General features: G+C 34.9%; 3 protein-coding genes and 1 pseudogene across 3 annotated transcripts in view; 1 reads left to right on the top strand and 3 right to left on the bottom strand.

Moving 5' to 3' along the window:
- The first annotated feature begins 18785 nt into the window (after positions 1–18785).
- On the top strand, positions 18786–31951 carry LOC120115531 (annotated as a pseudogene).
- A 1488-nt stretch (positions 31952–33439) lies between these two features.
- LOC120115461 (general transcription factor IIF subunit 2-like) lies at positions 33440–36688 on the bottom strand. The gene is made up of 6 exons (XM_039136182.1): positions 36468–36688; positions 35024–35132; positions 34445–34575; positions 34249–34317; positions 33948–34094; positions 33440–33556 (listed from the first exon to the last, which is right to left on the bottom strand). The coding sequence occupies exons 1-6, from the start codon at positions 36669–36671 to the stop codon at positions 33440–33442; spliced, it is 777 nt and encodes a 258-aa protein (XP_038992113.1). The 5' UTR covers positions 36672–36688.
- Positions 36689–61771: 25083 nt separating this feature from the next.
- Positions 61772–68032, bottom strand: LOC120115530 (beta-taxilin-like). The gene is made up of 9 exons (XM_039136215.1): positions 67999–68032; positions 67443–67570; positions 67068–67182; positions 65948–65965; positions 63185–63244; positions 62686–62756; positions 62291–62355; positions 61986–62052; positions 61772–61882 (listed from the first exon to the last, which is right to left on the bottom strand). The coding sequence occupies exons 1-9, from the start codon at positions 68030–68032 to the stop codon at positions 61772–61774; spliced, it is 669 nt and encodes a 222-aa protein (XP_038992146.1).
- Positions 68033–69085: 1053 nt separating this feature from the next.
- The window catches only part of LOC120115377 (probable RNA-binding protein ARP1), a 2183-nt gene continuing 804 nt past the window's right edge, over positions 69086–70464 (bottom strand). The window contains exons 4-6 of the mRNA XM_039136104.1: positions 70455–70464; positions 69829–70072; positions 69086–69135 (exon numbers count right to left, since the gene is read on the bottom strand). The exon at positions 70455–70464 is cut by the window's right edge and continues 33 nt beyond it. Coding sequence (XP_038992035.1) covers positions 69095–69135; positions 69829–70072; positions 70455–70464 — 295 coding nt within the window. The 3' untranslated portion in view covers positions 69086–69094. The remainder of the gene's footprint in view (positions 69136–69828; positions 70073–70454) is intronic.

Here is a 70464-nt window from a genome sequence, read left to right as displayed (position 1 = left end):
TTTTCGCAATGCGATAGTTGAAAATCGCGTTGCGATGGTCTACAGTATCGTTGCGATTTTCCCAATTCGCAATGCGAATAAGAAAATCGCAACGCGAATTGGGAAAATCGCAATGCGAATAAGTAAATCGCAACGCGAATTGGGAAAATCGCAACGCGAATTGGGAAATCGCAATGCGATACTTACTATCGCAATGCGATAATACAAAATCGCAACGAGATACTTACTTTCGCAACGCGATACTGACTTTCGCAACGCGATTTACACAATCGCAATGCGATTTTCAAAGCGCCATTAGTATCCTGGCCAAGTATTTTATTTTTAAATTCCAAACATGAATATTAATATATTGGAACACTGAACTGTCCACAGTATATCCCGTAATCGTAACTCATAACCTAAACCTAAAATCACAACTCAGTCCCATCTCCATCTCTCACTCTCTCACCCATCTCCGACGAAATCCGTCCCCATCTCCGGCGAAATCCGTCTATCTAAATCTCAGAGCCACCCTCACAATCAGAAATGGAAAATCACCAAATCAACCAACGAGGGTTAGTTTTTTTAATTATTTTCTTTTTGAAATTTTGCATTATTATTAGGTTTTTCATATTGAATTGATGATAAGTTTACTGGTAATTTCAATAATAGATTACCATTTCACTTAGATTGCTTATTAAATCAACCAAGAACGCAACGCGAAATGCAAATCGCAACGCGATTTTAGTTTTGCGTTGCGATTCTCGTTTGCGATAGTCATTTTCGTGTTGCGATTTTCATTTTCAGAAACTATTCTTCTTCTGCAAATTGAAACTTGAATGAATTGCATTACTTCAACCAAAAAACAAAGGCAAATACGAAATTCACAGTGTTGCATATTTAAGTTTGAAGAATAACTACTACTATTTATGTTTATTATTGTTTTTGGTATATCTTCACAGTGTAGTTTTAGGTATATCTAATTTAGTATGTTTATTGTTTTTGTAGAACTTTTATTCGGCTCAATTGACCTTGAGAAATAAGTCAGCCTGGCCAAAACAATTGCGTCGAAGCTTTCACCTGCACAAAGAAAAATGTTTGAGGATACATGCTTCGGGCCATGGCTGAAAGTACAACATCCCGGTGGAGATGCGATGTTGACACACCTGTTTCTTCAAACCATGACTAGAGATCTACCAGAGACTATACAACGTCGTGATGAAGAGATATGGTTTGATTTTCCACCGGCGTACGTTTTTGGGCGGGGGAGTTTTGCTTAATCACCGGTCTACGCTTCGACACAATGATGTAGGTCGGTACACTAGACACATTACCCGCCCATCATGGCTATCCCGGGTTTTTCCTGAGCTGGAGAGGCCGAGTCTACACGTAGAAGACCTGACAAGATTTTTGAATAATAAAGATGGTTTTACTCGATGGATGACGTCGACGTTGTCCGAGTATGCCTTCTAATTCTTTTTGCCGGCTTTTTAGGCCAGAGAGGCAGACAACCTATTCCAAATGATCTAATCAAATTGGTAGAAGACCTAAATACGTGGAACCTGTTTCCGTGGGGCTCGTATTTATGGAAAGCTACATGGAATAAGTTATCGTCTGCCTTGGATGATCGAAAAGTTTGCATGGCGATGGTTCCAAATACACTTTGACAGGCTTTATTTGGGCCTTTAAGGTAAGAATTTTTATATAATGTTTCCAAAATTATAAGTAATTATTTAACAATTACTAATGTTTGTTATTATATTGTTTGTAGATTTGGATATTTGAGGCCTTTCCCGCCATGAAGACATATGCAATAAAAACTTCAAATAATATTCCCAGGGCTATTTCCTGGAAGAGGAAACGAACCTTGCAATGGGAAGATTTACTACGGTATACGACAATAAATAATGTAAGTTAACATAAATACTACCATATGTTTATAAACAAGTTATTACTAGTACACATTTAACTTTGTTTGAGCTTTTTATTGTTAGGAGGCCAACACTCCTCTACAGAGGCTGACACCACGGAAGCTGAGCTTGCCACTGATTGGTGGCAAGCTAGTAAGCGTTTTTTTGATGGAACGGTTGATGAGCAGCCTCCACTTCGGAGCCATCACCTCTCCCCAGAGCTATCACCCCACCCAGAGCCATTATCTGATCGACCCGGCTATACACCTCCACAACGACAGCCATCACCTATTCTGTCACATCATCGAGCCTCTTCTCCACATCACCGCAAGATAGGCGACCGACAAAGATGCCACGACGTTTATCTCCCTGTTCTCCACCTCCACCTCAACGGGATGAGTTAGGGGAGTTACGTGATGAGGTCAATGCCTTGCGTGAGGAGGTCGGTACTTTACGCAAAGACGATGGTGCATGGCGTGTTGAGGTGTCTACATTACGCGGTGAGGTAGCCGCTCTACGTGAGATGGTAGCATCGTTGTAGAATGAGGTTCATACTCTCGCAACGAGGTAAGTTAAGATTTTTCATACTCGTAATTCATTCGGTTGCTGCCAATATGTTTTTGTTAGTATTTGTTTTTGGTTTTGTTTTTGTCTTTTGGTTGAAGTAATGCAATCCATTCAAGTTTCAATTTGCAGAAGAAGAATAGTTTACTTTCGCAACACGAAATGACTATCGCAACGCGGAAATGGCTATCGCAATGCGAAATGAAAATCGCAACGACAAAATCGCAACGCGAAATGAAATCGCAAAGACAAAATCGCAACGCGAAATGAAAATCGCAATGCGATTTGTGTTTCGCGTTGCGATTTTGTCGTTGCGATTTCATTTCGCGTTGCGATTTTGTCGTTGCGATTTTCATTTCGCATTGCGATAGCCATTTCCGCGTTGCGATAGTCATTTCGCGTTGCGATTTTAAGTTTCGTGTTGCGAAAGTAAACTATTCTTCTTCTGGAATGTTTATATATGTTGTCCTTTTAAATGTTTATATAAGTGCTTACTTCTGGAAGTTATCTGAGCATTTTGTGAACTATGATAGAATAATGATTTGGGTGAATACAATGCTAGTTTGAAACATATGTCTTTGTTTAATATCATGTCTATTTATTTACTGATTTATGTATTAATTTTTTTTAGCGGCCCGATAAGGTGGATGCTTTACGTCGGGTTTTCCTTGCACGACGGAGTTCACGCATCAGACGGCGTGGGCGTGCTATTACGTCTCCGTTCACCCAATGGTGCGAAGACTCCGCAAGAAGAAGCCCGACTCACCGGTCATCCCTCAAGAGTCCCCTCCAATCGTTCAAGAGGCCCCTATTCTCACTCAAGATTCCCCCCCACCGTTCAAGAGGCCACTGTCATCGTTGAAGAGGTCCCTCCCACCATTCCAGAGCCCGATTCACATGGGGTAATATATCGAAGTATTGAGAAACCCCACCGGTTCCGGACATGATGGATGAGAGTTGGCTCTCGTATGAGTTACCGGCTAGTACCCTTCCGGTATCTGAAGTGGAGAGGAGACAACTACCGGAAACAATTATGGATAATACCCTTTGGGCTAAGACCACAGTTGATTTTTATCTACATGAGCGGAGCCAAGGGTGTTACACTGACATCAGCAAACTCAACGATGAAATGTTTTTGTTGCTTGATCGGTCTTGGTGGGGTGTGCTATTAGGGGTTGAAGACAGTGGCTATTTGGATGGGGAGGTAAGACTATATTTGTCTTATATATGATTTTGATTAATTTGTTTAAAAATTAATGTAATTCACTAATATATGTATTTTTTGTAAAACAGCATATCGATGCGTGGGTGTCACGTCTACTAATAATAAGGAAGCTTAGGAAAAATAAAAAAAATTCGCTATATACAATAATGCCGACGGCTTTTCACGCAGTTCACTTGAAGAATCAACGAGATGAATCATTTTTGTTGGGCAATGGACAAGCTAAACTTTATCCTGCATGGTGGGAGGTCGATAAGGTTAGTGTTATTTTTTTAAATTTTTTAAAGGTGTTAATAAATAAGTGCGCAAATAAATGAATTATTACTTATGATCGCAGGTGTTTATCCCTGTTTTGGAACGTCGTCATTGGCTTCTCGTCCAACTTCAGCTCCCATCCCTGAAGATAATAGTGTATGACAGCATGATCAATTACATATCACTGTCTGATTTGAGAGATATTTTCAAGGGATGGAGCTCTCATTTGGCTAAATTCTTGGATGTGATTAAGTATTGGAGTCATTCTGGACACAAGAAGCCAAAGAAGTTCAATGTCACAGTTGTCAGAGACAAGACCGCGCCACAACAATCGCCGGGAGCCAGAGGGGATTGTGGTCCTCTCGTATGCCTTTGCTTGGCGCGTTTGACGACGGGAAGCACAGAGTTTTAACCTCCCACCGATAGAGATAAAGCTGCAGTAGGCTTGTGGTTTCGGCATTATATGGCTAGAGCAATATATTCGAGACGCTGCCTACCTACATCCGCGTTATGAAAGTGTCCATTGTTAATTGGTAAGTCAAATGCAAGTTTTGTTAACATATATACTCCTTTTGGTTTGAAAATGTTTGGTTAAGTACCTAAAATTCAATAATTTGCTGTTTGTAGGTTTTAGATGTGTAGGAAGTATTGTTTGAGCAAATGTTTGGTTTTTGCAGGTTAATCCTTAAGTGAGCTGCGTGAAATGGATGTACGGGGTCACAAAGTTGTTGATTCATTGATTCAATAATTGATGAAGAAATAAGAATAATTATTATTTTTTGATTGTTTAATTGATTTGTAAAAGATGATTTGTAAATCTTGATTTGTTTAATTGATGTGTACATAATTTGTGTTGAAATGTAATAGTTGATTTGTTGATTTTCAATCTGCTTTAGTTGAAGGAAAAACAGACTATCGCAACGCGAAATGGAAATCGCAATGCGAAATGAAAATCGCAATGCGAAATGAAAATCGCAACGAGAAACCGCAATGCGAAATGAAAATCGCAACGAGAAAATCGCAATGCGATTTTCATTTCGCATTGCGATTTTCTCGTTGCGATAACCATTTTCGCGTTGCGATGGCCATTTTCGCGTTGCGATAGTCAAATGGATGTCTAATAAGTGATGACAACTGAACAGATCATAGCAATGTTCAAACTCAAGTTACTAATACATGCCTAACTGAAAATGTTAAAAGTGCACACATAAAATACACATAATGCAAGTTTTGTTAACATATATACTCCTTTTGGTTTGAAAATGTTTGGTTAAGTACCTAGAATTCAATAATAATTGTTAAAAGTTTATGCATGTTAATCCTCGTTGCCTTTTTCATTTCGCATTGCGATTCTATCATTTCGATTTGCATTTCGCATTGCGATGGTCAAATGATTGCCTTTCGCAACGCGATTCTGACTTTCGCAACGAGATAATACAGAATCGCAATGCGAGTTTCAAAGTTTGCAACAGGTTTTAGTTTCGCAAGTTTTGAGTGTATATATATACGCAGCAGCAACAACTCATAACCTAAATCCCTAAATCGCAACTCATTCCATCTCCATCTATCACTCTCTCCGGCGACATTCGTTCAAATATCCAACGACATCCTTCCCCATCCGGCAACAGGTCTTAGTTTCGCATCTCGTTTGTTTAGTTACAACCATGAAATCATCTAATGTTGATCATGTTTGGATAGATTTGTGTTTTGGAGGGTCATGGGAGAATGTTCATGGTGTTTTACAATATATGCCTTTACCCATGAATCTTCAACTAAAACTGTCATTAAGAAGTTAACTTATGAAACCCTAATGTTATGTGTTTCAAAGAAATTGAATTTAGAGCCCCTAAGTGGATTTAGGCTATCTTATCAGAGAAATGGTAAAGTTTATTTGTTAACCGACAATGAAGATGTTGAACGATTCATTGCTTATATTAATGTTTCAAGTGATGATGTTACATGTATGTTGTTGAACCTAGAAGTAGTATTGTTGGGTCAGTAGCGGGTAGTAATCAACTAAGTGGGTCAAAAAACCCACAGCCTTTCTCTAATCCAAATCCAAATCAACTTTCAGCACCAAATTCCAGTTTTCGTATTGACCAATTAGACGATGATGAGCCAAGAGAAAAAATTGTGAGTACTAGTCAGTATTCGAAATTTGATCTTGGTCAATACCGGACTTTGATATTGGTCAATACACGGATTTTGATGATGTTTCAGAAGAAGAAACAGACCCTGCGTGTAATGATTTTGATATTGGTCAATACCCGAATTTTGATGATGAAACACCCGTTGCCGAGGAAGATGTTGTTGATGATAATGAGGAGGAAGTTACGACTGTGAATGAACATGTTGAACATCCATTCTGTAATTCATATAATCCTGAAGAAGAAAAAGAAGAAGAAAAAGTCCCCGAAGAAAAGAAAATGCCACGGGAGTATAACTGGAATATGCCAGAATTACTTCAGTTACCGGAAGAAGAGTTGGCAAAGAAAGCAGTTGATTGTTACACAAAAGTTATTCGTATCAAGAAAGATGATTGTTTTGATACAAATGAAGACTTGAAGATAGCTTTGTATACGAAATGTGTGGAAGATGGCTATCAACTAAAAGTTAACAAATCAAGCAAAGATCGTTTCGAAACAAGGTGTACGATTGACAAAAACTGTACGTGGCGTATGATTGCAAAGAGGATAAAAGATTGCGCAATGTTTCAAGTTAGGACTTTTATTGATAAACATACATGTTCAAGAACCCAAGTTTTTCCTCACCATAGACAGGCAAACAAAAAGGTGTTGGGTGGTTTTCTGGCTGAGTTAATGTTTTGAATGGCAGGGTATATCGGGGACATGAAATTATGACTGACATGAATGCTCGGTTCAAGATTAGTATATCATATTCTCAAGCTTGGAGAGCCAAATGTTATGCCTTGGAATTGTTGAGGGGTCGCCAGAAGCATCGTTTGCCCAACTGCCGGCTTATTGTCACAATTTAAAGCTGAAAAATCCTGGGTCGGTAACTCATATCAAAACAGATAGAGATGGACGCTTTGAGTTGCTGTTTATCGCCATTGGTGCTGCGGTTAGTAAATCAATATAATTCTGTTGACTCATTTCTGTTAGTTACATGCATTTCACATTTAAATGATTATATTTCTTGTGTATATTATTTTGTAGATTCGTTCGTTTATTACTTGCATGCGCCCAGTTATTATAGTTGACGGAGCACATTTGAAAGGTCGATACCTTGGAGTAAACTTATTAGCAGTAGCCATGGATGCTAACAATGGGATATTGCCAATAGCTTACGGGGTTGGCAAATCTGAAACCTCTGATTCATGGACATGGTTTATGGGCATCTTAGGGATTGCATAGGTCCTATTAGCAATCTGACATCATATCCGATAGGGCAAACTCAATTGACAACGCTGTTAGAAGGTGTTTCCCAGATGCTTTTCATGGACTTTGTGGTGTTCATTTGTATAGAAATCTAAAATCAAGGTCTGTTGGTATAAAAAAGCACAAATGGACATACTGGAAGGCTGTAAAGGCTTATCGGGAAGTGGATTTCAATAAGCATATAAACTGTTTAAGACGTTTTGCCTCAGTGTGCTCAAACACTAGAAGATGTCGGGTTTGAAAGATGGTCAAGAGTACATCAACTTGGAGCAAGATATGGTTTCATGACGTCTAATAGTGCAGAATCAATTAACGCTCTAAGTCGTCATTCCGGGAAATTACCCATTACTATGTTAATGGAGTTTTTTCGAGCCTCTATTCAACAGTGGTACTACAAGAAAAGAAACCATGCATGTATTATTTCTTTGAATTCGTAACTTATCATATATTTACTAAGTATTATTTATTTAAATTTACAGGAACATTGGAACATCGTGTTACACCATGGACTGAAAAAAAGATAACGAAACGTGTTGTGAAGTCAACGTCATGGAGAGTTGAACCATGTTCAAACACTTTGTTTGAAGTACTGGATAATAACTTAAATGGGCTTGTCGATCTAAATGCAAGGACGTGTAGTTGTATGAAATGGCAAACATCTGGTTATCCATGTGGCCATGTTATAAAAGTTTCTCTTCATCTAAACCAAGATGATTCAAGCACATACGCTATGGATTGCTACACTATAGAAGTATATCGACAGACTTATGCCGAGATTGTCTACCCTATTTCACATCCTTCTGAGTGGGACATACCAGATGACTTACAAACAGTTTTGCCACCAGCCATGGACAGAAGGCTACCTGGCCGACCAAAAAGTCACGATCGTATACCGTCTAAGGGTGAAGAGAAGAAGAGATCGACATGTAGTCGGTGCAAGGAAAGTGGTCATACAAGGTTGACATGTAGATCACCAGTGCCATCACAATCATCTTTTCCTCTACCAAAATATGGATCATCATCAAAATCCAAAGCTCATATGGTGTTAAGAAAAAGGCAATCAAAATCATAATCATCTTTAAAATCCCAATCACAACTGGCTTCACCTTTTGGGACTGTTAACTTAGGTGATTTTTAAATGCAAACGTTGTATTATGTAGATTTTATGTGTGAACTTTTAACATTTTCAGTTAGGCATGTATTAGTAACTTGAGTTTGAAAATTGCTATGATTTGTTCCTTGTTATCACTTAATAGGCAATCATCTTAATGTCCATCGCAACGCGGAAATTACTATCGCAATGCGAAATGAAAATCGCAACGAGAGAATCGCAATGCGAAATGAAAATCGTAACGCTAATTTCGCAATGCGAAATGAAAATCGCAACGAGGGAATCGCAATGCGAAATGAAAATCGCAACGCGAATTTAATTTCGCGTTGCGATTTTCATTTTCGCGTTGCGATTCTCTCGTTGCGATTTTCATTTCGCATTGCGATAGTACTTTTTGCCTTCAAACATAATGCAGATTGAAATCAACAAATCAACCATTACATTTCAATCAATTAAACAAGCACAAATAAGAATTATGTTAACATCAATTAAACAAATCAACTTTTACAAATCACCTTTTACAAATCAATTAAACAATAAAAAAATAAGCAATAATTATTAGAGAAAATAACACTTATACTATTGAATCAACTTTTGCAGCCATACATCATTTTCACGCAGCTCACTTCTGAGATTAACCTGCATAAACTAAACATTTGCTCAAACAACACTTTCTACACATCTAAAACCTACAAACAGCAAATTATTGAATTCTAGGTACTTAACCAAACATTTTCAAACCACAAGCCTATAAACATACCAATTGTTTATGGATATTTTTATAACGCGGATGCAGGTAGGCAGCGTCTCGTATATATCGATCTAGCCATATAATGTCGAAACCACAAGCCTACTGCAGCTCTATCTATATCGGTGGGAGGTAGATACTTTATACTTCCTGTGATCAAACGGTCCAACGCCAAGCATACGAGAGGACCACAATCCCCTCTGGGTCCTTTCGTTTGTTGTGGTGCGGTCTCGTCTCTGCTAACTGTAATATTGAGCTTCTTTGGCTTCTTGTTTCCAGAACGAGTCCAATAATTTATCGCATCCAAGTATTTAGCCAAATAAGAGCTCCATCCCTTAATAATATCTCTTAAATCAGCCAATGATATGTAATTTATCATGCTGTCATATACTATTGCCTTAAGGGATGGGATCTGAAGCTCGACGAGAAGCCAATGGTTACGTTCCAAAACAGGGATAAACACATGCAATCATAAGTAATAATTCACTCATTTGCGCACTTATTTATGAATACCTTTAAACTCAATCTAAAATAAACACTAACCTTATCGACCTCCCACCATGCAGGATAAAGTTTAGCTTGTCCATTGCCCAACGCAAATGATTCATCTCGTTGATTCTTCAAGTGAACTGCGTTAAAAGCCGTCGGCATTATTGTATACCGTGTATTTCTTTTATTTTCCTTAAGTTTCCTAATTATTAGTAGACGTGACACCCACGCATCGATATGCTGTTTTACAAAAAAATACATATATTAGTGAATTACATTAATTTTTAAACAAATTAATCAAATGAAAATATAAGAAAAATATAAGACTTACCCCTCCATCGAAATAGTCATTGTCTTCGACCCCTAATAATACGCCCCACCAAGACCGATCAAGCAACAAATAGATATCATCATTGAGCTTGCATATGTCAGTGAAACCCCTGGCTTCGCTAATGTAGATAAAAATCAACTGCGGTCTTAGCCCAAAGGGTGTTATCCAGAATTGTGTCCGGTAGTTGTTTCCTCTCCTCTTCAGATACCGGTATGGTACTGGCCGGTAACTCATACGAGAGCCAACTTGAATCTATCATGTCCGGCACGTTAGAGGGTTTCTCAAGAATCCTATATATGACGCCATGTGAATCGGGCTCTTGAATGGTGGGAGGGACCTCTTCAACGATGACAGTGGCCTCTTGAACGGTGGGAGGGGACTCTCGAGGAATGATAGGGGCCTCTTCAACGATAGGAGTGGACTCTTGAGGGATGATAGGCGAGTCGGGCTTCTTCTTGCGGTGTCTTCGCACTATTGGGGTATACGGAGACTTAATAGCCCGTGCACGCCGTCTGATGCGTGAACTCTGTCGTGCAAGAAAAACCCGACGTAAAGCATCCACCTTATCGGTCCGCTAAATAAAAATACAAATATCAGTAAATAAACAGACATGATATTTAAACAGTGAAAACAAAGATAAATATATTTCAAACTTTCAACCAAAAGACAAAACAAAGACAAATACTAACTTCACAGTGTTAAAGTAAAAAGTTTAGCAGTTTTGGCAGCAACCGAATAAATTTACTAAGCAATCTAAGTGAAATGGTTAATTTAAGTGAAATTACGAGTAAATTTATCATCAAGTTAAATATGGAAAATCTTAAACTTACCTCGTTGCGTAGAGTATGAACCTCATTCTGCAACGATACTACCATCTCACGTAGAGCGGCAACCTCACCACGTAAAGTAGACACCTCCACACGCCATGCACCATCATTATCGCGTAGAGTACCGATCTCATCACGCAAGGCATTGACCTCATCACGTAACTCCCTTGACTCATCCCGTGGAGGTGGAGAACAGGGAGATAGAAGTCGTGGCATCTTTGTCGGTCGCCTATCATGAGGTGATGGTGGAGAAGAGACTCGATGATGTGACGGGATAGGTGATGGCTCTCGTTGTAGAGGTGTATAGTCGGGTCGATCAGGTGATGGCTCTGGGTGAGGTGATGGCTCTCGAAGTGGAGGAAGTGGAGGCTGTTCATCATTCGTGCCATCAAAAAAACGCTGACTAGCTTGCCACCAATCAGTGGCAAGCTCAGCCTCCGTGGGTGTCAGTCTCATTAATGGAGTGTTGGCCTCCTAAAAATATAAAAACTAAACAAAGTTAAACGTCTACTATTAATAACTTGTTTATATATGATAGTATTTGTGTTAACTTACATTATTTATTGTCGCATATGGTATTAAGTCTTCCCAATCCAACATACGTTTCCTCTTCCAGGAAATAGCCCTAGGAATATCATCTGAGGATTTTAATGCATATGTCCGCATGCTGGGGAAAGCCTCGAATATCCAAATCTACAAACAATATAATAACAAACATTAGTAATTGTTAAATAATTAATTATAATTTTGAAAACATTATATAGAAATTCTTACCTTAAAGGCCCGAACAAAGCCTGACAAAGTGTATTTCGACCCATAGCCCCGCAAACTTTTGCGGTCATCAAAGGCAGACGACAACTTAGTCCAGGTAGCTTTCCATATATACGAACCCCACGGAAACAGATTCCATGCATTTAGGTCATCTACCAATAATATTAGCTCCTGAGGAATAGGTTGTCTGGCCTCTCTGCCTAGAAAGCCGGCATACAAAAGTAGTAGAAGGCATACTCGGACAACATCGACGTCATTCATCCGAGTAAAACCAGCTTTCTTATTAAACAATTTCTTCATGTCGTCGACGTGTAAGTTCGGCTTCTCTATTGACTCATCAGGAAAAACCCTGGATAACCATGATGGGCGGGTGATATGACGAGTGTACCGGCCTACATCATCGTGTCCGAATCGTAGACCAGTGATTAAGCAGAACTCCTTCCGCCCAAAACAAGTATACGCCGGTGGAAAATGAAACCATATCTCTTCCTCACCACGTTGTATACTGTCGGGTAGATCGCTAGTCATGGTCTGAAGCCACAAATGGGTCAAACTAGCATCTCCACCCGGATGCTGTACTCTCATCCATGGCCCGAAGCAGGTTTCCTCAAACAATTTTCTTTGTGCAGGTGAAAGCTTCGAAGCAATTGTAGTGGCTAGGCTAACTTTATTCCTTAATGTCAATGAAGCCGAAAAAAATTTCTACAAAAAAACAATAAACATACCAAGTTAGATATACCAAAAATTACACTGTCAAGATATACCAAAAACAAAACAATAAACATAAATAGTAGTTTATTCTTGAAACTAAAATTTGCAACACTGTTTTTGTCTTTTGGTTGAAATGAAAATCGCAACGAGATAATGAGAATCGCAACGCGGAAATGACTATCGCAACGAGAGAATCGCAACGCGAAATGACTATCGCGACCAGACAATCGCAATGCGAAATGAAAATCGCAACCGCGAAATAAAAATCGCAACGCGAAATGAAAATCGCAACGCGAAATGAAAATCGCAATGCGATTTTGGTTTCGCGTTGCGATTTTTATTTCGCGTTGCGATTATCTCGTTGCGATAGTTATTTCCGCGTTGCGATTTTCATTCTCGAAACTATTCTTCTTCTGCATTACTTCAACCAAAAGACAAAGCAAAGACAAATACTAACTTCACAGGCTAAACAGTTTAGCAGTATTGGCAGCAATCGAATGAATTTAATAAGAAATCTAAGTGAAATGGTTAATCTATTATTGAAATTACCAGTAAACTTATCATCAATCTCAATATGAAAAACCTAAAATAATGCAAAAATTTCAAAATAAAAATAAAAAAACTAACCCTCGGAGGTTGATTTTCCATTTCTGAATGATTGTGAGGGATTTTTGACTGTGAATGGTTGTGAGGGATTTCGCCGGCGATGGGGACGGAAATCTTCGGAGATGGGTACGGATTTCGCCGTAGAGAGTGAGAGATGGAGATGGGACTGAGTGTTGTGTTTTTGGGTTTGAGGTTAGGAGTTGCGATTACTGTGGACGGTTCATTTTCCGATTTATTAAGAAAAAATACGTGTTTGGAATTTGAAAAAAAAAATACGCGTTAATACGAATGGCGCTATGTAAATCGCGTTGCGAAAGTCAGTATCGCGTTGCGAAAGTAAGTATCTCGTTGCGATAGTAAGTATCTCGTTGCGATTTTTTATTATCGCATTGCGATAGTAAGTATCGCATTGCGATTTTCCCAATTCGCGTTGCGATTTACTTATTCGCATTGCGAATTGGTAAAATCGCAACGATACTGTAGACCATCGCAACGCGATTTTCAACTATCGCATTGCGAAAATGCAACGCGAATTTGCGATAATGGAGATCGCGTTGCGAATTAGCAATCGCATTGCGATTTTGTTGGTCATTTTGGCAAATCCAGAAAAAGTTGGTTAAAATCGTATATTATATGAGATTTTTGGTCACTGAGGTTATTTTCTCTATTATATTTTATTTTGGGTAAAATATGTCAACAGTCATTAAACTATGGAAAATGATCATCCTGGTTAACGAAGTTTCAAATGTTAGAAAATGGTTACAAAATTAATAATTATTGTGTAATCATTTGAAAATTGTAATGACTATTTTGTAATATTAAAGTTTGTTAACCAAAAAGATGTTTCAACATAATGCAATGATAATTGTTTCATTTTTAACACATCCTAAAGTTTAGAAGTGTGGAAGTCAATGTATGAAATAATCTCCATAGCCTATAGTTCTCAAAAAAGAATCATAACAATGTTGAAAAACTAGTTGCTCCCCACCATGTCTTCATATTAGGGTTTGGTTTTATGGTTGAGTCTTCTAACATGGACGACTTCTACTTACAAAATTTAAAAATATAACCAACCCTTTTTTTTAACAAAAAGGCATGGTTTTCAGAATCGGACCGGTTAGCGAACCGATCATGCTACCAGTTCATTGGTTCAACCGGTTGAACCGGTTCGACCAGTCGGAAGAACTAGACGACGTCATAATTATTTAAAAAATTAAATAAAAATAGCAAAAATATTTAATAAAAAATAATTTTTTATATCACAAGTCATATTCAAAGCAAGTCATAACATATATAAGTTAAAAACCATAAAATCAAGTGAAACAAAATGATTCAAATTAACTACAACATAATATTTAAGGTAAAACATATTAAATAATAAATATAATTATATAACTATAATTAAAAAATAAATTTGAGGCTAAAAAATCATAACAAAATGATATTGTTTGGTATAATTAAAAAAAAAACAATCCCACATGGCTAAGAAACATAGAAGAGCATCCCAACTAACTTCTATAAATAATAGAGGTAATTTGACATTCAAAATCATGGAGCCTTTTGGTGAGCATTGAGTGAACTATTCTTTCACTTCAATCAAGCTCGAATTTTAGGCTTCAATTGAGCTTCTAAATTTTTTGAGTTCAAGCATTTTCGAGTTCAAGTTTCAATATTATATTTCGAGTTCGAGTTGAACTTGATAATTTTTAGCTCGTGAGATTGAGTCGAGTTGAGCTTACTTTTAAAGTTTTCAAGTTCGAGTTGAGCTCAGCAATACTCGAGTTCGAATTAGCTCATTTAACAAACAACGTTGTTTGGTTTAATTTTTTTTTAAAAACAAAATTGGTGGTTTTTCCCGGTTTTCAGCCGGTCTGGTTCGAACGGTTCAGCGATTCCGGACGGTTCACTAGTAGCGATTTACTCGGTGTAGATTAAACCGGACTAGACAGCGGTTCTCGGTTGAACCGGTCAATCCGGTCCGGTTTTCAAAACACTACAAAAATGTCAATAAGCCTCGCATTTAAACTTAATTATATTTTTGAAACTTATCAAGTAGATTTAGTGATAATAGGAGTATTATTTTTCTTTGAGATCTTGAGTTCGAATAACTAAGTTTGTAAGGTGAGTTTGTGTTGTCAATAGTTAAAAAAATTCTAAATATATGCCACCCTTATAAGAAAAGAATGACCTATGATTGTCTGGTTTTACATTGATAACATAGGTATCAGATACATTTTTTGGAAAGAAAATAATAATCTGGTCACAAACTAGAAGTATTTCTTTTATTTTCCTTCTCACAATTTGACCAATTAAAGTTTGTAAATATTCATTTATTTTTAATATTTTAAATTATCCCCAGCAGCAAAAGAGGACCAAATACAGATAAGACCCTTCGAATCTTTGATTTACTCGTTTTCACAAAACCACACAGATATGCTGACTTTTTTAGTTAATTTAGTTCGGTTGTCCTTATCTTAACATTATTATTTTATTACTTGTGAAAGATTAGTCAAACTTTTAGTCTCAAAATAATATATATACTGAGAATACAATCAGGGTTTGACAAATGAACATAATTATATGAATAAAGGATTAAATATACTTTAAAGTTATAAATATAGTTAATAATCAATTACAACTTTACAAGTACAATAAGTTAAACCGATATATACACAAATGAAATTATAAATATAACCATGATGTTATAAATAAAATTATTAATAATAATAAACTAACAGAAGATAAAGTCATGACCTTATAAAAAACGAACTAAAAGTTTTAAAAGTCAGGTCATCAAAATAAAAGTGTCCTAAAAGTTTGGTGAGCATTTATGTAGTTTTCCTTTTTAAATCATGTCTCTATTTTCCCTAATAAAATGAAATATATATATATATATATATATATATATATATATATATATATAAAATGTATAATTAGTAATTAACTATTATTTTTGTTTCGTATTGACACCTAAACTTTATTTTTTTAATTATACATAACTTCTATTTTTAGTTTTATTTTGGTAATCTGTTGTTAAAATCTTAACGGTGATGATAGCAGCTTACCATAAGATGAAATCACATCATCATTGAAAAAATAAAAAAATATTATGTCATTAGTTTTGTTAATCTTTTAATAGTGAGTACAAAATTAAAACTTAAACTAAATATTATATATATATATATATATATATATATATATATATATATATATATATATATTAAAATAAATAGAGTTTGGGTATTAAAATAGAACAAAGTAAATAATTTAAGTAATAAACATACAATTTATCTTATATATTTATGTCGGGTCTAATGCAAATGTAGATTTTTATCTTAAAATCTTGTGAATTTTAAATCGAATATAACTTCTTTTTACTCAAATCGAATAATAAATGAAAGGGTGTTATATAAGAATTAAGATCGGGTAGCCAAAATTCAACCGAACCCAATCCATGACTATGCTACTTAGGGTTGTAAATGAGACGAGACAAATCGCGAGCTACTCGAGATCGACTCGATCTTGGCTCGATAAATACTCGGATCGAATGGACTCGAGCTCGAGCTTGAACTTGACTCGAGTTCTTAACGAGCCGAAACGAGCTACTCGATATTCGACTCGAAAAGCTCGTGAGCAGCTCAAAAAAATATTATATTATAATTTTATATTTTTTAAAATTACATTAGTAAAAATATATTAAAAATACATTATTAATGAATAAATATTATTGAATTGAAAATGGTTAAAAATTATTTTTGAATAAATATTCTTATATTTATTTTAAATTGATAAAAAAAATATTTCTCTAATGACAAATATTTAATATATTTCTAATGAAAATATTTGTAATAACTAATTTTTTAAATTGTTGTTATATTTTTGAGGTTTTGGGTTCAAATATCATAAATATCAAGGGTTTGAGCATTTAATATCAAGATATTATATTGTACTTACCTCATAACTAATTATGTGATAAGGTTTAGGGTTTAGGGTTTAGGATTTAGAGTTTATGTGATAGGATTTAAGGTTTAGAGTTTAGAGTTTATGTGTTAAGGTTTAGGGTTTATGTGTTAGGGTTTAAGTTATGCCATGAAGGTAAAATACAAATTATGCAAAATGATGTTATGTGGCTCATAAATAAATTATTCACATACTTATACATAAACATATCAACATGCAAAATAAATATACACAACTAATTAAAGAAAACAATCCTAAACAGAGACTAAATTAAGAAAAATCTAAATGTGAGGACTAATTTAAGCTAAAATTTAAATAATTGAGGGATTGTTTTGTACAAAACGCATAAATCTAGAGAGCCTAAAGCTAATTTACCCCTAAGGATCAAATTCGAGTTTGAGTTCGAGCTTGAATCGAGCTCGAGCTTGAATCGAGCTTGAATCGAGCTCAAAATCGAGCTTCAATCGAGCTCGAGCCTCGAGCTTCAATCGAGCTCGAGTCTCGAGCTTCAATCGAGCTCTTGAATTTTTTTTGAGTTCGAGCCTTTTCGAGTTTGAGTCGAGTTTTAATATTATCTTTCGAATTCGAGTCGAGCTTGAAAATTTTAGGCTCGGGAGTTTTCGAGTCGAGCCTACATTTAAAATTTTCAAGTTCGAGTCGAGCTCGGCAATACTCGAACTCGACTCGGCTCGTTTACACCCCTAATCCTACTTAACATAAAAGTTGATCATTTAAAAAAAAAAGTTTTAGTAGTACGACAATCTTCGATGCTCTAGAAATTCCAAAGGGCATTCCATAGTTATTGGGCCTCTATATTATCCATAAATAAACAAGGCTAAAATATTGTTCTACTAATAACGACCAAAAGAATATAATTATTGATAAACTACTCAAATGGTTACTTAAATTTCAAGATAATGTCAATCTAACCATCTAAAAAATCTTGTGATTAAATCTATAACATCTTAAACTCCAGACGAATTATTTGAAAGGTCTGAAATAACATATTCGGCATCATAGTGACTAATGATATTAAAGTGTATAATAATTTATCTTTTAAAATAATTGAACATCGTGTGCACACATTTATTATTTGATTAAAATATTTAAATATATATTATTTTATAATCATTTTAATTTATTAAAAAAATTAATCAAAAGCATATTTATTTAAAATCGAATTTCAAATCTTGAAAATAAAATAATACGGTCCTCTTGTCTAGCACCATGCCACACAACATGACAATACCCATCATCACTTCAATGTCGTTTGCATCTCTCAACATTAATCATCAATTTATTTTACAATAATAATTTTTATCAAATTCTTGTAAAATTGTTTTTGTAATATTTAAATAAGTGTAAAATGATAGATTTAATGATCATTTCATAATATTCTGATAAAATTTAATGAGCATATATATTATAATTTTTAGAAGTTTAATGATTAAATGATTGTTTGAACATAGTTTAGTGATCCTCTAGTGTACTTTACCCATTCTTACAAGATGAAATATTATAGAGTAAGCACACCAATGGTCACTAAATTATACTAAATATATTCTGTCACTTAAGTTTCAAAAATTATAAAATGATCATTATATTTATCAAAATATTACAAAATGGTCAATGCACGTTACAAAATGATGATAAATTTTGATAAGTTTAAAAATTATTTTAAAATATTTTAATAATTTTAATGGCCATTTTATAATATTCTAATAAAGTGTGAGGATAATTTTATAACCATTTAAAATTTTTAATGATCATTTTATAACTTTTAAAACTTCAATAGTAAAAAAACCAATTAAACTTAATTAAGTGGCATTTTGTTTACTTCACCCAATATTATAATGTAAGAGAATGGACTATTATAAAAAGAATCAGCATTTTTTGCCGACGGATGCGGAAATGGCGCCTTATATCCGCCACATCAGCCTTGAATTTATTATCACGCGCTGCTTTGGCGTGTGGAAGAAGTTATCTGGATAGCGAGAGGACGGCACGTGGGAGATATTTACACGTGTTTAACTATGACGTTTCCCCGTAAGATCTTTTTGCATTAGCGACGGCACGTGCCGTTGTACTGAGGTCGGGCCGCCTTTTGTCGTTACATGGTTTTGACTTCTTCATATTTTCTGCAGGGAATTACATTTACGCCCTCGTTTTATATATTTATTATAAATTAGCATCACCATAAAAAATTAGATGCAAATTACTTTCATTTTAATATAACATCTTTGATGGTAAAATTATCAAGACAAGTTATAATTTAACTTTTCTATTGGAAAAATGAGCAAATTAATCTACGTATGTTTCAAATAAAGGCGAAATAGTCAATTTTATAGGAATTTGCATATATTCTTTTGTTAGTTGTTGATGCGGCATATATACAAGATGGCAATTTAATCCGAGTCTGATGGCTTCCAACCCAATCTAGCAGGCTCAATTGATTGGAAGCCTCTGAAGTGGAGTCGCTCTGGAAGCTTGTCTTCACGGGGTTCAGGCTTTAGCCATTCAAGTAGCTCAAAGAGCTTAGGAGGTGTAGATTCTGGTGAGGGGGAACATGAGTTGCAACAGAAAATTTTGAACCCCATCTAGTCTCCTTCTGGAGATGAAGCAGCATGTGTCACGTCTGCCGGACCTTCTGATGAGACAATGTCAAGAAAGAAGGCACGCCTTGCATGGGGTGATGGTCTGGCCAAGTATGAGAAAAAGAAAGTTGAAGGTCTTGATACCAGCACAGACAGAGGCGGTGCTACGATTTATGTCTGTAATGCAGAGTTGAAAAATTCTCTGAGTACTAACTAGGCAGTTAAGAGCCCTAGAGTCCTTGGATTTTCTGAATGTGCTTCTTTTGCAACTCCTTCATCTGTTGCTTGCAGTTCCTCACCTGGTAAATATTGGATTTTCTTATATATTTATTCAGTTTTAAGGAGATTAACTAAAATAAGTATATATTTGGAGTTGCACAGTCTTGGCATGTTTAATTATGTTCCTGATTTGTTGCTACCTCTCTTCCTACCGGACCTTTTCTAACATGAATTGTATAGTGTTGGATGATGTACAAAGCATTCACAACTCCCAGTGTTTTAGCTGCCCCCCATGCCAGTTAATTATTTTTAGAACACTGATACTGTTATTGTACATTCGACATACACCTTTTTAAGGCCATAACAAAATTCAACAGTTATGTGATTCTTTTCATTGGCATGGCAATTTGCTGATTTCCATTGCTTTAGGAGCATTTATTTGAGTGCTTATACATTCTTGACACCACTTCTCCCTCAGAGTGAACACTATCTGTTAACTCTATGGTTTTATGAGGTGATATCAATTTTCCTTTTACCAGTTAGGTTTCACTTGTCGATGCATGTAGCCTATCCATGTTGAATTTTAGGGCCTTGTTATTAAGGATGAAAACGTCAGTGTCTGGCTGGATTGGTTGTTCCCATTTGGGAATTTGATCCATGTGTTAGAAGAAACTTCTGTTTTCTGTGCATTCATTGCTTTATTGTTGACTGACTTATTCCTAAGTTGTTTTTTTTTTTAACTTTCACATTCTTAAACATTGTTAATTTGTTATCCCACTTAATTAAGTATCAGGTGTCTTATCTTATATTCATGTTTGACCATTCACCTATTACCGATTAGTTTTACAGGTTGGGTGTTTATCTCTCATCTAATCAGAATTGGGTTTCTTGTATATTCAATTTTGGGTCCTTCCACTTATTAATAGTTGATTTTATATTGGATGTTTGCATTTATAGTTTCCAAACCATGTCCGAATTAGAGTTTTCTTCTTCTTTTTTTTCTATTTAATAGGAGAATATCAATTTGCTGGATGCTAAATGATTCCGTTCCTCCCTGTGTCTTTATTCTTGCATTTGATTGTAATGAGAATGCTTCTCATTTATTACCTCAATGTTCCTGGTTGCAGGTTCGGAAGAAAAGTCATTTGGCAAATCTGCAAATATTGATAATGATATTAGTAATTTATGCGGTTCTTCAAGTATTGGATCTCAAAATCATCTAGGACCCTCTTTTAATTTAGAAAAATCTGATATCAATTCAATTATTAATATGGGCACTTCACTTATTAATTTGCTTCAACCTGATGGTCCTTGTACAGTAGATTCTTGTTTTGTTCGCTCTACTGCAATATGCAAGCTGCTACTTTTGAAAGGTGATGTTTTGAAGGCTTTGGAGATGACTGAATCTGAAATTGATTCACTGGAAAATGAATTTAAGTCTTTGAAAGGTGATTCCAGACAGGAAGTCCTTGCCCAGCAACATTTAGTTCTCTTCCTGTTGAGGAACATGGGAAAGCTAGTAGGAAACAAGAGGCTGCATCCAGTATGATCTCTCGACCTGCCCCTTTGAAGATTGATTGTTGTGATGCTCTTGTGGACAACCTGCACCTTTCTAATGGTTCCCAGGAAGAAGTTAATGATGACGTTAAAGTTGGGGATATTGTCCTGGAACAGCAACATCTAAATTTGTGGAACCATTGTCTTTGGAGAAAGCAATTTCTCCATCTGATATTGTCAAGTTCCACGAATGTTCTGGTGATTTGGGTTCTGTTCAATGGATGACAATGGAGGAAGTGATTTTAGGTACTGGTTCAGGTAATGAAGGGACTGCGACTACCATTTCTGCAGAAGGCAGTGTGCTAAAAAAGATTGATAATGATTTATTTGTTTCAGAATATTCAAGCTCCGATGCTGGTGGAGAGAATATCATGTACGAAACAACACTGGCCACCAATAAGGAATTGGCTAATGTAGCTTCTGATGTATTTAATAAGCTATTGCCAAAAAGTTTCAATGGCATCGAGATTTCTGAAATTGCTAATGTAGCATGCACACAGTCTGATACTGCAATCAGGGGAAAAATTGCAATGCGGAAGCAGTACTTAAGATTTAAGGAGAGAGTTCTGACATTTAAATTTAAAGCATTTCAGAATGCATGGAAGGAAGATATGTGTTCGCTTTCGATGAGAAAATGCCGTGCAAAGTCTCTGAAGAAGTATGAATTAAGTTTACGTTCAACTCACGGTGGCTAACAAAAGCATCGATCTTCCATTCGTCCTCGAGTTGCTTCTCCTGGTAATTGTTTGAGCCTCCTGTTTGGAATGTTATATATTTGATGCCAGTTTGTTGTGATTTTGCATGTAAGGATGGCAAATGGGTACAGTTTCGTGGATTCCGCACCGCACCCGCTCCAATTGGGGCGGGGATGGGTATAATTTTAGCGAGTAGTGGGCGGGTGTGGATTTAGAAAGTGATACCCGTCGCGGGTAGTGGGCGGGTAATGGGTTTGAGTCATTACCCGCCCCGCATCCGCCCGTCTAGCTAAATATCCATTAAATTTTGGACCATTATGAATTTAGGTGTAATTTTAGAGACTAATTTATAAATTATAATATTATATAAGATATAACATGTAATTTAACCAAATATTGTTATTGGGAATATTGTTTGTGCCACAAGAAGTATTTGATATCATTGAGTTGATTGTACCTGTCAAAACTTATTCTGGAATTGTGAATTGTGAATTAGCAAGATACCATATGTTTGGTGTAGATAAACTTATTCTGGAATTTTACCTGTCAAACCTCTTCGTTGAGTATGAACCATTATATACACTCAAAGCTGAAAAGATTTTCAGAGGGTCTCAAGCATAGCACAAATGTATTTTATTGACCGCACCTGTGAACGTGATGAAGACATTCATAATTTAATCAAATTTATGACTCTGGTTGGAATGACTGTAAATATAAATTCATCTTTACATATCATTGCTTTTCATAAAAGCCAAAACCCGAAACCTCTTCCGTAAAAAAAAGTTTGTTTTCAGGCGGGTCTAGACGGGTATGTCGCTAGTGGGTGTGGGGATAGATTTGAGAATGTACCCGCGTGGGCGGATGTGGATTTAAAAATTTGTACCCATCATGGGTGGTGGGCGGGTGGTGGATTGAAAATATTAGGTGGGTATGGGGATGGGGAGGGGTATCCGCACCCGACTCGCCCGTTTGCCATCCCTATTTGCATATGGTTTGAGTGGCATTGTTTCAAAATATGTGACACTTGTATATTGTTTCCTCTTCTCTTATCTGTTATCTCTTTCCGCTTACCTTTTATCTTTGATCATTTGTCTCCTTGGATGCATGTAAGGTGAAATGTTGAGGATAATTTTTCATAAGATTAAACTGTGATACCCCATCTTTTTTCATTTTTTAATGGAAATAAAATTACCATAGGAGTGTTGCTGAAAATCATTATTGGAAATAAAGGAAAATCTTGAATGGGAAAAGGGGACTATAAGCTAGGTTTCTATTTTCAATAGAGATAAGTGGATAATCAAGTTTCAGTTCTCTCAGGCCAAGTAAATAGATGTTGAAATTTTTTTATGATCAAGGCAAGTCAAGAGAACTGTGTTCAGCTGATATTGAATCAAATAGTAATCAACACTAGCATGGTATATAAAGACTTCCATGTCAATCCTTTTCTGAAAAAGAATTGCACAATGCTAGTTCTGACAAACAATTCATTGTTCTGTATTATGAAGTCTCCGTTTGCGGTGGAAGATGCATTGTTTAACATGTTACAAAGTTCAAGTTATCTCTTAGTTATAAAGGGTTTTATATCCATTTTCATAAATGACCAATCATGAATGGTATTAGAGATTCTGGGGTTTTAGTGGATATTTGGTTAACTCGAAGTAAATAGAAAGCAACCATACTTTGACCTTTGTCTGGTGAAACTCATTGAATTTATTATGATTGCTTGAAATTTTTTATTTTGGTGTTGCTGCATTCCCCTCCAATGTTGATATCTGGTAAATTATAGGATTGTTATCTTCCTCAATGCCCCTTACGTATTATATGCGATGTTAGCACAGATTGCTTGTCTGACAGAATATTCTTATCTTGGTCTTCAAGAACTATTTTAAAATTGAATGTTTTAGTCATAGCTGGGATTTGCTTGATTGCTTTGGTTTTCCTGGAAAAACTTGATTAACACGTACTATCTTCTTATATTTTATTTTTCAATAAAATGCTTTCATTTAAGAAAAATCGTTACTCCTAATGGTTGTAATTTTTTATATTTCCTTGCAAGTATATTAAGCCTGCGGCTTTTGACTTGGATTTTCTTTAAATTTGTCCTTTTTCCTTTCTCTTCTTGAAAATTGTTTATTTAAATTGAACTTATGTGTATAATTAACATTTGGGGTTGTTTTTGTAGCTGGAAATCTGGTCCTGGAACCTTCAGAGATTATCAATTCTGCTAGCAAACTATTACCAGATTCCCATGGCAGGATTCACAGGAATGCTTTGAAAATGCCAGCATTAATTTTGGATGAGAAAGAGAAGAAGGTTTCGAGGTTTATCTCTAGTAATGGATTGGTTGAAGATCCATTTACTATTGAGAAGGAAAGAGCTTTGATCAATCCTTGGACATCAGAGGAGAAGGAAATTTTTATTGATAAGTTGGCTGCCTTTGGGAAGGACTTCAGAAAAATTGCCTCCTTTCTTGATCACAAGACTACTGCAGACTGTGTGGAGTTATATTATAAAAATCACAACTCTGAATGTTTTGAGAAAACAAAGAACAAGAATGATCTCAGTAAGCAGGGGAAGTCTGCTGTGAATACCTACTTGTTGACATCAGGGAAAAAACGTAGCCGTGAAAATGCTGCAACCCTTGATGTTCTTGGTGCAGCTTCAGTTATAGCAGCTCATGCTGAAAGTAGCATTCAAAACCGGCATAAATCTTCTGGTAGGATCACTTTAGGGGGGGGGGTTTATTCTAAATCATCTCAAGTTGATGATAGCATTGCTATAAGGTCATCTAATTTTGATATTGTCGGAAGTGATGAAGATACCGTTGCTGCTGATGTTTTAGCAGGTATATGTGGTTCTTTCTCTTCAGAGGCAATGAATTCCTGTATAACTAGTTCTGCCGGTCCCGGAGAGAGTTACCATCATGACCGGAAGTGCCACAAAGTTGATTCTGTGGTTAAAAGGCCTTCACCATCTGATGTCTTGCAGAATGTTGACGAGGATACCTGTTCAAATGAGAGTGGGGGGAAATGGATTTTGCTCATTGGACTGGTGAGGAAAAAAACCATCTTTATACAGGCTGTCTCCTCTTATGGTAAGGATTTTGAAATGATTTCACGTCATGTTGGTACAAGATCCAAGAATCAGTGCTAGGTTTTCTTTAGCAAGGCTCGTAAATGCCTTGGACTGGACTTGATGCATCAGAGAACCAGAAACACGGATACTCCCATGAGTGATGATGCCAATGGTGGTGGAACTGATACAGAAGAGGCTTGTGCCCTCGAGAGCACAGTTATTTGTGGTGATAAGTTAGGATCTAATGTGGAAGACAACTTACCTCCCTCTATTGTGAGCATGAATGTGGATGAATTGGATCCTTCCATGGAAGCGAGTTTGCGAACTGATCTGATCATATCAGAGGGAAATGATGGGAGGCTAGTAGATCGCAAAAATTCTGAGGCAGTGGAAGCTATTTTTTCTTATGTAGTTTTCTGATGTAGACCAGACAGGGCCAATTTCCGAAGTTGGTGCCGATGATATGGATGAACATGATACAAAATGCAGTATAGAGACTGGCAGTCAAATTGTATGTAGGCCAGATTCAATTGAAACTCGTGATGAGTCCATTGATAGAAATTTCAACACTAAAGGTCTGCATAAAGTCCGGCTTGATTTAGGTTCTGCCTGGAAGCCTTCTATCTTATTATTACCAAATGAAAGCTCTTTTGCTAAAATTTCTGCATTACATGATTCTGATACCTCTCAATGCGAGAACATATGCAACCAAGATAGGTTGTCATCAACACTTGCTTCTCCCGAGACAGAAGACAAACAGGCTCATAAAGCTGTTAGTGGATACGAACCTGAGCAATTTGCTGGAAAGCCTTTGGTGGATCTTGCTGATTTGCAAATCTCAACTTTGAAAGAAATAAATGTTGATGTCGGTTGTAGTCAGTTGTCTGAAGTTAAAAGGCACTCACTGGATCATTTTTGGCCCAAGATTATCTTTACAAGTGCAGTGGTTCAAAGCCTGCAGCTGAGCTTCCACAACTGGTGCAGAAATTAGAGATAGATCCCACTTTCAGAGTCTGTCAGATACAGAAAAACCTTGCAGCGATGGTAATGTCAAGCTGTTCGGTCAGATACTCAAATCCAGTTCCCTTGATGAAAAGGTGGCTCCTTTCTTGAAACCAGGTGCGGAATATTCAGATTATGGGATCAAAACATTGCTTTTGCACCTGAAAATGTTCCCAATAGAAGTTATGGTTTCTGGGATGGCAACAGGATACAAACTGGGTTGTCATCTTTGCCAGACTCTGCTATTTTAGTGGCAAAGTATCTGTTGCGGAAGACGGCTATCGGATAGAGCAAAATCGCAACTGATAATTTGAAAAAATAAAAATGAAGATAAAAGAGACACAAAATTTACGTGGAAAACCCCTAAAATTTTAGGGTAAAAATCACGGGCAACGGTAGAAGAATTTCACTATGAGAAAATATGAATTACAACCTCTCTCGATCTACCAAAGAGAAAACAATGATAATTCTCTCTTGATAAAAAAAAGGAGAAAATAACTCTCAAGAAACTCTATAAATTCTCTCTAGTATTGGAAGAAAGCTAGAATGCTTTGGGATGATTTTGAAGCTAAATGAGCTAGGGTATTTATAGTTGAAACTTAAGGACTAATCTTATAAATACCTTAAAGTTTAGTGACTAAAGTTTATAATTTACTCATTTAATTTTCAAACATTATTGCACCTAATTTTGATATTGTTGCACCTAATTTTGACATTGCAATATTAGGTGCCTAACTTGAACCAATTTTTAAAGCTTTGACATTTCAACAATCTCCCACTTGAAGATTTGATTGGAACAATCATATCTTCACACCATTCTTTCTACCTTGTATCATCATGTTGCTTACGTCTCTGACAGGCCACAAGAGGATCGACACCAGGTAAATTTATCAGCGCTGATCGCCTTCATCATGAAATCTGCTATGTTGTCTTTGGTATGGATCTTCTGTATATATACCGTTTCTTCTTCCATCTTTTCACGAATGAAATAGTACTGAACTCGTATGTGCTTAGTCCTTGAATGAAATGCTGGATTCCTTGCTAGATGCAAGGCGTTTTGACTGTCACAAAACAGAGAGACATACTCTTGATTGTGCCCAAGCTCCTCCAATAGCATCTTCAACCAAATTGTTTCTTTACTGGCTTGTGTAACTGCTATATATTCTGCCTCTGTTGTGGACGTAGCCACAACTGACTGCAATTTTGAAACCCAGCTTACAGCTCCACCAGCAACTTTGAACACATATCCTGTAGTAGATTTGCTTTTATTCAAATCCCCTGCATAGTCAGAATCTACATGCCCATTAATTAGTAAGTTTGATCATCCGTAACATAATGCAACATTTGAGGTCCCTTTGATGTATCTTAGGATCCTCTTTACTGTATTCCAATGCTCTTTGCCTGGATTCGCCATGTACCGACTAACCACTCCCACTGCTTGTGCAATGTCTGGTCTTGTGCATATCATAGCGAACATCAAACTTCCCACTGCTGATGCATACGGTACTCGAGACATCTCCATCCTCTCTTCTTCACTGCTAGGACTCATACTGGAGGATAATTTGAAGTTAATAGGAATAGGGGTAGAAATTGGCTTACAATCTTGCATGTTGAATCGTGACAAGATCTTCTTCAAGTAATTCTTTTGTGAAAGCCAAATCTTCCTATTACTTCTGTCTCGGTGAATTTGCATCCCTAGAATCTTGTTTGCTGATCCCAAGTCCTTCATTTCAAATTCCCTAGCCAGTTGTGCCTTCAATTCTTCAATATGATCTTTGTTGGGTCCTACAACTAACATGCCATCCACATACAACAGCAAAATAACAAAATCGTTATCACCAGACCTCTTGAAATAAGCACAAGGGTCTGCATTAAGTCTGTTGTATCCAAGACACATAATGAAAGAATCAAATCTCTTATACCAACACCTCGGCGCCTGCTTTAGACCGTACAGAGATTTGTTCAACCTGCAAACCAAGTTCTTCTTTCTTTTTCTTCAAAACCTTCAGGCTGGAGCATATAATTTCTTCTTCAAGATTTCCATGAAGAAAAGCTGCTTTAACATCTAGCTGTTCCAGATGTAAATTCAATGTAGCACACATTGCCAAGACTACTCGAATTGTTGTTAGTCGAACCACAGGAGAAAAAATTTCATTGAAATCAATACCTTCTTTCTGAGCATATCCTTTGACCACCAGTCTTGCACGATACCTCTTCACTTGATTGTCACCATTTCGCTTGATTTTGAAAACCCATTTGTTACCAATTGGTTTCCTTCCTTGTGGTAGTGGCACAAGGTCCAATGTATTATTTTTATGAAGGGCTTCGATTTCTTCTTGCATCGCCATCATCCACAGTGAAGCATCTAAGATGTTTATTGCCTCCTGATATGTCGATGGCTCACCGTCCTCTGTTAAAAGACAGTATGCAACATTTCCTTCTATAATATAATCTGAGTGCCAATTGGGACGTCTTCTCACACGATCTGATTGATGAGTTATTAGAGCTTCAGAACTCTCTGGTTCTTGTTCATCTTGTGCTGGTTCTGCTTCAGAAGAATCTCCTTGTTCAAACTCATTTTCTACATGTATCTGTGTAGTCTCTGACTTTTCAGCGCTGTCATTGTCTTCTTTTCTTTGTAGCTTATCTTCTACAAAGATAACATCCATGCTAATGATCACTTTGCGGGTAGTGGGATCCCACAAGCGATACCCCTTTACTCCATCAGCATACCCCAAGAATTTGCATTTTCTGGATTTTGGATCCAGCTTTGAAATTTTTTGGGCGTTGTACATCACGTACACAATACTTCCAAATACATGGAGGTTTGAATAATCAACTGGTTTACCAGTCCACATCTCCATTGGTGTCTTCAGCTCTATTGCAGTTGATGGAGCTCGATTCACCAAATAACAGGCGGTATTGACTGCTTCTGCCCAGAATGATTTTTCTAGGCCTGCGTCCCTCAACATTGCTCTTGTTCTTTCTAATAAGGTTCTGTTCATCCGCTCTGCCACTCCATTTTGTTGAGGAGTGTTCGCCACTGTGAACTGTCTTTTGATGCCTTCTTTCTTGCAAAAGTCGTCAAATTCTTCGCTTGTGTATTCTCCTCCATTATCTGTTCTGAAACACTTGATATTATTTCCAGAATCAAGTTCCACCCGCGCTTTGAAGTTTTTGAAAGTTGAAAACACGTCTGACTTCTTCTTAATAGGGTGCACTCACTATCTCCTGGAGTAGTCATCAATAAATGAGACAAAGTATTTTGCTCCACCTAGGGACGTTACTGGTGCTTGCCATACGTTAGAGTAAACCAATTCTAGAACACTTTTGCCTCTAGAATTTGATGTGTTGAATTTCAACCGGTGTTGCTTACTTATTATGCAATGCTCACACAAAGGAAGTGATACCTTTGTTACGCCTAGAAGTAGCTTTTGCTCCACAAGGACTTTCATTCCTTGTTCTGACATGTGTCCAAGTTTCTGATGCCATAACATTGTCGAATCTGAACTACATGAGGCAACAGAGGCTCCTGCTTCTACCAAAGTCTCTCCCTTCGGCATGTACAAGTTTGCTGCTATCTTTTCGCCTTTCAGCACCACAAGCGCTCCACGGAACACCTTCATGATTCCTTTCCGTGTCTCAATCTTGCTTGCATTATTATCCAACAATCCGTAGGATAATAAATTTTTTCTTCAGGCCTTTCACGTGCCGCACATCTCGAACAACTTTAATTGTTCCATCATACATCTTCAATTTGATGGTTCCCACACCAACGATCTCTAAGGCATGATCATTGCAACTATACACAGATCCTCCTGAGACAGGTTCATAATGATGGAACCATTCTCTTCTTGAGGTCATGTGATATGTCGCTCCCGAATCAATGAGCCATATATCTGCAAATCGTTTTCTTCCTTCCACGGTGGTTGACGCTTCACAGCATAGAGCATCTCCATCATCTGAAGTGTTTGCGGTATTGCCTTGTGGATTGGAGTTTTTTTATTTAGACTCCAACAATCCTTCTCCAAATGACCCTTCTTTCCACAGTTGTAACACTTTAAATTCTTCTTGCTCCTCGACTTCGATCTACCATGTTTGTGACTGCTGCTTTGGCCACGTTCTGTTGATCTCCCTCTCATCGTTGTCAACGCTTCTGCTTGTTGCAGATTTACTTGTCTGTCTTCCTTGTTCTTGCGTCGATTTTCTTCTTGTAGAACAGCAGCTGCAACATCATCGAAGACTAGACTTGTGACATTACTGTTTGTCAAGTTGATGATGAGTTGATCGTACGAATCTGGTAGACTTTGAAGTAGAAGTTCAGCACGTTCTTGTTCTCCTATTTTACAGCTTAAGGATGTAAGCTGAGAAAATAAGGTGTTCAGTGTATTTAAGTGCTCCGTCACTGAAGTAGATTCTGGCATACGGAGAGTGTACAATTTTCTCTTAAGGAAAATTTTATTGTGCAGCGATGTGGCCTCGTACAGTTTGGTGAGATGATCACATATCTCCTTAGCTGTCTTTTTCTCCTCGATGCTTGATAATACTTCATCTGCTAATGCTAGATGAAAGTTTTCCATAGCATTCCCGTCCATTTCGATCCATTTGTTGTCATCTGTGAAATATACTGGCCTTTCACTGATAGATGCTAGACACCCGTCTTTCCTCAGGATGGCCTTCATCTTCAATTTCCACAATGAGAAATTTCTCCCATTGAATTTTTCAATATCAAATTTCGTTGCCATAGCTTCTTTTACGGATAGCTCCCACTATTTCACTATCGTGAATAGTTATCTGGAACCTTCAAAGAATGAGTAATACCTTCTTACTTTCTTATGTTGGAGGATCCATCTTTTGGTGGCAACCACAAAGACAATAAGCAGATATTACACACTCTAATCTAGCTCTGATACCAATTGTTGCTGAAGACGGCTATCAGATAGAACAAAATCGTAACTGGTAATTTGAAAAAATAAAAATGAAAATAAAAGAGACACAAAATTTACGTAGAAAACCTCTAAAATTTTAGGGTAAAAACCACGTGCAACGGTAGAAGAATTTCACTATGAGAAAATATGAATTACAACCTCTCTCGATCTACCAAGGAGAAAACAATGATAATTCTCTCTTGATAAAAAAAAGAGAAAACAACTCTCAAGAAACTCTCTAAATTCTCTCTAGTATTGGAAGAAAGCTAGAATGCTTTAGGATGGTTTTGAAGCTAAATGAGCTAGGGTATTTATAGTTGAAACTTAAGGACTAATCTTATAAATACTCTAAAGTTTAGTGACTAAAGTTTATAATTTACCCATTTAATTTTCAAACATTATTGCACCTAATTTTGACATTGCAATATTAGGTGCCTAACTTGAACCAATTTTTCAAGCTTTGACATTTCAACAGTATCCTGCTGCATTTGTCAATTATCCTTCATCCTCATCTCAAAGGGACCATCAGGCATCGCAGATTGTTGTTCGGAATACTGACAGAAACTTGAACGGCATTTCGGTTATCCCAGGGGAAATAAACAGCACCAGCACCATGGTGGATTATCAAGCGTGCAGGGGCCATGATCGTACCAAGGTCGTACCATTTGCTGCAGATGTAAAGCATCATCATCAAGGAATGTACTTGGAGAAGCAAAGACAAAATGGCTATGATGCAATCTCGCATTTATTGCAGCAGGGAAGGGGGATGGTTGGAATGAATGTCATGGGGGGCTCCTGCTCTAATCTCTCTGATCCAGTAGCTGTGCTTCGTATGCAGTTTGCGAAAACAGAACCATATGGTGGGCAGAGTGGGAGAGGTAAGGGGGACATGGACATACGCAGGTAGTAGAATACCAAATTCCTCAGCAGCCAAATGATTCTTTGCTGCACACTGTATAATAGTTTCTTTTTTTGTATCGTTTATGATGAAAATCATGACAGGGGGTCCTTTTTTGGTAGAAAGAAAAATATATAATAGGTGCCTTCTGTAATATTTGCAGTAGTTGTATTTGATGGAAAGTACACAAAAATAATATGTGAAAGATTAGGAGGGGTAATCCTGCTATTTTGCTGTTTTTACTGGGGTTGTAAATGAATGTTCACTTCAGAAAGAAATTTCGATTACGTTTCTCGTTGGGTTACTATTCTGGAGAGATTTGATCTTTTAGTGGGAAGGCACTTTTGTAGCTATTTACACATGCCATTGTCTTTCAGTTTAGGCTTAACCGAATTCGGAAAAAAATTAGGCTCTGAATTGGTACAAAATTAAAACATCGTAGATGTTTTTAAAAAAATAAAACTAAATGTGTTATTATACCAATTTTATTAATAAATTGTAAATTTACTTTTTTATTATTATTACAATTAAATAGAAATTTATTATGATTAATTGAAATTGTTGAATAAAAAAGAAGAATAAATAAAATAACAGGTAATTAAGGGTGATTTTTTTTTTCTTTTTATTTAAAACTATCTAACCATAAACCCAAGAAATCTAAACATCTTATTCACATCCTCAATCATCTGAAAAGGAACGATAGAAAAGCCATATTTACGATAATGAAATCAAAGAAATAAAAACTTGGGGAGATACCAATGATGTCATGCGATAAAACACTGCAAAATGAAACCCCAATATGCTTGAGCCAAGTTGATAAATGACAAAAACGGCATCATTTAATTTCCCCTGTTGAAATCATCTATGTGCTAAAAAAGGAGAATCAAATGTTCTTTGGTTATTTCCTGAACCTTCTCCCGCATTGAAGAAACTCTGAATTCTGGTTTTGAACAAAAGTAGCTCAGAAACATGCAAAAGTGCGAATGAACATAAGCTGATGAAACTCTTTATAAAAGCAAAGCAGCTTATCAAGCATAGTGAACTCTATGGCCAAAAGAAAAAATGCATAACAACAAAATTACCCCCAATATTTGCACAAATGGTCACTTTGACCCTTTTTTTTTTTGAGCATTTCAGTCCTAAGCGTTTCAATTTTTGGTCAAAATAACTCTTGACCAATAACTCTTTTCGATGGAAATCGTTAGTTGACTAACTGTCAACAACATGTTGACGTAACATTTTCACATATGCTTAATTGGTGACATGTCACATACCACGTCACCACTTTGGGTGATGTGGCACATGCCACGTCTTCACTTCGAGTGACAAGCACATGCCATGCCATCACTTCAAGTGACATAGCACATGCCACTCATCAAATAAGCACATGTGAAAATGTAACGTCAACAACATATGTTAATTGTTAGTCAATTAACGGTTTCCATTCATAATGGGTTATTTTGATCAAAAATTGAAATGTTGGGAGCTAAAATGTTAAAAAAAGAAATAGGGCCAAAAGTGACTATTTGTGCAAACGTTGAAGAGTAATTTTATCATTATGCCAAGAAAAAAAAGCATAGTAAACTTACTTAAGGGTTAGTGCCATCGGTAGCTTTCTTGTACTCCGGTTTCAGCTCATATGATCCTTGATTAGTTCCCTTATTGTTGTATATACAGAGGTCTTTAAGTATATCTTTCAGAAATTGCTTCAAAGAGAGAAAGTGTGAAGGAGAATCAGAAAACCGTAAGCTACTGACCGGAATGCAATACGACAATATGTGCCATTTATGCTTCGAGCCAATGACAATTCATCTTTCAAATGCCATATTTAGTGGATGCCAATAAGTTATACCCTGATTTCTTTTTGTAGATTGATGATCCATAGGGAAAAATCTTAAACATCTTCAAGCAAATCTATTTGTTATATCCTGCTAGAATTATTTCAGATTTGCTTTCCTAAAGAAATAGCCTATGGTACTTTGACTCGAAAGTAAGCGTCGAAAAAGGGTCAGCTAGCATTGAATTAATAGGAATGCCAATAGCATTAAGGTTTCAAAAGTTACCGTGCCAGTAGAAATAATCGAGTAAGAAACATACTTCTGGTTGGTCTGTCTCTTGAATCAGTTGTCTTAAAGTCCAATTCGTTTGCCTTTCAAAGAGCTTAAACATGATATCTTCCATCTCTCCACGATCCCTCCGTGTTCGTTTTGTATCTGATGTCTTGGCAGGTGCCTTCTTCTTTTCCTATTGTAAACACATCAGCTCTTCTCATACATATGGACATAAATATATTCTGATTGCATATATGAGAGCGAATGAAAACAGACCCCACAGGAAATATCAGTAAAAGAACATAATATCTAGATAATTCTACATGAAAGAAAGTAGGCATGTGTACATTGAATACAGCAGCGATAATCATCCCTGGCATTGGCCTCATGTGCGATCCATTGTCATTATCGATGACCTGAAATGCAGAATAGGGGCAAAAGTGAGGGAAAGGGGATAAAGGAATGTAAAATATGTGGTAATTTATAACGCCAAAATACCGTATAGGAAATAAGGACACAAATATATAAAGTAATTATTAGAACCTGTATCTGTCTGGATTTGTTCATAGATTTGTTTGTCCGTTCACGGCAGAGTTTCCCATAGTTCTCGATGTTTTCATCATGAGGTCTCATATCAAACTTGTTTAGTATTTTCCCCTCAACTGCAAGCTTTCCTGCAACATAAGACAAATTTCATAAATATCAAGAGTAGTGTTTCTCAATATAGAATCTCCAACTGAGTTTTCTTTTTAAGTTCATCTTGAGTTAACAAGAAAATTGTGAATTTATTCACTGCACTATTTTAGAGAATAGAAAGAAAGACAAATTATAGAAGTACAATTTAATAAGAGAAGAATTTTTTTTTTTTGATAGAAGTTGGAGGTCTCATTAAAAACTCCCTTCGTATTCGTCCACATACTAAGAAGTATGTTAACGAACATAGGAAGGAAGAAAAGAGTACCTCATATTTCATTGAATAAGTGAAGGCACAAGGTTTGATTAAAAGTAGTTCAAAGATGGATATCATGTAAAATACAAGATGACAAACTTACTAGCAGAAACATTTCATCCATGTCAAGTGAAGTATAAAGGCTGGTGTCTCCTGAAATGACACATGCTTACCTTGGGATGTCTGTGAAAACACAGACATTGGAACAAAGTCTTTGGTCATGTCCATTGAATAGCGTTTCGGTGCATCTCCAGTTTCTGTGCCAACCAAATCCATGGTAAACTGAGGTTCAACAAACAACTTATGTAAGAAAAACACAATCAAAGCATTATTATTCTAAGTAAAAGAACATGATTCCACCCTGCACACTCGACTTATTAAGAAATATCAAGCAAAATTGATTGACAAGTTCCGAACAACATCAAAAAAACAAGGAATATGAACATGATTATCGTGACAGCACAAACTGTGTAAAGTAAAATAATGTAATGGAAATCACAGGGACCCAAACGTATGAAACACCTAGAAAGAGTAAATACATAACTACCTAAATTGTTTTAAGACATTGATGCCACATTTGTGAATTTCTCATCCAAATGAGATTGAAAAGCAAAAGCTAACCAACTCCATTTAAAACAAATGGTAAGCCCTGAGAGGTTAAGCATTTTTGTTATAATTCCTAATAGTTTGTTCAAGCTATTGATCATTAAACATCTATAACATCATTTGCTAAGTCTTCAACTACTTCTGAAACCATGTTATTTCTTTCAGCTAACTTTCATTAACAGTGATAGTCATAACTTAAAGTTTTATGGTTTCAACTTTCAACTAACTCCATTACTATGACTACTGCTATCACCATCAAGCCTTTCTCTAAAGCATCGATTACGAATAAAACAATCAAACACTCAACATCAACACAACTATATATAATATATATATATATATATATATATATATATATATATATATATATATATACACACATGCATATATAAGCCAAATCCACTAATATAACAAGATTTATTCTCCCATATGAACATCATAATAATTTATTGTGAATTAACATATAAGTTCACCCAAAGAGCAAAACACATTATTTGCTAAGTAAATTACTAAATGATAAAGAACAAAACAAACCGAGTTTCAAAGCTTTCATCATACATTAATAAGCAAACATTCATTATTTTATCACCCCAAAGAGCAAATAGGAAAGAAAAAAAGCATGAAAACCAGAATTTCAAAAATCGTAAAAAATTATATATAAAATTGAGTTGGAAACGTTGTCCAATAATGAGTCTCTACAGTATCCGATACAAATTAGTGATCGAATGGGTTGGAAACCGATAGTCACACTAGAAAAATCGTAAAAAAACACAACGTATGAAGAAAACTAAAAAAACGAAAAGAAAATAAAAAATCCACTAAGGGGAATAAGCAATGCATGCAGTGGAAAAAACACAGAAAATCAAAAAAAAAAAAAAACCAGACTCTAAAACCCTATCAATCCATATAAACAAAAAAAATCCCTGAAAAATCACACGATAAAGGACAAATGCATGTAATGAACCAAACCCAGAAAATGACTACACTGTTTTGTTGGAAAAAGATGGAAACCTGAGGAGAAGAGGAGTCATTATCATCACTAGAGACACAAGGGTCAATGGAAAGAATAACTTTGGCAACCGCTTGAGAAGGAGAAGCTGAAGAAGAAGAAGGTTGAGGGGGTTGGAGAGAGCGTGAAACCAAACGAGGGCACTTCATTAACCACATTGATCTTTCGGCTTTGCTTGTTTCGAGATAGATATCCTTGTTTTCCATTGAGATTTCTTCTTTGGAAGACGAAATGTGAAATATATATATATATATAGCAGAAATAAAGAAGGAACGGTTTCTTCCTTTGAATGAACAAACTTTTGGTAAAACGATAGAGTTTATATAGGGAGTTGGCACTCGGAAGATCTTTTTGTTTTTATTTTACGTCTTAAAAACTTTTAGCTGTACCTTAATAATTTTTGGTATATAAAGTTTTCGTTAAAAAAATGAGTGTTTAACTTTTTTTATATATTTTTAGATGTCTATTATTAAAATGTTGTACATATCAGGTTTAGATTTTTTAAATAATATTTTTAAATAATATTTTATTTTAAAAAATCAAAAAATATATAAACGTGATATTTAACGATTTTTTTTAACAATATGCACTTAAAAGTATAACGGAAAAAACATTATACACATATTTTAATAAAAAAAAATCTTTAAACATTAAAAGCCAATTTGAGGTAGAATTTAAGCACCAAAAAGTGTATTAAACTTTATTTTATTCTAGTTTAAATGAATTAAATCTAAGCTTTGTATTGAACTATAAAAGGTTTTAGTTTTGTTATTGAATTTAAATTTTAATATAAATATTTAGATGTTAATCTATTAATAATTTAATAATGTGATACTTTGACGTTCATGCGTGTAAAGGTTGAAATTTAATAATTAAGTTTTTATTTTTATTTCTTCATTTTCTTCGTCAACGTTAATTTTGTATATATCTTTTAATTATTTTGTATGTATCTTTAAATTATTATTCTTCGATCTCTTTTACTATTATCCTATATATTAATAAATTTCTTATTATTTTTATCGATTTAGATTTTTAAATTTCTTTAAATTAATGAAATTAAACACAACAAAATCCATTAATTTTGAAAGTTAAGGAATTTATTAGATTTGATAGGTTTTGAAGTAACGATGAGAAGTATTCTTTTAACAATACACACATCTTACAATTAATCTCATCAGATGTATGTCAGAGGAAATCAAATTATTAAAACATTAAATCTTTATATGAATTCTTATTGATTTTAAATAAATTTCATGAAAAAAAAACAAATTTAATATGAAGAAATAAAACTAAAATGTAGACATTTTGATACTGATTATACCATAAATTAAGACCTTTAACAGACTACAATTAGTTAACAATTATATGTAAATACCAAAATAAATCGTAAACTAAACCTTAGAGCTTAACAGTAAAAGATTTAAAATTTTTGTTATTCACAAATTAAAATTCACGAAAAGATAATGATTTCACGACCTAATGTTTATATTGAAGAAAAAATATTCCACGTATAGCATGAAATCAAGGCAGTTGTTGATTTAAACCATAATAAAAATAATATGCATTCATATTTGTTTAAGTGATATGTTTACATTTAAACTGCCATGGAATCAAGGCTGCTGCCTCCGGAGGAGCTTTGCTTCCTCTCCGCTTGAAGAGACCGGCATAACAAGCATAATGATTTGAGCTTTTCTTTCTGGTTCTTCGTCTTCTTGAGTTGTTTCTTGTCAGGTTTGCACCTGAAATTTGTGAGAAAGGATTGCAGAAGAAGAAGAAGAAAAGATAAGTTTACATAAAACGGATTCTCAATTTTCATTCATAACCCTAGATTTTGCTTTCAATCCATATATATATTTTAGGCTATTCAATTATTTATTGACAGTTGTGATATTCCTTAACAACTCTAACCGTTGTCCTTGCTTCCTTCAGTCGTGACTCACCCTTCCTCAGTCCTTGCTTGCTGTTGTAACTCAATCCCTTCTTCAATTTTAACTGCATCAGGTAAGTTCTCCATTTCCCCTCTTTTATAATTAAAAATCCCTAATTCTTTTTCCAAATTCCCAATTTCCTGACTTGCAATCCCTAAATTCCCAATTTCCAAACTCGTAGTCCCTAATTCTTGACCCCCAATCCCTAATTTTTCCTCCAGATCCATGACAATACCTCCTCCTGCAGTCGATGCTTGTCCCCAAGGATCGAAGTCAGGGAACTGTGACTTTAACACTGTAAAGTCTTCCCAGGTAGCATTTTTTGGACCCAAATTGACCCACTAGATTAACAACTGAGTTATTGCTTTCTTGTCTTTCTTCACCATTCGTTTGTCTAATACCATGAGAGGATAAACACGAAGCTGACCATCCGCAGTGACCTCTGGTAGATCTCGAGAGATAATTGTCTTGTTGAAAACATTTTTGTTTCGATATAACAAATTAAGTTTAAATGCATTTTAAGATTTTACAAATAATTTTCTAAAGTATATTCGATTCAATTAATCGAATATCAAATTATTAATCCAAGTCTTTCAAGATCATTTCAAACCTTACTAAATGTGTAAAATTGTGTTTTATACTTAAACTATTTTTGAAACAATTTTCACAAAGTATTTTGAACCAAAATCAAGCCTAAAATCAAATTTTCAAAGTGATGCACCGATGCACCAATCCATGCATCGATGCACCATGGAATTAATTGAACATCGAATGCATTTTATGCATCGATGCACATACCATGCATCGATGCACTTAGATCATTTGATGCATCGATGCACTCTGGCTATTTTGAAACATCGAATGCACTTGATGCACTGATGCACTCTTAGTGCACCGATGCACTAAGGGTCCAACGGTCAAAATATTTGAATTTTACACTGATGCATCGATGCACCATGGGTATGCATCGATGCACTGACGCTCTCAACTGATTTTATTAATTGTTTTCACACTTAAACGGCTATATTGACTCCACTAAGCATCCCCAACGTTTAGAATCATTTGAAGGTGTATTTAAACAAGCTTAGAAGCCATTGATCAAAAACAAGAAAGAAGAAATCATTGAGAAACAAGAGAGAAAGCATCAAACATCAAGTTTGTGCAATTCAAGCCAAATATCCTTTCAATATTCATTTTGCTTTCAAGAATACAATTTATGCTCAATTGTAATTATATTTGAGTGTTCTTATCTTGTTATAGAATTGTGCAAACATATTGCCTTGTGAGGTTTTCTTTGTAAGTTTGCAAATTTGTGTATTTCTCTTTGAAAAAGAGTGTGCTCAAGAATTAGGGTATAATTTTTGAGGGAGTTGTAAGGTTACTCTTTGTCCTCAAAAGAAAGAACAAATTAGTGAATTTGTTGGAAAATCCTTAGTGTGGATAGCTAAGGTAGTGGACGTAGACTTTGGTTGAGAAGTCGAACCACTCTAAATCGTTGTGCAATTATTTTCAATTTTCTGCAAAAGCTTCCACCAAAATTTTAATTGCCAATTCACCCCCCTCTTGGCCGATTCCGTCAATCGATTAACTCAATAATTGGTATCAGAGCCTCACTCATTTGAAGGTTTAACCACCTCTTGAGTCGATTCGAGAAGAGTTAAATCGATAAAGATGACGTCCACTTCCGGTTCATTCTCTATGGAAGAATCTAGACCAATTGACGTGCCTCCACACTTCAACGAGACAAATTATCTTCATTGGAAGAGGTTTATGATGATATTTATCCAAGCATTTGATATGGAAGCTTGGATGATAATTGAGAAAGGATATTTCTCTCCTACAAAGAAGGCAAAGAAGTGGAGTGATCAAGAACGGAAGAAAGCTCAACAAAACACAAAGGCAATGCACATGTTGTTTTGTGCAATTGATCCTAATATATATATAAAGGAGTTTCTTCTTGATCAAATGCCAAGGAAATGTGGGATAAGCTTGAAGAGATCTATGGAGACAAGGAAGAAGAAGAACCAATAAAGGTGATGTCTCTATTAGCTCTCACAGAGCCAAAGGTATCTTCTAACTCAAATAAATTAAATTTAAAATCTTTTAATGAGTTACAAGATGCTTATGATGAATTATTTTCAGAGTTTGAGACCATGAACTCCAAATATAGGAATTTGATTTATAAATTTATAGCTAAAAATGATCTTATTTTTGAAAGCTAAAACAGACTTGGAAAAACAAAATGAAATGTTAGAAAATGAGTTAGAGATTTCAAAACTAAAATCTGAAAACTTTGAAAAAGAAATTTTCAAATTAAAAAAACTTCTTCTAGAAACGAAAATGAATTTTGAAAATCAAAATGAATTCTTGAAGAAGGATTTAGAGCTTTCAAAAATGAAATTTGAAAGTATTGAAAAAGAAAATTTTGATTTGAAAATTAAGCTTGAATGTTTAACAAAAGAAAAAGAGATCATTTTAAATAATTCATCTAGTTCAATAATGACAATATGTTCACATTATCATTATCATGGTCATAAGGAACATACTTGTCCTTTAAAGAAAGGAAAAAGATTTAAAATTAGACAAGTATGGGTTCCAAAAGGAACAAGGGGCATTGAAACTAACATTCACGGATCCAAAGCAATTTGGATACCAAAATCTACTTAAATGTCTCTTATAGGTGTGTGGGAGCAATGGTGATAAAGATGATGATATTCAAGATGCTCTAGACACACATGAAAAAGGAATGAGTAACCTCTAAACTTAATGTAATTATTTTATTTGGTTTCTCATTTAGTTTATGCATGCATGAGATTTTAAATGTTCTAAATTATTATGTTTTATCTCATGTACGTTTAAAGATATTGTATGATGAACATAACAATTTTTGATAATGTTTTATAAACTCTAGTTCATCATATTAATTTTTGGTCAAAATTGTTTTTAAAATGCAATTGATATCGATTTTTCAAGAAATTTGGTTTTACAAATTTTTGACCTTAAACTTTTTAATGTTTATGCATAGATTTCAAATTTTCAATGATATCAACTTTTAATGCATAACATTTTCAAAAACTTTATGCATGTGCTCTTAATCTCGATAATCTACATTGCATAATGTTTTGTATGTGAATGAATTAAAGCATAATCCGATTAGATGAATTTGACAAAAGATACAATGTCTTATTTTTAAAATTAAGTATCTGCAAAATTGATTGACATTGCATCTACCTTGATTATGCTTGTTGGTCATAGAATAGGAAACATATACATGGTGCATTTAGATTCTATTGATATGACTAATTTATGCCTAGTTGCTAAGGATGAGCATGATAGTTGGCTATGGCATAGGAGACTAGGACATGCTAGTATGAGTGTTTTGCAACGGTTAATTCAAAGAGACTTAGTAAGAGGGCTGCCTAAACTGAAATTTGATAATGATAAATCTGTGATGCTTGTGCTAAAGGAAAACAAAAGCGAGTTTCTTTTAAATTCATTAATGACGTATCAACTAGTAGAGTATTACAATTGATCCATATAGATCTTTTTGGGCCAACTAGGACTACTAGCTTGGGTGAAAAACAATATGCATTTGTCTTGGTAGATGATTATTATAGATATACTTGGGTTCTATTCTTAAGTACTAAAGATGAAGCATTAGAAAAATTCATTACATTTTCAAAAGTAATCCAAAATGAAAAAGGTTACTCTATAACTAGTGTTAGGAGTGATCATGGAACTGAATTTGAAAATCTTGGATTTACTGAGTTTTGTAATTTTAATGGTATTAACCATAATTTTTCAGCACCTAGAACCCCTCAACAAAATGGAGTTGTTGAGAGGAAAAATCGAACTTGAGAAGAAATGGCTAGAACCATGCTTTGTGAAAACAATTTGCCAAAATATTTTTGGGCGGAAGCTACAAATACCGCTTGTTATGTTATAAATCGAGTAATCATTAAGCATATTTTAAAGAAAACTCCATATGAACTTTTCAAAAATAAAAAGCCTAACATTATTTATTTTCATCCTTTTGGATGTAAGTGTTTTGTTTTAAACAACGGTAAAGACAATCTTGACAAATTTGATGCTAAAAGTGATGAAGGAATTTTTCTGGGTTATTCCTTAAATTCTAAAGCTTATCGAGTATTTAATAAAAGAACTTTAGTTGTAGAAGAGTCTATACATGTTGTTTTCAATGATAATCTCCTTCCGAGGAAGGATTCTTGCTTGAATGATGATGTAGGTATTATAAATACAAATGACGTTAGACATGACGTTGGAGAACCATCATCAAAGGAAGAAACGAAAAATGAGGAATGTAACACCCCCAACCCATACCCGACCCGGATATAAGTTTGAGATGTCACATTGACTTTTCAAACTTTGACTCTTGACAAAATTCAAAGAAAATTTAAAATTTTCATTAAAGTAAAAGCGGTTTAGTTACATAAATTGACCACAATACCCAAAATCAATCAGAGCATAACTAATTCAACCAATTAGTACATGCCAACTATACTCAAAATAACCAAAAACATTTAAATCCTCTATTTTCTGATCTGAAATTTTGTAAGGGAGGTGCTGACCTGTCTTACTCTTCTTCTCTTCTCTTCTCGCTTCTGTAACCTACGTGTGAAACAATCACACGCTAAGTTGATGACTTAGTGAGGCATAAAAAACACATATAATGAAATTCATACCCACTAATCATGCATGATTGTTTTATGCTATCAAATCATATAGCTTATTTACATATACATCAACATATATATGCACTTGTACCATGTCACGAGAAACACACATATCATTATATCAAAACATACATATTTATGTACAATCATTTCTATTATTATCAATTTGTACATTAGTCCTTATAATTTTATACTCTTATCCATAATATCCTTAATTATCACATCATAGCACATATATCAGTTCACAACGAAATAAACATATAATCATACCAAGTTTATTTATCTTATTATTTTTATTAGCCCATGAACACATGTGAGAACTATAGATATGTGAGTCTATAGAGGTTGTGCACTAATACTGTCACCACAGCTTGTATAAATGCACCGAAGTGCCACGTAGAATTGTACCGTAGTGCCGCGTAGAAATGCGCCGAAGTGCCACGTAGAATTGTACCGTAGTGCCGCGTAGAAATGCACCGAAGTGCCATATAATAATGTCCATAAGGACCACATATCATTCCTTAAGAATCATATACATATACTAGGGATCAAGTATGTGTCTCACAAGACTTCACACATGTTCCAAAGAATATATATATGTCCCGAAGGACCGCGTAGACCCTCGACTCTTGGCATACCAACTATACCCCTAGCTCTCATGACACATAACATGGACATTATCATTTATGTCATTTCACATGTTCACATATTCATATTACCTGGGCACATAGTTTCATAGTTTTTGAACATAACTCATTATCACATTTTCATATAATCACATAGTCACATAGTTCACTTACACGTAGATCATTTCCATATAATTCACATGTTACATATCTCAGGTTCTTGTATTCATATAACATATAATCACATAGATTACTTTCACATATACATTTTCTCATATAGTTTCTATCATTTCTCACACAATCACATTTATTCATGTATAGTATTTCATATAAACCGTATAATAATGGCATATACTCATATCACTGAATAACTTCACCTGAATATATCTTTTGTTCATTTCAATGCTTAAATCATATAACACATAAGTTTTCCTTATGTCATTTATGCTACTTATTCATATAATCTTATGTTATCTCCTAGGTAAATGCTACCTAACTTATCTCATTTTCCATTTATACCAGTTTAATCTATTTATTTTGTTAAATTTTACTTAAATCCTATACTATAATTCTCTTTAAATATACTTCTTCTCTATAACACTTATCTTATCGTTTGGCATCATCATTTATACTCAATTCCCTTCACTAATATATTATTCTCATATTACTCTATAGTCTAATATTATTTAACTCATCACCCTTCTCCTATAGTCATATAAATCTATTATATTGATTCTTATAATTGATCACATTTACTATGTAACATGTATGGTCACCTATCATATAACCTATTTCACATTCTCATGTAATCATATAGATCATTCATATTAATTCCTATAACTTATCACACTGCATACATTCACACAAATCATTTAATACATACTATAATATATCTATAACATATACCCAAATCAAACATATGCCTATGATCATACATTCAGGACTTTTAATATAGGAAATAGACTTGTCGCAAGTCTTATTTCCGTTAAATATTATAAACTAACTTGTATGCACTCACCTGGCCTCACTAGTCAATTCCAATCTCTTATCTTTCCCCTTGATCAATCTTACTTGTCAATGATTCCGGAACTTGATTAGGCTCTGAATCTACATAATTATACATTTTAAGACAATTATTAGATACCTACACCTTGTAATTTGATACTAGCAACTTAAACGAACTTATTAAACCAATATTCATAATTTTCCTTTAGGGGGAATCGATTCCCTACTATGGGGGTATCGATTCCCTCATGACATTCTGGAAATTTTTGTTCGTTTGAAGGGGTATCGGTTCCCCTTGAATGGGTACCGATTCCCCTTGCCTATAAATCATATTTTTAGCTCGAAAATCACTTCATTTTCAGCTCAACACTTTATAATTCACACTATTTAATATTCCTAACTTTCATACACATACTTAAACTCATTTCTACTTCATAATCACTTCTTTAAACTCAAAATTCTATCATTTACATGGCATTCAAGAATCACACTAAATTTTCAACATGTTCTAAAACTCATTCTATCACTTCATATCTCTTAATTTAACCCTTGACAAGTCAAATTAAACTTCAAAATCTATTAACTCATTCTATTTCAAAAATTCACTTAAAAACTCATTTTTCTTAATTTCTCATAACTTGCTAATCTTTGAGTTTTAAGCCACCTAAAGTTTTCCTTAATCTTTCTTAACATCCCAAGAATCAAAACAAGCTTTAAAACGAAAGAATTAACCAACTGAAGACCCACTTACCTTATACAAGGCTTCACGGTGGAGAGGAGGAAGAAGAAGACTGAAGAATACTCTGGAGAAGTTATCTCCTTTCCCACGTTTTTATATCCCTTAAAAAGAGAATAAAAATCTTCTCTTAGAAAAGACCATAATACCCTTGTTATTTCCAAACTTTACCATTAAATCCAACATCAACTTTCTTCAATTAAATCCATAAACTTTTAACTTATTTCAAAATCGAGCACATAGTTTTTTAAAATTTACAATTTAGTCACTGACCCTGATTTGGGATGTTACAAGGAAACTCATGATCCTCTCGAGAATCCAACCATTGAAGAAAGGGAAGTATCTTACCCAAGAGAGTACAACTATGTCAAGGATGGTGAAATCATAGGTGATCCATCCAAAGGGGTAACAACTTGATATTCTCTTAGAAATATTTGTAATTATGTTGCATTTATCTCATGCATAGAGCCTAAGAATATTAAAGAAGCATTAAATGATGAACATTGGATTATTGCTATGCAAGAAGAGTTAAATCAATTTGAGAGAAGTAAAGTATGGACATTAGTTGAAAGGCCTAGTAATAAATCTACTGTAGGTACTAGATGGGTATTTAGGAATAAGCTTGATGAGAGTGGTAATATAGTGAGAAACAAGGCTAGACTTGTTGTTCAAGGGTATACTCAAGAAGAGGACATAGACTATGATGAAATATACGCTCCCGTAGCTAGGATGGAAGCAATTAGAATGTTATTAGTGTTTGCATGTTTTCATGAATTTAAATTATATCAAATGGATGTTAAAAGTGCATTTTTAAATGGTTTTATTAAAGAATAAGTGTATGTGGAACAACCTCAAGGTTTTGAAGATTCAAAATTTCCGGATCATGTTCTTAAATTGACAAAAACACTTTATGGTTTAAAGCAAGCTCCTAGAGCTTGGTATGAAATATTGTCAAACTTTTTAATTGAAAAAGGTTTTTCAAAAGGGAAGGTTGACACTACATTGTTTTTAAAGCATAAAGGTAAAGATTTATTAGTAGTTCAAATTTATGTTGATGATATAATATTTGGTTATACTAATGATGTTCTTTGACAAGATTTTTCTAAGCTAATGCAAAGCGAATTCAAAATGAGCATGATGGGGGAGCTCTCATTTTTCTTGGGACTCCAAATCAAGCAAAGAAAAAATAACATCTTCATTAATCAAGCTAAGTACGTCAAAGATATGCTCAAGAAGTTTGGACTGAAAAATGGCAAACCTCATGACACTCCAATGAGCTCTTCAACAAAGCTTGACTTAGATGAAGGAGGTAAATGTGTAGATGTTAAATTATATAGGTCAATGATTGGATCTTTGCTTTATCTAACTGCAAGTAGACCGGACATTATGTTTTGTGTTTGCTTATGTGCTAGATTTCAATCATGCCCTAAGGAATCACATTTACTAGCTGTTAAGAGGATCTTTAGATACCTTAAGGACACTCCTAGTTTAGGACTTTGGTATCCTAGAGACTCTAGCTTTAGCTTGCATACCTTTTCTAATGCGGATTATGGATGATGAAAATTAGATAGGAAAAACACCTCCGGTACTTGCCAATTCCTTGGAAATATGTTGATTTCTTGGTTTTCAAAGAAACAAAATTGTGTTGCATTATCTACCACTGAAGCGGAATACATTTCAGCCGGTAGTTGTTGTGCACAAGTTTTATGGATGAAACAACAACTTTTTGATTATGGAATTGAAGTAGGAACTATTCCTATCAAGTGTGACAATACTAGTGCTATTTGTCTCACTAAAAATCCCATCTAACACTCTAGAACTAAGATTATTGAAATAAGACATCACTTCATTAGAGACCATGTCGCAAAGGAAGATGTAGTTCTAGAATTTATTGATACTTTGCACCAATTAGCGGATATTTTTACAAAGCCTTTAGACAAGGAAAGATTTTGGACACTCAGGAGAGAATTAGATTTAACCAACCTATATTCACTTAGTGTTTAAAATAATTTTAGCACTTTTAAGAATAAATGAAAAATGCTTATAATAATAATTTTTGATTGCATTCTATGCTATTAGTTAGGGGGAGTTTATGTTATTTGGTGAAAATTAATTTTATGTTCAAATGTAGTTTAAAGAATAATTTGATTGATTGAACATGATTAATTTTCAATATATGAGTTACCAAAACAACTAGAGCTAATTAATATAGCATTTTGAGTGTTTAAAATGAGTTTTTGACATTTTTGTGCTTAATGCATCGATTCACTTAACAGTGCATCGATGCATCCCTTTGAATGTGCATCGATTCATCTTGCTGATGCACTGATGCACGCCTTGAATGTGCATCAATGCACAGGGTCATGCATCGATGCATCCGTCGGGTTTTAGGTTAAAAAGGCTTATTTCTCATTTGTTTCAAAACCTAAAACTAAACTCTCTTAGTCGTTCGCCTCCTCTCTCTTTCCTACTCTCAAAATTGCTCCAAATCCTTGGTTTTTGATCGGAATCTTCGAGCTTTTCAACTCCTAATCCTGCTTTAATCATTAATTCGTGCAAAACATCAACACATCCCTCTCAATCCGAAATTTCAAGGTAAACTTTTCTAAAATCTCATTTTATCAATTTTCGATCTTAGGGCTAGTTTTGATTAGTTCTAGGATGAACATTATATCGGGCATTGGTTATATGATGATTTTAAACTAGATTTTACAACAAATTTCATCAAAAACACACAATTTTTCAAAATTGTCTTTGAAATTCGAAATTAAAAAAATTATTTTCGAAAATCATTGATGTTTTTGACTTCTTTATATTGTTTTTATGAAAACTATATGTATTACAATATTTCCAATGATATTTTCAAATAGTTTTCAAAACTTTGCCCATTAGGATTGTTTTAGAGAACCTTGATTATTGCGGACTCAATTGAGTTTTGGGATTGATTATTGTGCATACATGTTTTTCAATTTGCAGGTTATCTATTTCTTTTCTTTTTTCCGATCTCTAAACCATGTCTAATCCCAAATGCCCTAGGACTTCATCGAGTCATTCTCGTTCAAACCAACCTCCTAATCCCGTTCCTCCTCCACCTACATCTATATTAGGATCTTATTTTAACATGTCTGAGCATCGTAGAGACGAACTGTACTCTAGGTACAGAAACTCTTTTCAAACTTATAGAATCCGGGAAGAGCGTATTCCTTCTCTTCAAGCTATGATAGATATTAACTTTGAATACCTTCCGATTCTTAAAGCTTGGAAGTTTGATAAATTGTTTCAGCTCAAACCTATCGTCTATCAACAATTAGTCCGCATTTTCTATTTCAATGTGGTATGTATTCAAAACGAAACTCAATGTGGAACTATAGCCATTAGATCTTATCTTTTAGGCCAATATATTAATATTGACCCCGAGACTATAGGTTTCCATTTTGGGTTAGATGATGATGAGATACATAATGAGAATGAAACTGTAGATTATCCCTATCTTCCAAACGCTAGTGTTAGGACTCTACGATCTCATCACGATCGTTTTCTTCATCTGATGATCTCTAGGTGGTTTAGACCATCCGGAGGTAGGTACTCCACTCTTCGTATTAGGGATTTGTGGTGGATGCAATCTCTCAAGAATAAAATCAAAATCAATCTACCCCACATTATCTTCAGTCAACTAGTTGATGTCATAAATATTGTTCCTTCAAAACATGTCGAAACATTAGTTTATGGATGTCTTCTTAGTAACCTCTTTATCAAACTTGGTCTAGACGTATCTCTCAACAATCCTGTCCCACTCCAAAACCAAATCAATCTTACTTCCTTGAAGAAAGCAGATTAGAAACAAGACGAGGAAACCAGTCTTTGGTTTTTTTGACCCAGAAAGCAAACCCCATGAGCTAGTTCTTCACGAGCTGCTCCTACCATTTCTCGTGCTCCTCCTCCTCCTCCGGCACCGGCTGTTGACGATGATCCTGAGTTTCAACAACTTATGCAAGATATTGATGATCACGTTCCAGATGATGAGCCTGCACTGGAACCGACATGGCAAGAAGATCAAATGCCACCATATTTTCGATCCTTCTTGGAGTCGTTTGATCTGAGGTTTGCCTCCATGGAGTCTCAGATTACTGAGTTTTAGCGAGAGATGCGTGAACGTATGGACGCGCTCACTCTTGAAGTTCGAGCACATTATCCTCCTCCTCCCGACCCTCTGATGGATTAGACCTTTTCTCCATGCTTTCTTAGTATTTCAAACTTGGATTATTTTTGATGTTTTTGGATTGTTTGTTTTGGATTGTTAAATGCTTTAATTTGTTATGGTTTGGATGATTGGATTTTGAACTTTATATATATATATATATATATATATATATTTGGTTTGGTTGAATTTTCTTATTTTTGCATCATTAGATATATTTATGACCAATTTACCATTTCACATTTGATTTGAATATTGATTATGAACACTAATGGCTAACCTCTCTTTTGATCTTTGATCTTAGAAGCTTAAGCTATATTCAATTAAAATGTTTAATCAATTGGCTATGTTTTTCAAAGTCTTCTTTCACTCAGTTTTTGAGTCTTTTTGATTTAACAAAAAGGGGGAGAAGTGTTAAGTGTTAAAAGTTTTAAAGGGGAGAAGTGTTAAAGTAAGGGGGAGTAATTTCAAACTTAATTTTTCAAAATCGATTTCAAAATTTTTAGAAAATATTAAAATAACACAAATGTTTTGTTATATAAAAAACGGGGAGATTGTTGAAAACATTTTTGTTTCGATATAACAAATTAAGTTTAAATGCATTTTAAGATTTTACAAATGATTTTCTAAAGTATATTCGATTCAATTAATCGAATATCAAATTATTACTCCAAGTCTTTCAAGATCATTTCAAACCTTACTAAATGTGTAAAATTGTGTTTTATACTTAAACTATTTTTGAAACAATTTTCACAAAGTATTTTGAACCAAAATCAAGCCTAAAATCAAATTTTCAAAGTGATGCACCGATGCACCAATCCATGCATCGATTCACCATGGAATTAATTGAACATCGAATGCATTTTATGCATCGATGCACTTAGTGCATTTGATACATCGATGCATAAGACCATGCATCGATGCACTCTGGCTATTTTGAAACATCGAATGCACTTGATGCATCGATGCACTCTTAGTGCATTGATGCACTAAGGGTCCAACGGTCAAAATATTTGAATTTTACACTGATGCACCAATACACCATGGGTATGCATCGATGCATTGACGCTCCCAACTGATTTTATTAATTGTTTTCACACTTAAACGACTATATTGACTCCACTAAGCATCCCCAATGTTTAGAATCATTTGAAGGTGTATTTAAACAAGCTTAGAAGCCATTGATCAAAAACAAGAAAGAAGAAATCATTGAGAAACAAGAGAGAAAGCATCAAACATCAAGTTTGTGCAATTCAAGCCAAATTTCCTTTCAATATTCATTTTGCTTTCAAAAACACAATTTGTGCTCAATTGTAATTATCTTTGAGTGTTCTTATCTTGTTATAGAATTGTGCAAACATATTACCTTGTGAGGTTTTCCTTGTAAGTTTGCAAATTTGTGTATTTCTCTTTAAAAAAGAGTGTGCTCAAGAATTGGGGTATAATTCTTGAGAGAGTTGTAAGGTTACTCTTTGTCCTCAAAAGAAAGAACAAATTAGTGAATTTGTTGGAAAATCCTTAGTGTGGATAGCTAAGGTAGTGGATGTAGACTTTGGTTGAGAAAGTCGAACCATTCTAAATCGCTGTGCAATTATTTTCAATTTTATGCAAAAGCTTCCACCAAAATTTTATTTGCCAATTCACCCCCTCTTGCCCGATTACGTCAATCGATTAACTCAACATGTCTTGTTCCCAATCTTCTTCTTCAACAAAATAATATGGAAAACATGGTGTATTTTTTTGTTGTCAGGTAGTTGTAATCTGTAAGCCACTGAACCAATTCTTTCTATGACTTTGTAGGGTCCATAATATCTTGCAAACAACTTCAAATTTTTCCTGAGGGCTACTGATGTTTGCCTATAAGGCTGTAGCTTGAGGTAAACTTCATCACCAACCTGAAACTCTCTATCACTTCTCTTTTTATCAGCATAGTATTTCATGTGTTGTTGTGCTCTGTCAAGTTGATCTTGTAGGACAGTATTCATATTATCCCTTTCTTGTAATAGTTGTTGTACATCTGTCACTCTAGAGTCTGTTAGCCATGTCATAGTAGGAGGAGTATTGTAACATCCTCAATACCAGGTTAGTGACCAAATTATAATATATCAGAATTTGGTGAATAAAATGGAATAGTTAAAAAGTTCAATGATTTATTTGGAAATATTACCTAAAAGATGCTAGTAATTATTAAAGGTATTAAAGGGCAAAAGGGTCATTTGACTAAGAAATGAATTAAAAATGGGATATGATAAGGATATATACACGTGGAAATGAGAGATTTCTCCAGAGCTTTCTTCTTTCTTCTTCTTCTTCATACGTGAAAGAGAGCCAATCAAAGGTAAGCTTTCTAATATATTAATTATTTGTTAATTTAAGGTTTGGGTTTTGATCGTTAGATGATAACTAAGCTTAAGCAAAGCTTAAGTTATCTTAAAATCAAAAGATAAAAGAGTTAGGGAAGATTAAAGATTTGGAGTTCTTGAATGAAATTTTGATATAGAGTTGATAATTAGAATTGGAAGTTGGATTTGACTTGTCATCAATCTAGTTAAGACATATGAAGTGTTAGAAATGGAATTAAATCATGTTGCAAAGTTGGTATAATTATTGAATCTCATAAGGAGGATAGGATTTTGGGGTTTAAGATGAAATAAATGAGTATAGATTAGTTTAAATAGGTGTATAAGAGTTAAGAATAGAAAAAGGGATGAAATATGAAGAGTTGAGAGAATAAAGAAGGGATTTTCGTGCTCAAAGTATTATTTCTGGGTTGTGTGCATCGATGCATCTTCAATGTGCATCGATGCACTCTCAAATAAATGAACATCGAATATAATTAGTGCATCGATGCATAAGGAGTGCATCGATGCACCTGCTTAAAATGCAAACATCGAATAGGATTTATGCACTGATGCATGGATAGTGCATCGATGCACCTGTCCAGGGATGCATCGATACATGGTGTAGTGCATCGATGCATGCCTTCATTAAAAGTTAAAAATGGCTTTCTTCTAGCCTATGAAGTGATAGCTTAGAATATATCAATTAGTATATTGATATTTATCAATGTGTTATTATTATGTAGATATAGAATGAAAGCTTGTTCCGGAACAATTGAAGAATTAGAATCAAATCAAAGCAATCAAGGCTAAGGTGAGTGCAATTTTATTGTACTTATGTTATCAAATAAGCATTGGCTTGCGATGAGCCAATGACGGAGTTACTATGGTAATAAGTAACTCGTCAAATGTTATTTGATTTGTGAATTCTATATATGCATGAGTATATGTGACATGATTTATATGATTCATATGATATATGATACTGAACTATAGGAATATATGAGAATATTGTATCAGTGGAATGATAGGTTTGACATGTTATTTTATGTGATACGTGTTTAAATGATCACAAGACATGAGGTATATGAAAGAGAAAGTATATGTGATACGTGAAAGTGAATCATATGTTTACATGAAAAGTGACATGAAAGTAAACCATGTGACTATATGCACATGTGATATGTGACAGAAGAAAAGTAATATGTGATCCTAAGAGAAATGAAAGTGTATAAATGAAAAATGTCCATGTTATGTGTATTGAGAGCTAGAGGTATAGTTGGCATGCCAAGAGTCGAGGGTTTACCTATGTTCTAAGGAACATATGAACAGTTTACCGAGGATCTTTATGACCTCTGGATAGTTACCGAGGATCTTTATGACCTCTGGATAGTTACCGAGGATCTTTATGACCTCTGGATAGTTACCGAGGATCTTTATGACCTCTGGATAGGTCCTTAGGGACATTTATACGAGTTGTGGTGACAGCATAGTGGTGCACAACCTCAATAGACTCACGTATCTACGGTTCTCACATGTGTACCATGGGCTAATAAAGAGATAATATTAATAAACTGAATATGATGATATGTTTGTTTCCTTGTGAAATGTTATGTGTAATATATGATAGGTATATAAAAAATCATAGGAATATGAGGTAAGAGATATGAATGATAATGATATATATGTATGTAAGTAATTATTACATGTAAAAGTATATGAGTTGTGTGAAATGATGGTAATAATTGTTTATGTATGATTGCTAGTTAAAGTTACATTATATGTTTATTGCCACACTAAGTCTGTAACTTAGCGTGTAAGTGATTTACAAGTAGGTACCAAGAATCGGGAAGAACCGAAATAGGAGCGGCAAGAACAACAGCACTGCTAGAAGATCAAATCAGAAATAACGGATAAAGTATGTCTTTTATCGTGTATAGTGTTGGCATGTAAGAAAAGTGTTAGTTACAAATGCTCTGATCAGTTTTGTCTTGTTTTGGTTAACTCGTGTACAGTAAAAATGTTATTTTAATAAAAGTTTTAAATTTCCTTGGTTTTCGTCAAAAGTTAAAGTTTGAAAAGTCAATGTGACACCTCAGACTTATATCCGGGTCGTATACGGGTTGAGGGTGTTACAAGTATATCCATACAAAGCTGTAAATGGGGTTGTTCCCAAGGCAGTATGGAAACTTGTATTATACCACCATTCAACTTGTGATAACCACTTACTCCAAAGTAGGCTTCATAAAACGCATCCCACGCAAATACTGTTCCAAACACTGATTCAATCTTTCTGTTTGGCCATCAGTTTCTGGATGGTAGGCTATAGTGAATAAGGCTTTAGTTCCCAGTAACTTCATTAATTTTGTCCAAAAAAGGCTGGTAAAAATCTTATCCCTATCTGATAAAGCTATCTTTGGCTGCCTATGTAGTTTATAAATCTTATCCAAATAAATTTTAGCTACATCTGTTGTAGTAAAGGGATGTACCAAGGGTAGAAAATATGCATACTTGGTAAACTTATCAATAATAACTAGGATACAATTGTACCTATTAGAAGTGGGAAGACCCTCAATAAAATCCATTGTAACAAATTCCCAAGTTTATTGGGGAATTGGAAGAGGTTGTAGTAGCCCTGGTTTCAACACATGTTCATCCTTAATTCTTTGGCAGACATCACACTACTGCACATAGCTCTTAACCAAGTTTTTCATCCCTTTCCAATAGAAATAGGATTTCACCCTATGGTAGGTAGCTTGTATACCTGAATGACCACCTTGGGGTGAGTCATGTAGAGCTTGTAAGATCTGTTGTCTTAAGGAATCAGTCTATCCAATATAAACCTTACCCTTGTATCTTAGGATACTTTTAGAATAAGTCCAGTCTGCTGCATCCTGATTAGAGATAGCTAACTTAGTGACCAATTCTGCAACCATAGGATCATTTTGGTAACTCTGTTCAACCTCTTGAACCCAAGTAGGAATGACAACAGTAGCAATCATTTGATGTAATTCTACTTTATTTTCATCTCTACTAGATAATGCATCTGCTGTCAAATTGTGTCTCCCCTTCCTGTACTGAATTACATAATCCAGTCCCAACAATTTTGTAAGCCCCTTTTTCTGTATTGAAGTAGTTAGCTTTTGTTCCAGCAAATGTTTAAAAGCTTCATGGTCTATTTTAATAATAAAAGGCCCTCTTTCCAAGTAATGTCTCCATTTAGAAATAGCCATGAGTATGGCTAAATACTCTTTTTCATAAATGGATAAATCCAATTGTTTGAGTCCCAAGGCCTTGTTGAGTTAAGCCACTGGTCTACCCTCTTGAGATAAAATTGCCCTTATTCCTCTAGAACTTGCATCTGTTTCCAAACAGAATCTTTTACTGAAATCAGGTAGTGCTAAAACAGGAGCATGACACATTGCATTCTTTAAAAGTTCAAAAGCATTTTTACTTTCCTCTGTCCATTGAAATTGGTCCTTCTTAAGCATGGTAGTCAAGGGCTTGGCATATAACATCCTCAATACTGGGTTAGTGATTAAAGTGTAAGATTTTAAAATGTCAGTGATCAAATTAAATTAATCGAAAAGTGAAGGAATTAATTAAAGATGTTGGGTAGGATGAATTATTAAGTGAATGAGAATTAAAAGGGTAAAAGGGTCATTGAGAAAAGGTAATAATTAAATAATAGATAATGGGTATTATAATACCCAAGTGAAAGAAACAAGAGTTTCCAGATAACTCTTGATTCTTCTTTCTCATTCATTTTCTTCTTCAACGTGAAGAGCTCAAGCTAAGGTGAGTTTAATTTCTCTTGATTAATCCTTCAACTTCAAGCATGGTTTTAATTATGGAAGCCTTAAGAAAGATTATAGAAGGAAAAAGAGGTGTAGAAACTCAAAGAATTGTAAGTTAAGGGAGATTAAAGGTTAGAAGTCATTGAATGAAATATTGGATTAGAGGTCATAATAAGAATTAGAAGTTGGATTTGACTTGTTATCAAGCTAATTAAGAAGTATAAGGTGATAGAATTAAAGTTAGAACATGTTGGTATTTTAGTATGATTCTTGAATATCATGTAAAAGATAGGATTTGGAGTATAAGGAAGTGATTATGGAGTAGAAACGAGTTTAATTATGTGTATGAAAGTTAGGAATATTAATGGAAGTGAAGTATGAGGTATGGAGCTGGAAATGAAGGAATTTTCGAGTTCAAAAATGATATCTGGGCTAGGGGGAATCGGTACCCATTCAAAGGGGTACTGATACCCTCTCAAACGAGCAAAATTCCAGAATGTCATGAGGGTATCGATTCCCCCAGTAGGGTATCGATACCCCCTAAAGGAAAATGGAAATGTTGATTTCTTAAAGTTGTTTAAGCTTTTAGTATCAAATTTTAAGGTTACATTTTGATAGATTTCCTTAAATTGTATATTTGTGTAGATATCGGGCTTAAATCAGTTTCAGAACGTTTGGGAAGTAAGAACGATCGAGGGAAAAACAAGGAGATCTAGGTGAGTGCATATGCATAGCATGATTATAGAACTATACTTAATTCTAGACTTGTGATAAGTCTAGATTTTATATTTTGATACATGATCATATTCTGTATTATGAGACATGACATGAATTTATACAAAATGCATTACGTGACATGAATATGCGTGAAAAGTTATATGAGCTATGTGAAAAGGTAAGAATTACATGTCTACGCGATATAACTACGTGAAATATAAAAGCCCATGTTATGTAGATGAGAACTATAGGTATAGTTGGCATGCCAAGGGTAGAGGGTCTACGCGGTCCTTCGGGACAAAATTCTACGCGGTCCTTCGGGATATGTATATATTTTTTGGAACATGTGTGAAGTCTTGTGAGACACATACTTGATCCCTAGTATATGTATATGATTCTTAAGGAATTATATGTGGTCCTTATGGACATTATTATATGGCACTACGGTGCAATTCTATGCGGCACTTCGGTGTATTTATACGAGCTGTGGTGACAACATAGTGCACAACCTCATAATACTCACATACCTTAGGTTCTCAGTATGGTATCATGGGCTGGTAAACTTAATAAGTTGAACTCAGGAATGTTAATTTGATAAGTATACAGGTATGAAATATGATTATGGTTATTGCATTGAATATATATATTATCTTAATACTTCATCTCATGTTGACATTTCCATTATATTTCATTGTTATTATATTGCCTCACTAAGTCGATGACTTAGCGTGTGAGTGTTTCACACGTAGGATCTGAGAAAGTAGGCGAGCAAGGTTAAGTAGTTGGACAATATTACTCCTGCAACCATCAGATCAGAAGCAACTTAATCAGTAGGTCATTTTGTTATGTAAATGGAAGTTGGCATGTAATTAAAGGGTTAAGTTGTGTATGCTCTGAATATTTTGGTAAACTCATATTACCATATATATATTATCGTATTTTCTTAATATAAGTTCAAGTATTTTGCTATTATTTATTAAGAGTTGTGTTTTAAAAGTCAATGTAATATCTTTGACTCGTATCCGGGTCGGGTACGGGTTGGGGGTGTTACATGACAATTTCTCCATATCATTTTATAAATCTTCTATAATATCCTGTCAACCCAAGGAAACCACTCAAGGATTTAAGATTTTTTGGAAACTTCCACTGCTGCACTGCATGTATCTTTATTGGATCAGTAGCTACCCCTTGCTTATATATAATGTAACCTAAATATTCCACCTCTTTTTGGCCAAAGAAACATTTTGTTCTTTTAGCAAACAGCTGATTCTGCTTTAGAACTTCCAAAACAGTCCTAAGATGCCTAGCATGGCTCTTTAGATCAGAACTGTAAATGAGTATGTCATCAAAACAAAACCAATACAAATTTTCTTAAATAAGGATCAAATAGCTTGTTCATTAATGCCTGAAAAGTTGTTGGGGCATTTGTTAATACAAAAGGCATAACCTTAAACTCAAAGTGGCCATGGTGAGTCCTAAAGGTTGTTTTAGGAATGTCTTCAGGAGTAATTCTAATCTGCCAGTGCCCTTCTCTCAAATCCAGTTTAGAAAAGTAGGCTGCTCCAGTCAACTCATCCAACAAATCTTCCACCACATGAATTGGAAACTTGTTTTTTTTATAGTTAAGGCATTCAATTGCCTATAGTCTATACACATCCTCTAACTCCCATCCTTCTTCTTCACTAACAAACAAGGTGAGGCAAAAGGGCTTTTACTAGTCTGAATTATGGAAGAGGATAACATTTCTTTAATTTGTTTTTCCACTTCTTACTTCTAATGATAGGGCATCCTGTACGATCTAATGTTCACTGCTTCTGTACCCTCTTTTAGTATAATGGAATGATCATGTTCTCTTGGGGTGGCATCCCTTTTGGTTACTAAAAAACAACTGAATATTCTTCTAATAAATCTTGTAGTTCAACAGGTACCATATTAGTGCTAACTTCCCCACTTAACATAAAAATTTCCCCTGATATGTCACTGTTCTTCTCCATCAACTTCTGTAACTTACTGTCTGATATCAGTTTAATAGTGGGTGAATGATGTACTCCTCTTAAAGTAATTTTCCCCATCTTTTTGAAAACTCAAAGTCATATGATTGAAATCCATCAATAATGGGTTATACTTTTTCATCCAGTCCACTCCTAGAACCATGTCACTCTCTTCTAGAGTTAGAACTCTAAAATCATGTTCAAACTGAGAACCTTGCATTCCCCATTTTAACTTTTTACTCATAGTTGAACTGTACAACTTTTCACCATTAGCAACTGTAATAGTCAAGGGATGAGTTTGCTCCAATTCCACTCCTTCCTTGGACCATTGACTAGATATAAATATATGTGTGCTTCCACTATCTATGAGAATGTTTAGAGGTTTTCCTGATATATGCCCTTGGATCCTCAATGTGTTGTAGCATGTCTGGCATGTTATGGCATTGATAGAAATTTCCAATTCTCCTTCCACAGGATATGTTGTCATTACCTCATTATTTCTTGTTTCCAGATTTTCAAGCTCTCCTGTATCCTCTAACTCCTCCATTAAATTTAGCTGCTTAACCTTACATTGATATCCTGGACTGAACTTCTCTCCACATTTGTAACATAGTCCATGCGTCTTCCTATATTCCACCAATGATGGTTTACTCTGGTTTAAATTCTGAGCAGTTCCTTTTTGTGATTGATTCAAGGTAGTTTGAGGACCCTTGTAATTAAGGCTCTATCCTGAAGATACTATTCTAGGCTGGAACCTCAGTTTCCTGTTTTCCACCTCCCAAGTTAATTCAACCAATTTAGCCAATCTAAAAGCAGTAGCTAAAGTTGTGGGATTATGAACTTTAACCCTGTGCTTAATTTCTTCTTTCAATCCACTCAAAAAACTTAAAACAAAATACCATTCCTTCAAGAATGGACTATATTGCAGCATGTAAGACCTCAACTCCTCAAACTTCTCATGATAATCTTCTACAGAATTCTTTTGAATCAGCTTGTTAAACTCTTCCACAATGTCATTACAATTCTGATCACAGAATCTATGACATAAATCTGTTGTAAATTCATGCCAGTTCACCTTATGTTTTTTAGCTATATAACCATCAAACCAGGTCTCAACCTTCCCTGTTAAATACATTATAGCTAATTCTATTTTCTGACCTTCAGGTACTCTAAAAATTGAGAAGTATTTCTAACATTTTTTACTCAGCTTCTAGGATTTGTTCCATCAAACATTTAGAGTTCTAGTTTTGGTCTGAAAACATAGCTTGAATGAACATCCTCCCCCAATGGATGATTCTCCCATTTTTGTTGTGTTTCCTCCCATTTTCAATTTTTGCACATCCAAAGTAGCATGAGGTTGATTTTCACAAAGTGAATGTGTATTAACATGTTTAGGAGCTAATATTCCAGGTTCACCAGTCTTAAAAGTATACTTCTCATGCTCACTAAGAACTGTAACTAAACATGAAAGCTTACCTTCATCTTTGTTTTGCTTTGCAGCTGCTGGTGGTTGACTTTTTTCTGACCGAGGTGAATCTTTTTCCTCAGTTGCCTGATTGACCAGCTGTAGGATTCTCTGCAAATAGCCTCTATTTTCAGTCATTCCTTCTTCCAGTATTTGTATCCTTTCCTCCAGCTCTGCTTTCTATCAAGCCCACCAAGATGGTAAGGCTTCTTCATCCTTAACCTCCATTGATTGTTTTGGTACCTCCACGGTTCCAGTCTTTTGCATCTTTTTTGTCTTACCCAGCGTGTAAATTTGTTTGGGATCACTAACTTAGCTCTGATTACCAATTGTCAGGTTTGCACCTGAAATTTGTGAGAAAGGATTGCAGAAGAAGAAGAAAAGATAAGTTTATAGAAAACGGATTCTCAATTTTCATTCATAACCCTAGATTTTGCTTACAATCCATATATATATTTTAGGCTATTCAATTATTTATTGACAGCTGTGATATTCCTTAACAACTCTAACTGTTGTTCTTGCTTCCTTCAGCCTTGACTCACCCTTCCTCAGTCCTTGCTTGCTGTTGTAACTCAATCCCTTCTTCAATTTTAACTGCATCAGGTAAGTTCTCCATTTCCCCTCTTTTATAATTACAAATCCCTAATTCTTTTTTCAAATTCTCAATTTCCTGACTCATAATCCCTAAATTCCCAATTTCCTGACTTGTAATCCCTAATTCTTAACCCCCCTATCCCTAATTTTTCCTCTAGGGCCATGACATTTCTTCAATAGCTCACGCTACTCGAGCAAAGATGAACCACCATTAGTTGTCGATAAAACACTTCTTGAAATGGATAATGATTCCTAAAGAATGAAAATGACATGTTAATTGTGTAAACCTCCTCCACAAGTTCTATGAGAGTAACAACTGATTTGTCGCATTTGCTCTTCAAGAAACCATTTTCCTTCTTCAGTTCCTTGATTGATTTTCCCATCTAATTTGTATGCAAAAGGAAAACTAGTTGGTAACTTGGATTGAAATCGTAACACGACACAAGACTCGACTCATATACGAGTGTCGAATATGATTATGTATGTATCATACATATCATACCGATATGTTCATTTTTTTTTTCCCGAAGATTTCCATGTCGCTAGAGAATCTATCCCCATGCCTATGTTCGGATATGCATCAAATAGGGATGTCGGATACTGCCCGCATCCGAGGAAAATGTATCTCTCAAAGGTAAAAGGCAAACAATATAACTTATCAATCTCTTGCTTAAACGTTTCAAAGACCTCATTGCTCTTTAACAAGGCCTCACAACAGCAGTCGATACGCAGAGGATGTTGGACCTACACGTTTCAATATTAAGAGCATGGAGACATTAATCAGCTGTCGGTACGCAGAGGATGTTTGACCATCTACGAGTGACTTCTTAGTTGCCTAGAAAGGTATCACAAAAGCATTCCGCTACTATTCCTACAACGAAAGGACTAAAGTCTTGGTTACTCACGGGTATGTTAAACTTTTTAAAGCTTTTTTCATGTACTTGAAGGATCTTTGAAGGGTATGCCCCCATATCTATATCCAGGTATGCATCGGAAACGGGTATTGGACACCAATACTTTCACTAGTTTTCAACTTAACAAAATCAGTTAGACTGTAGCTTTATACTAAATCATTATATTGTGCATGTGACAACAAACCTTTCGATAAGACCTCTTAACCGAAATCCGGCGTCAGCCATCCGAGACAAATGACATAAGAACTGAATACCTAATATCAGATTCATCAGCTTGAAGGGCAAAAAGAATAAAATTGCCACTAAAACCACTCTGCATATACTTTCATCTGCACTTGTTCTTGGATCAATTTCTCTTCATGTTGCTTAATTTTTAGATCAGCAAGCTCTAGTTCTAGTGTTTTCTGCTTTAGCTGTGTCAAATGTCCAAGGGCTAAGCTCACAGTTCTGGACAACACAATTTGATTGTATTTTGAGACGGAAAACCTATGCTGTCCCGGTAAATCTAACCCGTACCTTTTGTTCGAATTGTCTTTCAGCAAGAGCATATTGATCAGCAAACTGCTTCAACTTATCTCTTAACCTACACTTGAATAATTCTGAAAGTCCGTGTAATGACAAACTTTTGTTAAAACAATCCATTAAATCAAAATAAACGATATGTGTGCGGTGAAGCTTTCCCGGATAGCAGGAATTCTTTGGAAATTTACTTGGAAAAGCCAATATATTTGAAAACTCCAAAAGGAAGATCCATTGAGGAAAAAAAGAAACCAGAACATGAAACAAATTTAATAAATCGACATGCAATCCTCGTCTCTTACAACTCATTATCCTTCAGTTGAGATAGGTTTTCATTCTTCTGCTCTTCCAGCTTATTGGCCACATCCTATAAGAAAGGGGGGAATAGAAGATTAAGAAACTACTAGTAAAATATGTTTAGGGTGAATCTCTTACGGTATCCGATGCTTACACATAAGTCCCGGTAATATAGATTCATCCAACATGAGATGCGATTTTCAACTCTCGATTCAACTAATAGACTTGCAGTACTATCTTGATGAGTTATGACACAGTTCCATTCACCATTTATCTCGCATTTAAATTATCATCTCTGTCGACCTATGCTACATATATGCTATGCGAACTGTTGTCATGGTATCAATCATGTTTAACAGTTTATACAATGATCTTATTAAGTAATATGGGAGCATCAAACCTTGATTGCAGTATGGAACCTAGCCGATAAATCTAATCTTATATTTTGACCTTCTGTTGATACCCATTTGCCATCAGCACCTTCATAAAAGAAAGGCAAATAGCTCAAAAGAGGACAAGTATATCTTAGTCACGGAAATTGAAGATTTTTAACAGATGGTGATAAGAAATCACCATCGATGAATTCAAATATATCGAATTAGAAATGGTAAAACTAAAGCAAAGTTGTTTTGCTCGATAATTATATTTGTTGTGAAGATTCACCATCACTTGATTAAAAAGTATGTCAAACACTTACAGAAGAAACCTGAACTTCAAAAAATGTTTATCACAGCAAGTAATACTAAAACACTCGTAAGAGCAACTTTATAGAGGAAGTACAATTGAGATCAGAACTATTACTTATACTGTTCTACGGTTGGTTTGTAACATAATCATAAGGTAAGTGTATCGACAACAAATACTCGGTAGAATGCAAAAAGTGGCAAAGCATCCAAAGAAAAGTACCATTAACATTTTGTTTTGACGTTGCAACTCCCTACAAAGTGATTCAAGTTTATCTCGGCATCAATAGCTACACGGGAAGCAAAGAAACAAAAATCAGTTTCATGATGTTAAAGATATATAGAGAGATTATAATACTCACCAATGTGCCACTATGTTTCACTGGTGTGGATACGGGGATAGGAAACGGTAATTTCTAAAATTAAAGGGTACGGGGACGACAAGGGGCCGACATATAAAAAATTTAAAATTATAAATAGATGTAAAAAATCATAAATAAAGTCAATAGTTCATAGAAAATTGGTTTAACGCCCTAATTGAAATCCTAACATTTAAGATTTTTTTTCCAAATCTCTAAATTAATTTTAATGTCCAATTTAAAAATATTGCAAACCTTGTTTCCAAATTCGAAAGCCCTATAAAACTCAGGGATCAACTGGAAATTATACCAAACATTCTTTAAATCTCTTTGTTCTCCCCTCGCGGCCGCTTCTTCTTCCTTTTATTTCTTTTCTTCCTTTGCACAAACATTGAAACGGTGACTGAAGAGGACGAAGGACGGCAGCGGTTTAAAGACGAGGACTTAGGGCAAGTCGCTTTGGGAATGTTGTGATTGGTTTTCAGATGTCATTGCTGGTGCGTCTTTTGTGTGTGCCGTGGTGGCCCTCTACTGAGTCCTCCCTCTCACAATCTCCGACCCTTCCTCGAGCCAGAGTAAGTGTTGGCACTCTATTTCACCCACTTTCACCAAGTCCCCCACACTTTTGGAGTTCGACACAGTTGTTAGTGACTGCAGCACGTTGTCCCTCCCACACTCCCTCCTATACTCCAGTGTCATGGAAGAAATCTCGTGACTCTCCACCACCGCCAATGGAGCAAAATTACCACTGGGGACATCCCAAACGTCCCCAAATAAGCTTTGACCATCCCAAATTCGGTCAGTCGTATCCTGCCACCATGACACGTGCTCGGTATGTACCTCAGTCGTCCCCGTCCCAAAACATTTCGAATACTTGAAATAGGGTTCTTTTCCGTACCTGTGCTTCATAGATGTGTTATACGTGCCTCGATATTCATATTGTCATAACTTTTTTTTTTTTTTAAAAACAATTAAGTTTTAAAAAAACAACTATGACTTTTTGTTTAAAAAATTAGCAATTTTGAATTGATTTGAATTAAATGGAAAAGAAGTCACCATCAATCTTTGAGTTAGATAGGTTGAATACCTAAAAAATTTCTTTTAAAACAATTTTAAGGAAAAATCGTTTTTTAGAAGAAAAAAAAGTTGGTATGTGTTTACAAATATTCGATTTAATGGGTCCGGGAGTCAATTACGCGTGGGGAATGATAAGCACCCTCAACGCCCAAAAATTGGTACTTAATCGCTTACACGTTTTCATAAATGGTGAAAATCATAAATCGAATATAAAGTTAGAATATGATCAATTTATCGAACATTGATTAATTTATTTCGAATTATTTATTAAGAAACATCTTTTAATTCAAAAAGAAATATTGAGATTTGCTCATCCTCCGACGGGAATGATATATCTCCTATTTCTTGACTAAAAAGGATATTTCCTCCTCGAAAAACCTAAATCGAATATAAATGATTGTCGACAATTTGCATAAAATAAATTGCTATTTATAGAAACATGCATTGCATTGTTCGACTTAAAATAAAAAATGAAATATTTAGCAAAATAAAATTGATTTATTTCAAGTTCACATTTTGTTCAAATGTCGTATCGGATCGCACTACTTCGATCAAACAATGCTTTCCACGCTCATTTTACAAATCGTTGTTCCTAAAAATATTCGCATAATATTAATAGATAAAGAAATACAATGGAAACAAATATAATTGGAAATATGTTCATTAACAAATAGAGGAATATGAAATATAATAAAAATATATTGAAATATATGTATACGCATGCAAAAAAAATCAAATAATAAGAACAACAAAAACAAATAAAACAGATATGAAAACAACTATCATACCAAGCATTCATGCGTACAACGTCTATATATAGATAATAATAGTATAAAGCATAAATACGTAAAATTTACTAGATACATGAAAGTAAAATACAAAATATTTTATAATAATTTCAGGGGAGAGAAACGAAAAAAAAAACAGAACAATGAGGATCCAATGGACAATAAACACTAAAGTACTAAAGATAGTTACTAAAGTGAATGAATGCAAAACTGAACATCAGGCTTCAAAGCATAAACTACCCTATTTTAGATATTGAAAATACAAGGGACCAAAATGAATACTACACAAAATCACCAGTCAAAAATGTAAGCACATAAACGAATATAATAACAACCATATGGGACTAAAATGAAACATTTACAAACATCATGACCAGAGTCAAACATTAACAAAAATAGCATAACATATAAAATGGTGACTTAAATGTAAGTATTGAGAAACAAATGCCTGGAACAAGATATCATTTTTTTCATTTGATGGCCGAATCATGAGATTACAAAGAAATAGGGACCTAAACTGCTATTATCCCTTAAAAATTAAAAAACATGGGTGAGATTAAAAAGCAATAGGCACCTAAATTGCTATTATCCCTTTCTCAAAACACGCTGAAACCCTCCATATACGACGTCGTTTCGTGCTTAGTATTTAAGGCCAAAACAAGGCCAAAATTTGGTCAACCCTTTCATTTGGTTTGGTTTCCATAACAGAGGGAAAGGAGAGAGTTTGAGAACTCTCTCATCGGGAGAGGAAGAACCATCTCTCACCGTCGGCGCTCACGGCGATCCACGGTGGCCGGAGAGAGCCAAATACCTCAAAGGTTCCTATCCTCACCCTTAACCCATATCCTAACTTCTTTTAACCTAAAAACCACCATAGCACCCTAGATCTAGGGTTTACCTCTCGAAAAAGATGAGACTCCGATGACCTTCGGGCTTCCCGCTTCGAACCGAGGTAAGGGCTTCTCTCTTTGGGTTTTTTCTTTGTTGTTTTAGATTTCTCTCTCAGTATCTATGGTTTTTTTCTTCGAATCTGTTTTGTTTCCCTTTTTTAAATGTGGTTGCCTGTCTGTTCTTTCATTCTTTTTTTTTTCCTTTTCAAAACCTCCTTCCCCGAAAACATCTCCCCTCCTCTGAGCTTTTCTCTTTTTCTTTTATAGTGATGATTTATCCTTTTTCCAAGGGAATAGGGTATGAATACCCTATATCCACAGCTTGATTAACAACCCATCTACCTTAGGATTTCATTATGATGTTTTGATATTTCTGCCATTTTACTGTTGACATTGATATCATGCCACTGTAGGTGAAGCGACAGTGTCATATGCGGTCCCCGACAGTAGCAGCAACCACAGTGGTGTCAACAGCAACTATTTGGGTTAGGGTTTTAGAAACCCTAAATGGCCCTTGATCTAGACCATTGATTTGGGTCCATATCCAACGGTTGGTGAGAGGTGGTGGCTACTGTTAGAGAGGGAAACCCTAATCGGGTTCACACGTGGGCTAGACTGGGTCGGATTGTGTTGTTGGGTTGGCTATTGGGCTTTCACTTGGGTCTTGTAATTTGGGTCGATTGGTTTGGGCTTCGGGTTTGATTACACTGGGCTTTGTAATTTAGGCCTGCAAAATAAAAGTAAAATTAATAACAATTAATAATAATAATAATAAATTTAAGACCCGGACAAAAACGGGTGTGCAAACATATCATTCAAAACTTAATATTCAACTATAACAACTATATTTAAAAAAAAAACTATAACTCGTATTATCATGAAGGATCAATAAAATTTGGTCTGAGGTAACTAGACCAACATATTCATCACATCACGTGATACAGCGACAGCAACTTTTGGCATCATAATTGTTATTTCAACTTACCTGCATCTCTTTCTGCAAGAACTTGTTGATATTTGAAAGAGAACTTGAGAAATTCCTTTTCAGATTTTAGTGTACGTTTTGCGTTCTTGTGCCTGGTTTCAGTGGTTTTAGTTTCCTTGGAAATAAACCGGCGAGTTCACTTATATAGATGAAACTGATATAAAGTAAGCATATATAAGTAACTTCTAAATAAACTGAATGCCACTGAACAGGCTGCCATACTCTTGAAAAATATGCAATTTGGCATTATCATAGACTAAGGATGTTTCCATTTAAGCAATAATCATCAGCACTTTCTTGATGATCATACTGAAACCAACCCACAATTATAACAATTCGAAAGAGCTTAGTCAGGCGCTATGATCTACTACTAACTTTTTTTTTGTTCCTCGGGGAATCCACACTCTCTGATGAAAACGTTTCCTTCAAATCAGTAAATTTAGTTTCTGATCCTCCTCCAACTGCTGCGAGGGAAAAAAAAACACCAATGAGCACTAGAAAACCTAAAAACCATCCAAGATTTAAAATGGAAACAGTAGAATGAAGGCATGCGCCTAGGTGTTGGGCCTCAGCACCAGATAACCAGAGGCGTACTCATGCAAGTTTTTTATTCAAGACAGAGATGGAAAAAAAAACGCCTAATAGAAGTTCTTTTCAGTTTCTTTCATCAGGTATGCCTTTATTAGTAATAGTATGATAATATCAAACTCTTTGCTTTTCGATACTTCGATCGGAATCAAAGTCATGAAACTATAAAAAGAAACCTTGCATAGAAAAAGAAAATTTGCTCATAGTCTGCAGATCAACTCGATGCACACACATGTGGTTTATTTTCGGCATCTCGATTCTCATGCCATATAATAGTTCTAGAACCTAAACATGCACTTACTCATCAAAATTTAAAAGAAAAATTACAGCTTTCTGCAGTTACATGGAACCGACACAGTCGACAAAGGCCAGGTCATGATTGCCAAGCCCTTTGGGATTAGAGAAAAATGCGACACTGGGGAGGGGATTTGTAGGTTCTGCAAAGAAACGGCTTTCGTTCTCGGTATCCCCAGCGAAGAACAGGAGACGTTCTGATTCTCCTAGTTGGATATTACACCGGTCAGCGATGTTAAAATGCAAAACGATGAGAAATGGAGCAATGGAGGAGGCAGGTTGTCTGGTTGAAATAGAAAACTCTTTCTTTGTTCAATTTGTAGCTTAGTTCTTTGAATTTGTTAAGAGATCCAATTCTCAGTTTCCTGGAAATGTAGCTTGACTTGCAAGCTAAGCTTCCTTGGTTGCTTATGTTTTTTTTTATATAATATTACTTGGGCTTGTTTTCGTGCTAGGTAGCATTCCACTTTCTTTTTAATTTTTCAGACATTTATTTCTTAAAATTTAAAATTATTTAGATATTTTCTTTATATTTTTTATTGATAATTTATCTTTACTTTCCTTAAAATTTTATAAATTTATCATCTCCGTAAAATTTTAAAAATTCATCTCCTAACATAATATTCTGCATACATCCTTATTTATGAATATTACATAACGTATTGTAATTATCGCATACACAATTTTTACCGGAAATCATAATATTTTAAAATGTTATGTTTAAATTTTATACATTGATATAAAAAATTGTAAGTACCTAGAATCTAGTTAAAAGTTAGACTAGAAATTCTTTCTTATCAATATCAATATAAAGGTATTGCTGGTTTTTGTTTATTTAAAATTATTTATATAGACATCAATTTCGTTCGAATCATGCCTAAGTCCAATATTAAACATAAACCCAAATTTCTTAACCAACTTAAATAGTCCTAAAATCTTTCTGTCCAAAAATCCAGAAAGTCGAGATCTGTCTTTTAAAAATGGGATCGATCCTCTTAAAATCAGTATAATAAATTAGACAAAATTGAAATAATATTAATTAATTAATATAAATTTTTTGGGAGTTTCATAAAAAATATAAATTGGAAATTACAGATCATAATAATACATCATGTTGATCTGAGCAGCTTTTCCAACATCCCCCTTTAGCCAATCTTCTTCAAGCTTTCGCCTCTCCCAACTGTACCTATTCCGCTGCCAAGCAAGCAGTCTTTTTATTATCAGTTCTTCTATTTTATCTAAAAATAACATAGATGGATATGGGTCGACCTGGGTTTCCAGCTAACCCAATTCGATCAGAAAAAGTATCTTTTCATCTAAACACCGACCCAATCTTGGTTAACAAAACTCTACCCAACACAAATTTCGATCCGAGATAGAATTTGTACCTTTCCGAAATAATATATATAAAATAATTCTTATTTTATATCTAAATATATAAAAAATAGAGAGTAATTGATATTATTGTAATCATATCTAAATATATAAGAGACTATTATGATATTAACTAAATTTGACTCTATCTGATCTTTATCTTCTAAGAAAACTGATGTAATCCAAATTCAAATTTTTAATAAGAAAAGAAAATCGACTCTACAAAATGGGGTGAGGTTAAAAATCATTCATCCTTTTTGTTTTAAAATACAAATGGTTGAATAGTAAACCTAGTGGCTCAATCCCAACCCCCAGAGCACATGGTTTCCTGAATGAGCCAGTTGGCGGTGGACCCAAATCCAAAACCAAACAGGGGCTCACGTGACACCAGGATTCATTCAATCAGACCACATTAGACCATAAAACATTTATTACTAGTGTAATGTGAGGGAGGTGAGCATGTTACCATGTGAGTGATCGTCAAGAAGTACCAATGGATGGTTACCTGAATTAGGAGCAACAATAGCAGCAGCAGGTTTAGAGATGAATGGGATTGTGGTGATGGGCACAGCCGTTGTTGATGGGAAGATGTGGGTGGCTGATGCCGGTAACCCCATTGTTTGTGATTGATGGTAATGATACAACGGGTACATTGGCATCAATGTGTTTGCACCTACAGTAGCCTGCCCTGATGGATACACTTGGCAGAAATGCCCATTCATGTAGGATCCTCCATTGTAGCTCAGCTTCTGCTGCATCATATACACATCAAGTTTTAGATATTTCTTTCTTTAAATATTTACCCTATTCAATTGGAATTATAGATCTAACTAAACTTCTCATGATGTACCGTTGATATTTTATGTTTAAATAACCATTTTAGTCATTGAACTTTTAAAAATTATAAAATGATCATTAAATTTATTGAAGTATTACAAAATGATTTTTGAGACATTATAATAAACATAAAAATTAATAAATTTAATAATCGTTTTGTAACACTTTATTCGATAAATTTAATGATTGTTTTATAATTTTTAATAATTCAGTAGTCAAAACAACCATTAGAATATAATCCTATGACCTTTGGTATACTTTTCCTAAAGAAAAACGAAAAAGATAACAACTTACATGATTGTAG

This window comes from Hibiscus syriacus, unplaced genomic scaffold, assembly GCF_006381635.1.
Source record: "Hibiscus syriacus cultivar Baekdansim isolate YM2019G1 unplaced genomic scaffold, ASM638163v2 tig00110264_pilon, whole genome shotgun sequence".
Taxonomy (NCBI): domain Eukaryota; kingdom Viridiplantae; phylum Streptophyta; class Magnoliopsida; order Malvales; family Malvaceae; genus Hibiscus; species Hibiscus syriacus.
This window is presented reverse-complemented; position numbering and strand designations above follow the sequence as displayed.

What these genes read in the sequence shown, in the direction of transcription:
- LOC120115461 (XM_039136182.1), bottom strand. Translation starts at nt 36,671, where the DNA reads ATGGAAAACAAGGATATCTATCTCGAAACAAGCAAAGCCGAAAGATCA. An exon ending in ACAAATCCAGACAGATACAG is followed by an intron (nt 34,318 to 34,444) that starts GTTCTAATAATT and finishes TCTGCATTTCAG; the next exon opens with GTCATCGATAATGACAATGG. An exon ending in TTATCGCTGCTGTATTCAAT is followed by an intron (nt 34,095 to 34,248) that starts GTACACATGCCT and finishes TGTTTACAATAG; the next exon opens with GAAAAGAAGAAGGCACCTGC.
- LOC120115530 (XM_039136215.1), bottom strand. Translation starts at nt 68,032, where the DNA reads ATGACCTGGCCTTTGTCGACTGTGTCGGTTCCAT. An exon ending in GTCGACTGTGTCGGTTCCAT is followed by an intron (nt 67,571 to 67,998) that starts GTAACTGCAGAA and finishes GATGGTTTTTAG; the next exon opens with GTTTTCTAGTGCTCATTGGT. An exon ending in AAAGACAATTCGAACAAAAG is followed by an intron (nt 61,883 to 61,985) that starts GTACGGGTTAGA and finishes CATTTGACACAG; the next exon opens with CTAAAGCAGAAAACACTAGA.